This window comes from Hemiscyllium ocellatum, chromosome 36 (assembly GCF_020745735.1).
Source record: "Hemiscyllium ocellatum isolate sHemOce1 chromosome 36, sHemOce1.pat.X.cur, whole genome shotgun sequence".
NCBI lineage: Eukaryota > Metazoa > Chordata > Chondrichthyes > Orectolobiformes > Hemiscylliidae > Hemiscyllium > Hemiscyllium ocellatum.
The window spans coordinates 34,307,860-34,379,948 of record NC_083436.1 but is presented as its reverse complement, the minus strand read 5'-3'; the positions used below and the strand labels follow the sequence as shown (position 1 = coordinate 34,379,948).

General features: G+C 42.6%; 1 protein-coding gene across 1 annotated transcript; it reads right to left on the bottom strand.

Moving 5' to 3' along the window:
- Positions 1-34,226: 34,226 nt before the first annotated feature.
- ppp2cb (protein phosphatase 2, catalytic subunit, beta isozyme) lies at positions 34,227-67,939 on the bottom strand. Its single transcript, XM_060851772.1, has 7 exons — positions 67,593-67,939; positions 53,649-53,858; positions 51,241-51,414; positions 43,339-43,428; positions 41,958-42,119; positions 36,619-36,737; positions 34,227-34,909 (listed from the first exon to the last, which is right to left on the bottom strand). Exons 1-7 carry the CDS (start codon positions 67,692-67,694, stop codon positions 34,837-34,839), a joined length of 930 nt encoding a protein of 309 aa, XP_060707755.1. The 5' UTR covers positions 67,695-67,939; the 3' UTR covers positions 34,227-34,836.
- Positions 67,940-72,089: the final 4,150 nt, after the last annotated feature.

Sequence of the window (72,089 nt, the reverse complement as noted above, 5' to 3'; positions counted from 1 at the left end):
TCTGAGGAGAAGGATAATTGAATTTTGGGCATAAGTCCTTCATCAGGAATGTGGCGGGTGTGGGGAGGAAGTACTGAGAGATAAATGAGAGGAGGATGGGGGAAGACGAGACGTGGATGGAGATGGATGGGTGATGGTGATATGTCAGAGGGGAGGGTGGAGTGGATAGTGTGAAGGAAGATAGACAAGTGGGGCAGTGCAGAGGTGGAGGGTTGGATCTAGGATGGGGTGGTGAAAACTGGTGAATTCAACATTGATACTGTGTGGTTGGAGGGTCCCAAGGCAGAAGATGAGGCATTCTTCCTCCAGACATCAGGTGGCATGGGTTTGGTAGTGGAGGCTACGCAGGACTCGCATGTCCTTGGCAGAGCGGAGGGGAAGTTGAAGTGGTCTGCCACAGGGCAGTGGAGTTGTTTAGTGTGTGCCCCGAAGATGTTCTTTGAAATGTTCCACAAGTTGGCAGCCTGTCTCCCCAATGTCGAGGGGACCACATCAAGAGCAACGGACACAATAGATGAGGTGTTTGGATGTGCAGGAAAATCTCTGCCAGATTTGGGACCTTGGTTGGAGTTTAGGACAGAGATGTGGGTGCAGGTTTTCTGCCTCTTGAGCCAGAGAAGGAAGGTGCTGGGAGTGGAGGGTGGGTTCGTGGGGTGTGTGGACCTAATACCGGAGGGAATAGACTGCAGAATGCTGATAGGGGTGGGGAGGGAAATGGATCTCAGGTGGTGGGGTCTGATTGTAGGTTGCAGAAACGGTGGAGCATAATGTGTAGTATTCGGAGATTAGTGGGGTGGAAGGTGGGGACTGGGGGGCGGTGTTCAACAGCAGAGGTGTGGGAAATGGAGGAGATGCGCTGGAGTGCATTGTTGACCATGTGAGAGTGGAAACTAAGGTCCTTGAAATAGGCCATCTAGGATGTCCTGGTGTGGAACTGCTCCTCCTGGGTGCAAATATGGCAGATGAATTAGGAGTAAGGGATAGGGTTTTTAACTGTGTGTGTGTGTATACGGGGTGGGGTCAGTGGGTTTGAAGTTGATGTTCATGTTGAGTTGGTCCTCTAAAAGGTGGAGATGGAGAGGTCCAGGAAGGGAGGGAAGTGTCTGAGATGGCCCAGGTGAATTTAAGGTCAGGGTTCACAAGTAACATACCAGGCTGTTTCAATCTATATGTGACGTGGAGGTGCCAGTGTTGGACTGAGATGGACAAGGTCAGAAATCATATGACACCAGATTATAGTGCAAGATGTTTACAGGTCGTTCGGCTAGAATGTGCATTTTGTTAATGCAAATTTGCTATAATGTGATTGACAAATTGGGGATACTGTTTCTATAGCGCAAACGTTTAAAGCGTGGTTATAACACGATTCCGGTCCAATTAGTTTAAAATGGTGCTGCTTTTTCATGATTTTCTTATAACAAGGGGTTGCAAGAGAACGGGACTACCGCATCATAGCGGAACTGACTATATTTGAAATCACAAGCTAACACAGCACTGTCCCTTTGTCAGGTGAAGTGGACCTTCATGTGACAAAGGGACAGTGCTCTGAAAGCTTGTGATTTCAAGTAAACCTGTTGGACTATAACCTGGTGTTGTGTGACTCAATCTAAACAGGCAACATTATTTTATTGTGATCATTGTGTAGTACATTCAGCTTGCACAGTAATGACAGAAGCTTCATATAGACAATAAATGGAAATGAAGCAGGACAATCAAACAGTTCCACTTGCATTTGTAGTTTTTAATTACCCCTTTAAAAGCATCTGTGAATTAAAACAATAAACATAGGGACACATATCCAAACATACATGGTAAAATAAACTAAAACAAGATCGCAAAAGAAATTTCATATCAGTCTTAATTCTCACAAGTCTACATGCCTGCTAATGAACACTCAACACCTCTATTCCTGCCCACAGTGATCTCTGGATTTAACTCACAAAGTGAGGCAACCTTTTAATTATTTCATCTGAGAGATGGGCATTAGTTATCACCAACATTTTCTGCCCATCTAATTGTGAGAAGGTGATGGTAAGCTACCTTGTTGAACCACTGGAATCCATTTGACTTTCTGCAGTGGACTGGCACAACTGAGTACAGTTATGACAACTTCACTACTGTGGATCTGAAGTCACATTTGAATCAGGCCAAGCAAAATCAGCAGATTCATAAAGTCTTGGAGAAACCCAGCAAGTCAGGCAGCATCCAGAAAGAAAAACAAAATTAACATTCAAATACAACAACTCTGTCAGAACAGCATGGCCACTGGACTCGAAACATTAACTCTGATTTTTTTCACTCTACACATGTTGAATTTCTCCAGCATTTGCAGTTCTTGGTTTTATTTTAAATAAGGCCAGATGTCCTCCCTAAAGGCAATCTTTAAAATTAACCTATTCTTCGAATCAACATCTTCAGAGATGTAATTACACACTTCAGGAGCAGGTGGGACTTGAATTTGAATCTCAGTCCAGGAGTAGGGACACTACCACTGTTGGTGGGGGGGGGGGTCACCACTGTAACATTAACACGACAGCTCTCATATGGGATTTTACATCGGTATAGATCATGAAGCTTTTATTCAAATCAACTTTCACTCCAGATTTTATTAATTTAAATTCCACTAATTGCCATTGTGGAATCTGAACCAGTGCCTCTAAAGCAACAGCCTCGGTCTCCAGATTACTAAACTTCTGTGACACTATCAATGCATACAATTCCCTTAGGATTACACTGGAAATACTTTTTTCCCCCCTTAGACTTCTACCAACAAAAGCATAATTGAGAGACCATCACTTCAGTTTTACATTCCCTGACCTTCCACATACATCATTTTCTTTCACTGCTACGTTTGTGCTCTTCCTTACACATGTATTGGCTCAATAACTGTACAATAATGTACAGCCTCACCCACTAATTTTTTTTAAGAAATGTCCTGCACCTAGAAATAAAGAGGACACTCACTGAGGCAAGATGTCACTACGTGCTTTATATGGAGAATGCTGCAATTTCAAAATAGCTCTCTGACTAGGATAGGAGCAATAGTTTTGAGAAGTCATCTTTGTTAATGTTGCAGTGATGACCCCCACCAACAGTCTAGAAATAATGACATTTGTTGCTGCAAAATTTGGGACCCGGGTGCGATTAGTTGTACTGTTTCAATAAAGGGCTAAAATCCACCATTCAAAAATGCAAGTGTTACCCCACAATCAAGGCAATTCAACCCCACAAATATGCAATACAAAAACGTACTCATATAGCCCTTATTCCATACATGGCTCAAGACTTAAGACTTAATTTAAATTTCAGTTCTGAAAGCTTACTGGTTCGCAAATTCCATTATTCATGTTCAACATGAATCTCGCTTTCCTCTCTAACCCACCACCCCTGCCACTTGTTCAATTTGCTTTCCTAGTTTTGTGAGTACGTGATTGTGACATATTTAATCGGATTACGCGTGATTTTTGCTTTTCTGAAAATCACTTATACATTTGGAAGTCACCGTTCAACTCAGCCTTCGGACTGCGAACATGATATCATGATTAGCAATTAACAAAACAAATGGGTCAGCTGCAGGTAACGAAAGCTCCCAATTACCTCTGTCAGAATGTCACCATTTGGCAATAAGACAAGATCAGTGCCCTCAGCCTCCATAATGAAAAACATTAACTCAACATCGGCTTGACTCCAACACCACACCCTCTCCCAAATAATGTGAGCGTATTATATCATGGTAAAGCATCCAATCGAAGCATCAGCACAGATATTGCTCGTTACTTTTACAAACACTCATTATTTCCGATGAACAAAAACAAAGGCCTCATTACTCCTACCGCCGCCTGGACTGCAGAAGCGCGGCAAATCGACTTTTGCGCCTGCGCAGTCAGGACCATCTACGTGGCGGGCGCGTCTGCGCGACGGTCTTCCCGCCCGCGAGTTAACAGATGAAGCAGGTTGTGAAGACTACGCATGTGCGGAACTGCCTCCAAGGCTGTGGAGACAGCGATGTCGCGTGTGGGGAGGCGCCTGCGCGATCGCGGTTTGTGGCGGTTGGGAAGGAGAAGCGCACGTGCGGAACGGTTTTTTTTAAAAAAACAAGCGGGAAATTTGAATGGGGGAAGGAAGAGTGGAGTGGGACATGGGCTGGCTGGAGATTACGAATCTAATAGTGTGGTGGAGACTGTCAGAGGAGCAGGAGAGTCAACATTTCGGGCATAAACCCTTCATCAGGATGGAGGGGTGGGGGCTAAGAGATAAATAGGAGGGTGGGGCTAAGGGGGAAGATAGCTCAGAGGGTGATAGGTGGGTCAAGGTGGACAATGATGGTGATAGTTCAGTGTGGAGGTGGAGTGGTTAGGTGGGAATGAAGATGGACAGGTGGGACAGTTCAAGGGGGGGATTACTGAGTTGGAGGGTTGGCTTTGGGATAAGGTGGAGGGATGGGAGATGAGGAACCTGGTGAAATCCATATTGATCCTGTGGGTTTGGAGGGTCCCAAGGCCGAAGGTGAGGTGTTCCTCCTCCAGGCTTTAGGTGGCTTGGACTTGGTGGAGGAGGCACAGGACTTGCATGGAAGTGGTTGGCCACAGGATGGTGGGGTTGTTTAGTGCATGTGTCCTGGAGATGTTCTCTGAAAAGTTCCACAAGTTGGTGTCCTGCCTCCCCAATGTAGAGGAGACCCCATAAAGATCAATGGATGAGGTGTTTGGATGTGCAGGAAATTCTCTGCTGGATGTGGAAGGATCCTTTAGGGCCTTGGATGGAGGTGTGGGTGCAGGTTTTATATGTCTTGTGGTGGTAAGGGAAGATGCTGGGGGTAGAGGGTGAGTTGGTGGTGGGCATGGACCTAGTGAGGGGGGTTGTGGAGGAAATGGTCCCTGTGAAGTGCTGATAGGGGTGGGAAGAGAAATATATTTCTCTGGGGTCTGACTACTGGTGGTGGAAATGGGAGGATGATGCTCAACAAACCAAGCAAAGACTTTATATAGAAATCTTTGGTGAATGAGGACAGTGGTCACAGCTTCAAGATTGTCAGCAAAGAGAGCTAGAAATGAGATGAGAAGAAATTTCTTTACTCAGATATGTTAGGATTTACAACACACTGCCTGGGATAGTGATGGAGGCAGATTCCATAGGAAGTTTTAAAAGAAAGCTGGGTATATATTAAAGTTGTTTGCTTAGAGGGCCATGTAACTAGAGCTGGAGAATGGGATGAGTTGGGAGCTCTTTTGGGAACCTGGTGTAGACACGATGGGTAGAATGGTGTCCTTCAAAGTTTGATCTTAAATGCAAGTGGGGGGGGGGGGGGTGGAAATAGTTGGCACTTTGTGTGATGCCAAAATGGGTAATTATGAAAGAAAAGTAGGAGTATTGTAGACCTAATGTTCAACAGGTGGCATAATGCTGCCTGACCTGCTGTGCTTTTCCAGCACCACTCTAATCTAGACTCTGGTTTCCAGCATCTGCAGTCCTTGTTTTTACCATAATTGAAGATGACCAAGCCATGAAGTTCAATGTGATTCTGACCTAAAAGTTAGGTAATCCCAGCTGACCATCGATAGAATACATCTTCTGTTTTTTTTTAGTTGTATCCATTTTTGGACACCATTACAATTCAAATTCATCACTATTCATTTGCTTCTCATCTGCTGAGCTTCTCATTCTTTGGAAATGTTTTTAGTCCTGTATTTCTAATGCCAACAGGATTAAATGTTTATTTGGAAGCATTAGCTTTTAGAGCGCTGGACCTTTATCTGAAAGCTCGTGCTTCCAAATAAACCTGTTGGGACTCTAACCTGGTGTTCTGTGATTTTTTTTAAACTTCGTACACCCCAGTACAACACCGGTTCTTCCAAATCAGAATTAAAGGACTCCCCAAAACCTTTAAACCAGGAGCAACATTTCTCATCTTGTATCTCTAGTTATCTGAAAGTTCCATTCTACATCGGCACCTTTTATCTTCTGAAAATTTGTACTTATTTTCTATCTAGGAATCAAGTTGATCCACCATACTAGTTAAACATTTTGCTTTTTAATGCCATTTGATTTAAGGTAAACATGTTAGGCAGGAATTGCTTTTCCTGATACCAGCTAGAAAAATTTTTAAGAATAAGTGATATGAATAGCTAGAATTTCGACCATGAAATGATAAAGGCATGCAATTGTTCCACAAGTAGGTGGCCTGTCTCTCCAATGTAGAGGAGACCACATCGAAAGCAATGGACGCAGTTGATGAGGTATTTGGATGTGCAGGAAAATCTCTGCCAGACGTGGAAGGATCCTTTGGGGCCTTGGATGGAGGTGAGGAATGTTTTAGAGAACATCTCTGGGACACACGTACTAAACAACCCCACCAGCCTATGGCAGATTACTCCAACAACCCCTCCCACTCTGCCAAGGACATGCAAGTTCCGGGCCACCTCCACTAATCCTAGCCACCTGACAACTGGAGGAAGAACACCTCACACCTCATCATCACACAGAATCAATGTCGATTTCACCAGTTTCCTCATGTCCATGCCCCCCACCTTATTCCAGATCCAACCCTCCAATTCGGCACTGCCCTCTTGAACTGTCCTGCCTGTCCATCTTCCTTCCCACCTATCCACTTCACCCTCCACTCTGACCTATCACCATCACCCCCCACCTTTATCCAACACCTATCGCATTCCTAGCTACCTCCCCCAGCCCTACCCCCTCCCATTTATCTCTCAGCCCCCTTGTGCCCCACCCAAAATCCAGATGAAGAGCTTAAGCTTGAAATGGCGACTCTCCTCCTCAGATGCTGCTTAAATTTTGTGTCTTACGATCTTATACTCCACAACCACCTGATGAAGGAGCAGTGCTCTGAAAGCTAATGCTTCCAAATAAACCTTTAATCCTTTTAGCTGTGCTTTTTCCACTGCACGTTTTGACTCTGATCTTCAGGATCTGCAGCCTTCACTTTCTCATAACTTTTTCTTGGTATCTCACTAAGTGAATCAAATTGGCTGAAACCTGTTATCTGTGATGCTGGGAGCCTCTGGGAGATGCTGAGATGTATCATTCATTTGACACATGTCTGGTTGGTGTTAGTTGCTCAAGTACCATATTAGTACCTAAATGCCAATTACTTTAAAATGATTTAGTGTTGAATTGGATGTGCAGTGGCTGGTTTCCCAAACAGTGTTGCTATTTTCACTGTGTTTCTGAGGCCATTTTATGTTCAGTTTTGGCTCCCATCGCCGCTACCTTGTTATCAAAATGACATACATATTAATAGGTTTATTTGGAAGTACTAGCTTTCGGAGCACTACTCCATCATCGGGTAGCTGTGGAGTAGGATCACAAGACAGAATTTATAGCAAAAGATCACTGTGTCATGCACGGAATTGATACAATATATTGAACAAGCCTAGATTGCTGTTAAGTCTTTCATCTTTTTTAATTGGTTGCAAGTTTCGATTCATTAATATAAATCCCATAATTTCTTTCAGATGACATTATCAAGATAACTTAAGGTTTTATATAAAAAAAAGTGACATCTCAACTCAGACAATGCATTAAAGGTGTGAGGTTAGACTCGGTCTGTATCCCAATCTTAAGTCAGGCTGGTTCTATTTCCAAAGTAGGAATTTATAAAATGTTACATGGATTGATTGCCTGCAGACTTTTGAACAAAGTAGAATATACCTGCAATTACAATTCTGCAAATGTAAATTCACCCCATCGACTTGTATGTGTGTGTGTGTCCATGCATGTGAGGGAAAGAGTGTGTTCTTGCATGTGTGTTTGTGTGTCTGTGCCTCTCGGGGGCACCATGCAACAATCACCAGACAGATGTTCCCTCCCAGTCGGGGAACACTTCAGCGGTCTGGGACATTTGGCCTTGGATCTTTGGGTGACCATTCTCCAAGGTGGACTTTGGGATATACAACAACAGAGTAGCCGCCAGAGGCCGATTGCCAAGTTCAGTACCCATGAGGATGGCCTTAACCGGAACCTTGGGTTCATTTCACACTACAGGTGACCCCACTACACTATAAATTCTCTCTCTTGCTCACACACATGTGCACACTCTTACATACTCTCACACCCACGTAGACTTTCTCTCATACTCACGCTCTCTCTCAGACACACATACATCCCCCCGAGAGGCGTACACAAGCAACACAGTGTCAAGCACACATTCACAAGATTCAAGATGGCGGCGACCCAGCAAGTCTGAGTCTGTAGTGCTCTGCCTAAGACTCAGGCAAAGTGGGGCACCCACCTTCACCACATCTTTTAAGTCATTTAAATAGTTTTGCCCAGCATACTTATTCATTTTTGTATCAAACTTGAACAGTTTGATGTTGTTCTTAAAATGACTAAGGACAAAAATTCCCAAAGTTCACAACAGGCAGGGACCCCTCCCGCAGCAGCGGAGACATCCACGGCCGCCTCGGGGGCTTACCTGCAAAGGTGAGCCTGGTCTCTGATTAACAAGCTGCAGGAGAGGATCGATGCCTTCATTGAAGAATCCAGGACCAGGTGGAAGTCGTTCTCAGTCATGCTGCAGAAGCACGACCGAGAGATTGAAAAACTCGAACAGCCTGTTGGAGGGGCGAAGCAAAAGGCCGCGACTTCGGAATCTGCTGCCGAATTGGCCATGGGCTGGATCAGTGCTCTCGAGCGGCGAATCCAGACCTTGGAGGAGCACATTGATGACCTCGATAATCGAGGTCGTCAAAAAAATATTCGGTTGCTGGGCCTTCCCAAACAGGAAAAGGAAGGTTACCTTGTAGACTTTCCGGAGCAATGGCTCCCACAACTATTAAAGTTGGAGTCTGGACGACGCTAGGTGCAGGTGGAGTGGGCCCATCGGGTTGCTATATGCAGGCCCGGGTCAGACTAGCGCCCCCACCTGGTTCTATTCTGGCTCCAATGTTATAGAGAGAAGCAGATACTCCTGGAAGCCTCCAGAATCCTGGGGAAGGATCCCCAGGTCATGATGTCCGAGGGTTCCAGAATAATATTATTCCAGGATTTTTCTTCAGCCATGGTCCGCAAGAGGAGGGCATCCAATGAGGCGAAGAAGCGACTAAGAGACCTAAATATCCAATACTCCTTGTGTTACCCGGGAACGCTGTGCTTCAGACACGAAGGATCCATGTATAACTTTGGATCACCGGAGAAGGCTAAAGAATTCCTAGACTCTCATAATAGACTGTGAGACTTAAACTGTTTGGATAAGAATTTTATTTTTCACACAGCCTTCCCCCCACCCAGTTTACCCTTTTTTCCTTTTTCATCATTTTTTTCATTATCTTCTCCGGAGGGGCAGGGAAGGGGGATTATTTGTTACTCGCTATGTGAAATCTTTTTTACAGGTCATGCAACTTATTCGATTTGTGTGGGAGGGAGGGTTTGTTTTGTTCTACCTTTTTTTTAAAGAGCGGGGTTTTCTTCTGTCATTTTATTTAGCTTTCTAATAATTGCTGGGATTGTAACTTTGTAGTTTTATATATTTATATTTTGTATTATGCTTGCTAAACACACCCTGGGAGGTGAGTCACTCACTGTTAACTTTAGTTTCATAGAACACTGTCATTTGTCTACTCCATTTTATAATGCCTGGGCTGAGGGTGGGGTGCTAGTTAGGAGAGGTTATGGTGGGGTAATTAACAGGTAGTTACGCTACCTGGGAGCAAGGGGGAAAATCTCCTTTTAAATGTGTTTTGCATAGTTTTCTTTACTTAGGAATAGTTTTTAATTGTGTTGTTGTAAATGTCTTAAAGAATTTTTGCTTTTGTGAATTTTCCATGGTCTTTATTCCAGGTGTTTTGGGTGGGGTTCTTCCTCCTGGAGGGTCTCGGGCTTGCCTGGATGATCATGGCTAGCCATTCATTTAGGTGGTGCACCTGGAATGTCAACAGGAGTAATTCACCAATCAAAAGGAATAAGATATTATCAAACCTCGAAAAAGAAATGGCTGATATAGCTCTCTTACAGGAGACACATTTACTTGACAAAGAGCACTTAAAGCTACAACAGGGTGGGTTTGACCAGGCTTTTTTCTGATCTTTTAATTCAAAAAGTAGGGGAGTAGTCATTCTCATTCAGAAGAATCTTCCTTTCAAAATCTTAAACCAGATAAAAGATGAGTCTGGATGGTATATACTGATCAGAGCCCTAATATATGGGAAGGAGTATGGAATTTTGAATTTTTATTGTCCCCTGGTGCACCCCTTCAAATTCGTAACAGAAGTGTTCTCCAAGTTGATGGCTTTTGGGGCCCACCATACAGTTATAGGAGGAGATTTTAACGGTATTATGGACTCAGAGACAGATAGGATACCTCAGAGTACTATGGGTGTATATCTCAGATCCAGACAATTGGCGGATCTGAATAGGGAGCTAAGGCTGGTTGACGTATGGAGGTGCCTTCACCCCCAGAGACTTTACTTTCTATTCTAACTCACACAAGTGTCATACTAGAATTGATATGTTTTTCACTCCCTTGACTCTTTTGAATTCCGTATTGTCCTGCAAAATAGGTAATATAACAATCTCTATTCATGCCACAGTATGTATGGAAGTTAAAACTAGGGACGATGGGACAGGCCCCTGACATTAGCATATGGATTCTTTACTAATGAAGGATAGCAAATTTATAAAACATTTTTCTCAGGAACTCAAAACCTTTTTGGAAATTAGTTCAGGTACGGCCAGTAACCCGTCGATGATGAGGGAGACAATTAATGCTTATGCGCGAGGCTTGATCATCTCATATTCTGCGACCCAGAAAAGACAAAAGGGAGAACAACAGCGCCTGCTCGAGGCTCACTTGAAGGCCGCTGAGACAGCGTAGGTTGATGGGCCCCCTATTACTAAGCTACAGCGGATCACAGCCCTTAGGACAGCCTTGAATTCTGCACCTACCCAAACAGCAAAGAGGGAAATATTATTTGCAAAGCAAAGAATATATGAATATGGCGACAAGCCTGGCAGATACCTAGCATGAAAATGTGTTGCTGGAAAAGCGCAGCAGGTCAGGCAGCATCCAAGGAGCAGGAGCGTCGACGTTTCGGGCATGAGCCCTTCTTCAGGAAAGAAGGCCCCCACACTCAACCCTGCCCCCACTCCCAGCTCCAGCCCCACAGCAGGTCCTAGCTCCCAGCCCTGCCGTGTTTTCACCATCCCTCCAGACCTCCCCCTCTCTGAGGACGAAAGATCAGTCCTCATCAGAGGCCTCACCTTCATTCCCCTATGCTCTCAGATTAACGAGTTCAACACACGGCGAGACATCGAACAATTCTTCCGCTGCCTTCGCCTCCGTGCCTACTTCTTCAACCAGGATTCTCGCCCACCCTCTGACGACACCTCCCGCCTCCAACACACCCCAAAAAAGAAAAAATGTCTACAGATACCTAGCATATCTTGCTGGGAAAAAAAAGGCTCCTCAAGCTATCACGTCCATTAGGGAAAGTGCTGGTACTCTAACTTGTGATCATAAAAGGATCAATACTGCCTTTAGAAAGTTCTATTTTGCACTGTATTAATCACAGGACTGTGAGGATAGAACTAACAAGATGGAGTCCTTCTTTAAAACTTGGCCTTTCTGGATTTAACCTTGGAGCAGGTGTCGATCCTGAATGCTTGCCTGACAACCCAGGAAGTACTCGACACAATTAGACAGCTTCAGAGTGGCAAAGCACCTGGACCAGACAGATTCTAGGTTGAGTTTTATAAAGAATTTATAGGGGAACTGGCTAGTCCATTTATAGACATGTATAATTACTGACATAGTCAGGGCTGCCTCCCGCATTTGTTGAGAGAAGCAAATATTTCTCTCATTCTTAAAAAAGGAAAGGCCCCAGAAGATTGTTCAACATATAGACCAATATCCTTGCTAAATGTGCATTTTAAAATCCTTTCTAAAATGTTAGCATTAAGATTGGAGAGGGTCTTACCATATATCATAAAAGAGGACCAGATGGGTTTATCAAGGGCCATAGATCAACTAACAGTATTAGAAGGGTGATACAAGCCTGTCAACAGGGAAGAATACTGGGGCTAGTTGTCTCCTTGGATGCAGAGAAGGCATTTGATCAGGTAGAATGGTCATATCTTTTTTACACACTGGAAAGGTTCGGTGTCAGAGAGGTATTTTCTAAATGAGTCTCAATATTATACAATGACCCCAAAGCAGCTGTGATCACCAATGGTTTAGGTTCGGATAGCTTCAGTATTGGTAGGGGTTGCCGTCAGGGATGTCCTCTCTCACCATTACTATTCACACTAGTAATCGAACCACTAGTGGAAGCTTTACGAAACAACTCTAACATAGCGACTCCGAGGGTTGGTTCGGGTAAACATAAAATCACTCGCTATGCAGATGATGTCCTCATTTTCTTAAGTAATCCTTTCATATCCATGCCCCGCTTAATTCAAGTAACCAATCTATTTAGTATGTTCTCAGTCTATAAAATCAATTTTATGAAATCGGAGACCATGTCGTTGGGTGGTCTCACCAGTGTATCCAATTTGTCAGACGGATCTTGCTTTCCCTTTCAGGGGTCACTGGAGGGTTTTCTATACTGTGCTATTTTTATCACCCCAATATTTGGTCAGTTGTATAAAGCCAATTTTGTACACCGACTAGAGAAAATAAAGCAGGACCTTCAATGCTGGGGAAATCTCCCATTTCCTGATGAAGGGCTCTGGCCCGAAACGTCGAATTTCCTGAACCTTGGATGCTGCCTAACCTGCTGTGCTTTAACCAGCAACACATTTTCAGCTCAAATCTCCCAATATCCTGGTTAGGCAGAGTAGCTCAAGTTAAGATGAATATTCTGCCTCATCTCCTATATCCTATGAGAATGCTCCCCCTGATGTTGCCGAGACTAGTGTTGCAAAAAATACACGGCTGGCTTGGTTCCTTTATTTGGAATCATAGGCGGCCCCTTATCAAATTAGAAAAGCTGCAGCTTCCACAAGCAAGAGGAGGACTGGATTTTCCAGACTTTTGGAGGTATCAGTTGGGCTCTCTATTAGGCTATATAGCTGATTGGGTCTCTTGTGACCCACAATCAATTTGGTTAGACATTAAGACCTCCCAAGCAAAGTGTCCCCTCATCAATCTTTTATTATGGATTATTGCAAAAACTCTATTGTATTAAATACAATTAAAGCCTGGAGGATATTGCAGCAAGATGAGGGTAACCTACAAAAAAACCTCTCCTTATGCTCCTATAGTGGGAGTATCGGGTTTTCAGCCAGGGCTGACAGACGTTACATTTAAAGCCTGGAGGTCCAGAGATATCTCCTGCTTGGGGGACCTGTTCGATGGGGAGGTTATGATGTCTTTTGAGCAGTTGCACCAGAAGTTTGGACTGCCTAATGGAAACCTTTTTTGGCATTTCCAAATCCGAGATTATATACAGAAGAAGACTATATCATCAGACAGTCCCTACAAATCGGATAGGGAGAGAAAACTGCTATGGCCAATGGGTCCACCCTCGATTAGTACTCTTTATCACTCATTATATAATGAGGTATCGGAATGACTGTTTAAAACATGGAACCAAGAATTGGGGTGAGAAATCCCTTCAGAAATGTGGGAGGACATCTGGGAAAATGCCAGAAAGATCTCTATTTGTAATAGAATTCATGCTATTCAATTAAAGATACTCCATAGGGCTCATAAAGAACCTGAACGACTCGCAAGATTTAAAGGTAGGAACATCCCCAATGTGTCCTAAATGCAAAATAGAGTGGGCACTCTCACGCATTGTCTATGGACATGTCACAAGATCCGTAGGTACTGGGACAGAGTAGCGAATGCTCTGACAGAGATCTTGGGAATGGAGGTTAGATTGGATCCAGTGTCTCTTCATCTGGGCTTTTCAAATTTTCCTTTCCTGGATGTGCACAGGAGGAAACAATTTTCCATTCTCTCCTTTTGTGCAAGGGAAAATACCAAAGTGAATTGGGTAGCTGAAGGCCCTCCAGGACTTTCGAATTGGCACAGGTTAATCATGGAATATATCCCCCTTGACTTCCTCACAAATATGGTGCACCAAAAAAACTGAATTATTCTATATGGCAACCCTTTCTGAACTATATCGAAACAGATATTTCAGCCATACTGTCCAAGGCTTTTGTCTGGCTGTGGTAGTGGTTCTGGTTGGTCCGGGGGCCTCCGGGAGGAGGACTCCCATATAAATACGTGTTTTATTATGACTTGATGTGAATTCATTTTGAGTGTGTACTTAATTATTTCATTATTCTGTTATTTTTCGCTGGTAATGTATGATATCCTAATTTATGTTTTGGTTGTTTGTAGGATAGATTAGTAGTTAGTTGGGTTTTTTTTCCCTTTTTTGTATTTTGGTTATTATTTATTTTTTCATATATTTAATTGTATATTAGTGTTTATAATTGTTTGTATTACTTTGTAATTTTGTAAAAAAATGTTAAATAATTTCCTTTTTTTCAATAAAAATACCTATATAAAAAAAAGCACACATTCACACACATACACACTCTCCCTCACATGCAAACATACACACACATGTAAGTCTATGGGGTCAATTTGCATTTGCAGAATTGTAATTGTAGATACATTCTATTTTGTTCAAAACACACACAACCTGTAGGTAGTCAGTCCATGTCACATTTTATAAATTCCTGCTTTGAAAATAGAACAAGTCTGACTCAAGATTGGGAGACAGACGGACCCTAACCTCACACCTGTAATGCATTGTCTGAGCTGAGATGTCACTTTTTAAAAATAAAATCTGAGGTTATCTCGAGAATGTGATTTGAAAGAAGTTCTGGGATTTACATATTACGCAACTGAAACTAGAACCAATTCTGAACGATTAAATATTTGACAGCAATCTAGGTTTGTTCAATATATCGTATCAGTTGCAAGCATGACGCTGATCTTTTGCTAACAATTCTGTATCTTATGATCCTGCTCCACAGCAACCTAATGAAGGAGCAGTGCTTTGAAAGCTAGTACTTCCAAATAAAACTGTTGGACCATAACCTGGTGTTGTGTGATTTTTAACTTTGTCCACCCCAGTCCAACACCGCCACCTCCACATCATGCAATATTAATGTCTATGTTAAGCACGTTTTCACAGGGACTACTTTTTAGATCCATTTTAATCTTCCCTGACATTCAGTTCACTATTTTTCCTGCTAGTAAAGAGCATCAAGTTGTACTTTTATCGAGGGCTGACAGTATTCACTGCAGACATGCCTGGTTCATTTGGACTCTTGGACTGTGAAGAGGTTGTGGAGTTCTAATACCTTAATAATGTTACAGCCAAATTGTATATGTAATCCTGAGCTTTTGTAGTTTATTAAAATGCCATTGATACAACTCAGGTGATAGCTAACAACTGAACCAAATGGGACATTAGCCATTTGACAAAACTGTTAAACCATCGTTATCCCTGCTCTGAGATCAAACCTTATTAAATTCTGCAAAGCCAGCTAATAATTGTGTCCAAGTTTGCAATACAGACTCTTGGCATAAACCTTCCTTCTTTATCAGAAAACTAGGTATAGAGGATCAATTTACTTGAGTTGTACAGACTGACTTTTGTACCAATTCTTTCCAAGTTATTTAATTGATAATTCTGACTTTGTACAATAGCTTAAAATAGATCACACTTGATCAGCTAGCCATTAATCATCTCATACCAGAATAGAAAATTAGGAGAGACATATTACATGTAGCTAATCAGGTGTTGCCTGTCCTCCAACCTCAAACTGGCATTTATCCACTTCCAAGAAAACTGCAAGGTATGCACCCTTCAATTGAAACATACTCAAACAGTTGGAAGCTGTTGTCATTTATGCTTCTACTTCATCTGAATGTTGCACTCTTGAATTGAAAAGCTGATATATGGAGGAGTTGAAGGTGGCAGGAGAAACTGCTCTGCTGGAATTTTCCCAGACCACTTTATGAGTTGATGGAATCCATACCTCAGTACTTTTGTTAACAATTATCAGCCTCCAATGACTGCAGATGTCGCCCTGCATTAGGCTCTTTGTGAAGTCTAGATTAGAGTGGTGCTGGAAAAGCACAGCAGTTCAGGCAGCATCCGAGGAGCAGTGAAATCGACGTTTCGGGCAAAAGCCCTTCATCAGGAATACAGGCAGAGTGCCTGAAGGGTGGAGAGGTAAGTGAGAGGAGGGTGGGGATGGGGAGAAAATAGCAACGAGTACAATAGGTGAGTGGGGGAGGGGATGAAGGTGATAGGTCAGGGAGGAGGGTGAAGTGGATAGGTGGAAAGAAAGATAGGCAGGTAGGACAAGTCATGGGGACAGTGCTGAGCTGAAAGTTTGGAACTGGGGTGAGGTGGGGGAAGGGGAAATGAGGAAACTGTTGAAGTCCACATTGATGCGGTGGGGTTGAAGTGTTCCGAGGCAGAAGATGAGGCATTCTTCCTCCAGGCGTCTGGTGGTGAGGGAGTGGCAGTGAAAGAGGCCCAGGACCTCCATGTTCTCGGCAGAGTGGGAGGGGGAGTTGAATTGCAAAGGACCCACTCTGTACTACATCCTCAGAAGAATTCATACTCTCAACAAACAGTATTTCAACTCCATCTCAAACATCAAAAACTGTGAGTACAACAAACTTTTATCTACCCACCTCCATAACCAGCGCTCCTAAAACATTTCAGTAGATTCCCCGGCCTCTGGAACTGCTCGGACGCCATTAGCCATTCGGCTCGTGCAGCCACCGTCCCCACGCTGATCGATGATGTCACTTCCACCCACATCATGGCCGCTTCCACAGCCACTTCCGCCCCTCACAATTCCTCATGCACCACATGTGACATCACTTTCGTCCCTCACAGTGGTTAGCACTGCTGCCTCACCCAGGGACCTGGGTTCAATTCCCGCCTCAGGCGACTGACTGTGTGGAGTTTGCACATTCTCCCCGTGTCTGCGTGGGTTTCCTCCGGGTGCTCCGGTTTCCTCCCACAGTCCAAAGATGTGCGAGTCAGGTGAATTGGCCATGCTAAATTGCCCGTAGTGTTAGGTAAGGGGTATATGTAGGGGTATGGGTCGATTGCGCTTCGGCGGGTCGGTGTGGACTTGTTGGGCCGAAGGGCCTGTTTCCACACTGTAAGTAATCTAATCTAATCTAATCTAATCATCGCTGATGTCACACGCTCAGTGACCTCCATCGCACCCCCACTGCCAATTTTGCCACCACTTCCGCCCCCACCAATGCCACTCACCTGCATTCTGCTGACACCCCCCACAAAGATCCCACTGTTACCATCCCCACCCCCCAGAACCCTGAGGGGAACACCACCACTGCTCATGACTCCACCACCATTCCCCCCACCGCCACAACCACTCCAGTTACCAACTCCGTCCCCACTCCCAGCTCCACACCCACACCAGATCCCAGCTCCCAGCCCTGCTGAGTTTTCACCATCCCTCCAGACCTTCCCCTCACTGAGGACGAACGATCAGTCCTCAGCAAAGGACTCACCTTCATCCCCCTCCGCCCATGCATCAATTAAATTCACACTGTGACATCGAACACTTCTTCCGCCGCATCCGCCTCCAAGCTTACTTTCACAATCAGGATTCCCGCCCGCCTTCCGAGGACCCCTTCGCCCACCTCCAACACACTCCATCCACCTGGACACCCCGCGCTGGCCTATTACCTGCCCCCGACCTCTTCATTTCCAACTGCCGCCGGGACATTAACTGTCTCAACCTGTCTACCCTCCTCCCCCACTCCAAACTCACCCTCACAATGCGCAGCCCTCCAATCCCCCTGCTCCAATCCCGACCTCACCATCAAGCCAGTAGATAAAGGGGGTGCAGTGGTAGTCTGGCGCACTAACCCCTACACTGCTGAAAACAAACACCAACTCGAGGACACCTCTTCCTACCGTCCCTTCGACCATGACCCCACCCCCATCACCAAACCATCATCTCCCAGACCATACAGAACCTCATCACCTCAGGAGATCTCCCACCCACAGCTTCCAACCTCAAAGTCCGGGAACCCCACACTGCCTGGTTCTACCTCCTTCCCAAGATCCACAAGCCTGACTACCTTGGCCAACTCATTATCTCAGCATACTCCTGCCCCACTGAACTCATTTCTACCTACCTCGACACTGTCCTACCCCCCTAGTGCAGGAACTCCCCACATATGTTCGAGATGCCACCCATGCCCTCCACCTCCTCCAAGACTTCCGTTTCCCCGGCACCCAATGCCTCATCTTCACTATGGATATCCAATCCCACTACACCTCCATCTGCCATGACCAGGGCCTCCGAGCCCTCTGTTTCTTCCTCTCCCGACATCCCCAACAGTACCCTTCCACCAACACTCTCTCATTCGTCTGGCTGAACTGGTCCTCACCCTTAACAATTTCTCCTTCGAATCCTCCCACTTCCTCCAGACCAAAGGGGTAGCCATGGGCACCTGTATAGGCCCCAGCTATACCTGTCTCTTTGTTGGCTACATAGAACAGTCGATCTTCCGTAATTACACCGGCACCACTCCCCACCTCTTCCTCTGCTACATTGATGACTGCATTGGCACCATCTCGTGCTCCTGCGAGGAGGTTGAGCAATTCATCAACTTCACCAACATATTCCACCCTGACCTTAAATTTACCTGGACCATCTCTGACACCTCCCTCCCCTTCCTGGACCTCTCCATCTCCATTAATGATGACTGACTTGACACCGACATTTTTTACAAACCCACTGACTCCCACAGCTACCTGGATTACACCTTTTCCCATCCTACCTCCTGCAAAAATGCCATCCCGTATTCCCAATTCCTCCACCTCCGCCGTATCTGCTCCCATGAGGACCAGTTCCCCCACAGAACACACCAGATGGCCTCCTTCTTTAGAGACCGTAATTTCCCTTCCCACATGGTTAAAGATGCCCTCCAACGCATCTCGTCCACATCCCGCACCTCCGTCCTCAGACCCTACCGCTCCAACGGTAACAGGGACAGAACAATCCTGGTGCCCACCTTCCACCCTACCAACCTTCGCATAAACCAAATCATCCGCCGACATTTCCACCAACTCCAAATGGATCCCACCACCAGGAATATATTTCCCTCCCCACCCCTTTCTGCCTTCTCCAAAGACCGTTCCCTCCATGTCTACCTGGTCAGGTCCATGCCCCCCTACAACCCACCCTCCCATCCTGGCACCTTCCCCTGCCACCACAGGAATTGCAAAACCTGCACCCACACCTCCTCCCTCACCTCCATCCAAGGCCCTAAAGGAACTTCCACATCCATCAAAGTTTTACCTGCACATCCACCACTATCATTTATTGTATCCGTTGCTCCCGATGCGGTCTCCTCTAGATTGGGGAGATTGAAAGCCTCCTAGCAGAGCGCTTTAGGGAACATCTCTGGGACACCCGCACCAATCAACCACACCGCCCTGTGACCCAACATTTCAACACCCCTTCCCACTCTGCCGAGGACATGGAGGTCCTGGGCCTCCTTCACCGCCGCCCCCTCACCACCAGATGAAGAACCGCCTGGAGGAAGAACGTCTCATCTTCTACCTTGGAACACTTCAACCCCAGGGCATCAATGTGGACTTCAACAGTTTCCTCATTTCCCCTTCCCCACCTCACCCCAGTTCCAAACTTCCAGCTCAGCATTGTCCCCATGACTTGTCCTACCTGCCTATCTTCCTTTCCACCTATCCACTCCATCCTCCTCCCTCCCCCGACCTATCAGCTTCATCTCCTCCCCCACTCACCTATTGTACTCTATGCTACTTTCTCTCCACGCCCACCCTCCTCTCACTTATCTCTCCACCCTTCAGGCTCTCTGCCTGTATTCCTGATAAAGGGCTTTTGCCCGAAACGTCGATTTTACTGCTCCTCGGGATGCTGCCTGACCTGCTGTGCTTTTCCAGCACCACTCTAATCTAGACTCTGGTTTCCAGCATCTGCAGTAATTGTTTTTACCTCTTTGTGAAGTCCTCAGCCATTATGGCCATAAGCTGGTGTAATACTTTACATAGCTTTCTTTATGCTTTCAAACAATGCTCCCAAGTTGAGGTTGTATGACTGAATTGTGTTTGGACAATTTTCTGCTGCAGATTTGTCTTGTTCATGTGAACTGTGTCAAAGTAGTTAGAAGAGTTCTGATGGGGTATTCACATCAGCTTCTCTGAGCAACTGTCATATTCTTTGTGGTTTGGTTTATTGTGAATGCTAGACAGATAAATCTTAGAAAACAAACTCAAGTTTCCATGTGGCTATCATTGCACTGAGTCAAGAGCTAGTGTCATTGATGTGCTTTCTTTTTGGCTTCTAGGCTGTGGCCTTGTGGTTTTAATCAGTAACATTTAGGTTTCCGGTAAGTCTTTCACAAAATGAGTTTCCATTGTTTTATACATTTGATTTTAAAACATACAAGACTTTGGTTTGGAGGTCATTGACAGTCCTGGAAACATATTTTACTTAAATAACTTTATAGTTTCTTTCCAGCGTTGTCAGTATTCGTTGTAGTATAACCAGCATCAGCCCAGAGGCCACACTATTTTCTCAGAGCCAGAGATTTCATGCCCCACACCAGAGGCATGAACCCAGGCTAAACTTCACACTTCATTACAGTGCTGATGGAATGCTCACTGTCATATGTGCTGTCATTAGGATTAGATATTAAACAGAAGCCATAGCATAGACATTCATTGATGGGTTCATTTTACAAATTTAAAATGCTACAGAGCCCAATAAGACTGGGCATCAAACATGCGGACTCTGTGCTGAAAGAGCACCACACAATCTATTCAGAAGACTGATTATCGGTGTCCTCTGATAGTGAAGTGATCAATGTTGTGGTCCTTATGGTGATGTGATACGCATGTACATATTTGGGAATTCCAGCGATCTTGACCCAGTGAAGATGAAGAACCTGTAATCCATGCCCCAGCAACACAGGATGATATCTGACTATCGAAATTATAAAGTTAAAAATCGCACAACTCCAGGTTATAGTCCAACAGGTTTAATTGGAAGCACACTAGCTTTCGGAGCCCCACTCCTTCATCAGGTGATTGTGGAGGGCACAAATCTAAGGCACAGAATTTATAGCAAAAAATTACAATGTGATGTAACTGAAATTATACATTGAAAAATACCTTGATTGTCTGTTGAGTCTTTCATCTGTTCGAATACCATGATAATTTCACTTCTTTCATGTGTAAATCACAAAATCTTTTTTTTAAAAGTTGCATTCTCAGGTTAACTGTAACAATGGGTGTTAGCTAGACAATATGTTGAAGGTGTTGGCCCCCTGTGTTCTCTGTCTATGCCATGATGTTTAGATTGATTCTAATCTAAAAAGTGAGATAACAAAAGTTTTACATGAATTCATGCAGTTTTTGAGCAAAGTACAATGTAACTCTGCAAGTACAAATTCACCCCACAAAATATATGTGTGCATGTGGGTCTTTGTCTGTGTGCATGTCTGTCTGGGTTGGGGTTTGTGAATATGTGAGAGAATGTATATGTGTGTGTAGTGAGTGTAGAGTGTCTTAAGTCTGTAAGGAGGTGCATGTGGGAGTGTGCGCGCATGTCTGGGGTGGGGGGGTTGTGAGTGTCTGTGAGATTGAGTGTATATGAGTGTGCATGAGTGTAGAGTGGTCTAAGTCTCTGAGAGGATGCCTGTGTGAGTGTGGGAATGTGTGTGTCTATAGGGGTGTGTGTGGGTATCTGCGTGTGTGTCTGTGTATATGTATGTCCGTGTGTATGTGTGTATATAGGAGTGCCTCTGTGTGTGTGTGTGTGTGTATAGTGCAATAGTGGTCACCTGTAATGTGACACAAACCCCGGGCCCTCCCTATAGGTACCGAACTTAGCTATCAACCTCTGCTCGGCCACTTTTCGCTGCTGAATGTCCCGAAGTCCGCCTTGGAGGTTGGTCACCTGAAGGTCCGAGGTCAAATGTCCTGGACCGCTAAAGTGTTCCCCAACTGGGAGAGAACATTCCTATCTGTTGGTTGTTGTGCGGTGCCCATTCATCCGTTGTTGTAGCCTTTGCTCGGTTTCCCAATCTTCTACACACACACACACACACACACACACACACACACACACACACACACACACACACACACACACACACACACACACACACACACACACGCTCCTATATACACACATACACATGGACATACATATATACAGACACATGGATATACATATACACAGACACACACATAGACACTCACACACACCCTTACAGACACACACACTCCCACACTCACACAGGCATCCTCTCAGAGACTGCAACCACTCTACACTCATGCGCACACATATACACTCTCTCTCACAGACACTCACAACCCCCCACTCCAGACACGCGGACACACTCCCACATGCACCCCCTTACAGACTTAAGACACTCTACACTCATTACACACACATATACACTCTCTCTCACATTCACAACCCCCAACACAGATAGACACACACACACAGACAAAGACCTACATGCACATATATATTTTGTGGGGTGAATTTGTACTTGCAGAGTTACATTGTACTTTGCTCAAAAAGTGCATGAATTCATGTAAAACATTTGTTATCTCACTTTTTAGATTGGAATCAATCTAAACATCATGGCATAGACAGAGAACAAGGGGGCTAACACCTTCAACATATTGTCTAGCTAACACCCATTGTTACAGTTAACCTGAGATTGCAACTTTTAAAAAAAAAGGTTTTGTGATTTACACATAAAAGAAGTGAAACTATCATGGTATTCAAACAGATGAAAGACTCAACAGACAATCAAGGTATTTTTCAATATATGATTTCAGTTACATCACACTGTAAATTTTTGCTATAAATTCTGTGTTAGGATTCAGCCCTCCACTATCACCTGATGAAGGAGCTTCGCTCCGAAAGCTAGTGCTTCCAATTAAACCTGTTGGACTATGACCTGGTGTTGTGTGATTTTTAACTTTGTACACCCCAGTCCAGCACTGGCATCTTCAAATCATCGAAATTATAGGTACTCCAAATGCATTTCAAGGCTTGATCCAACCATTCTTTTGTTTGCATTTACTGTATTTAATTGGTTGAGCTATTCTCTAATCAAGTGCTAGCAAAGCCTGAATCAACTTTTTTGTTTGACAATTGACAATTTTGTTTGCTTTTCCCTTTTACATATATCAAGTGCTAGAAGAGAAAGGCAGTCCTCTAGTGACTAGAAAGTGGAACTGCATTAATGATTCTGTTGAAATTTTAATATTGTCACAAATGTGTGCATTGAATAATTTTGTCCATGATAGAGAAATCCTGGTGTCCACATACACAAACCCTTAATGTTGGTGTGATATGTTGATGATATGTCGTTTAAAAAAGTAAGCAACTTACCTTTATAACTGGAGATGTATAAACAAAGAGATCATGTAGAAATTTATATCACTTCAACTGATGTACTCATGGCATTATCTTTCAAAAAAGATGTAGAATCATAGAATCCCTACAGTCTGGAAGCTGGCCATTTGGCCCATCAAGTCCGCACCAACAGTCCGAAGAACATTCCACTCAGACCTAGTCCCCTACTCTACCCCTGTAACCTGACATTATTCATAGCCAATCCATGTAACCTGCACATTTTTGGTCTGTGTGAGGAAACCGGAGCACCCAGAGGAAACCTAGGCAGACACGAGGAAAATGTGCAATCTCCACAAAGACAGTTGCCCGAGGGTGGAATCAAACTCAGGTCCCTGGTGCTGTGAGGCAGCAATGCTAACCACTGAGCCACCTTGTGAGAAGGAGAACATTTACCAGGATGTTACCAGAGTTCATGAAAGGTTGGAGAAGTTAAGTGTGTTCTTCTTTGAACAGAGAATGTTAAGATGAGACATTACTGACATTAGCGTGTTTTGAGAAGGTTTATAACTCAGGTTGAGGGTTTGGATGTAGGTTTGCTCGCTGAGCTGAAAGGTTTATTTTCACACGTTTCGTTACCTTACTAGTAACATCTTCAGTGGGACCCAAAGAAACCCAAACATATAAATCGAAAGCGGGAATTTTCAGCATTGTTGCGCCTGAGGCCCACTGAAGATGTTACCTAGTAGGTAACGAAATATCTGGAAATGAACCTTACAGCTCAGCGAACAAACCTACATACAAACTATTACTGACATATTCAAGATAATAGTCAAGTAGTTTTGATAAAGTAGACTGAAAATTCTTATTTCTCTGATGAGTGAATAAATAACCAGAGAGTGCAGCTTTAATATCATTAGCAAATAATCTGGTAGGGGAAATGAGAATATTTTTCATTTAGAATTATTGGGATCTATAGTGCTTTATTTGAAAAGGAATATTTTGAGTGCTTCCATATCTTAACAGCCACCTCTTTCAAAGGGCCACTATTGACCAGGAGGTTCAACATAAGACTGCCAGCTCAACCTTCTACGAAGTATAAGAGTAAGTGTTTGACAATGAAGACCTCTACAAATCAACAGAATACCTAAATTACAAAGCAGTTGTCAATATTACTCATGTAGTGCAGTGAGACTGGGATCATATCAGCAACACATAACATTGCTAAAGAAATTCATTCAGCAACATCACCACTACATGTTTCAGAATCAATGGAAGACTGTTGAATAAATGTATCTTCTTACGCATCTGGGAAGCAGGAAATATTACTCTGTTGAAGTTGCTATGTAAATGCTGTTCTATGCTGTTGTTTCTCTTCCCAATGTACCTTACTGTCTCTAGATTTTCAGTATTCTATATTTTTGCTTTTTTTCTCTGCACTAAATTTAAGATATTGTGTTTAGTAACCAGAGGCAACATGAAATCCTTTTGAACTACTCTATAATTTTATTGGCTGGACTACTGGAAGTGAATGAGCAATTATTAATATAATAACAGATATTTCTATCATAAAAGGTCAGATATGAAAATAATCTTGGTAACATCAGACATACATTTACTTCTCACTTCCAAAACCAGCTTCCACAGTGATATTTTTAGTTCTCAATCTTACAAACTCAAAGCTAATGCACACTTTTCAAAAGAATTCTTCTCCTTTTTGCTGTCTCCTTTCAAGATTAACAGGGACCGTTTAATAAATTGACTATCTTATGATATTGCTTTAACTTACACACTTTCACTTTGGACTAAAATTGGGCTCTTTGTGTTTACAACATTCATAGTACATATTATTAAATTTATTTCTGTTTTGTGGAGAACATAGAATAGCATATCCTTTATTGTCACATGCACTCCATTGTAGAAGTACAGTGAAAAGGTTTCACAATGTCTGCCTCTTATGGTGCCATCTTAGCTACATGATTTGGAGATGCCGGTGTTGGACTGGGGTGTACACAATTACAAGTACCTAAGTACAAATCTTAGATACAAAACGGGGAAAAGAAAATAGCTGCATTATTTTACGGAGTTTAAAAAATAAGTTAGAAATAAGACATTGTTAAAGGAATTGCTTTACAGCCAAGTAAGAAAATTTTCAAATAAACGTTGTGCTGTAACAGCTCAGCATAGGGCCTCCGCATGTCGTCTCTCTGCTTGCATCAGACCCCTGTCCAATGGCCATTCCCGCTCTGCTCCTAGCCTCCAGTCCACTCTGTACCAGCACTTAGCTGCTCTAAGGTAAGTTCCAAGATTGCTTCCCCTGTGCCGGTCTCCGCCCAGGACTTGCTCCCCTTGCACTGCTCCAGGGCTTGCAGCCCTCATGAAAAACTTTATATCCAAACCGGTCAATTAACATTGTCCTGCAATTGTTTTGTGATGTAACTTGATAGTTGAGAATAGCAGTGTAATCAGTTTGATTTGAGATATATAATGATTTTGACACCAAGTCGTCCAGCTGAGGTTTTATGAGAGTGAGGGAATTAAATACTTGTATTTTAAATTCTGTACTCTCATTGTAAAAGGAGTAGTTAAACTTCATAGCTGAATGGTGCCTTATACAATCCTCTGATATAACACTGTAGCCTTATGTGAAATCTCCACACAAACCGTCTACCAATCTTTGATTAGAGAAGACAGGCAAACAGTATATTTTGGGGTCATAATACTAGTTCCACAGAACTGCCACGTCTATCAATATTTATTACCAAATGTGACATAACTTATATTTCTCTTGCCACAATTCACCACATAGGTCTACCATCCAGAACCCTGGACATCTTACTTATAAAGTCTTAAAACAGGAATATTACATTATTTGAGTGCATTGATAGAAGAGTGCTGTCTTGACAGATACGCTGTTTTTTGGGTAACGCTTTAGAATGACACTTTGTCAGATGTAGAAGTGGTTCCGAACTTCACTCTTGACAAACACATGCATGTCAAAGACTAGGGTCCTTTACTGAACATCCTAGGGTTGTCAGGCCCGTCAGGCCCACATTGCCAATTTGAAAGCTATTTAATTGAGAATGTAGATGAAAGCGTACAGACAAATGAAAAGAAGACAATTCATGCAGTAAAAACAAACAAAAGGAACTACACCCCCACAAATGTTCAAGAGATAATTATTGCAATTGGGAATCTGTTTGCATTTTCAAGAGATATGCTTACTGGACGTAGACACTGCAGGAGTTTGGAAAGTATTTATCCTACCTGGGTACTGGCCCAGCCTTCTAAAGAGACATTGTTTTTTTGATTGTCTTGTACTGTTTATGGTCACATGACAAAGGCATACCACCAAAACTGTGCAAGCATGTTAAAAACTTTTTATTGATTGAACAGTCTGTCTTGAGCTGGATCCCAAAATGTATATGGTAAAGTAAAGCTTTTGCTACATTTAGAACCCAAACCATCTCCATGGTTGAGTGTCACTTGAAACACTACTACAATTGGCATAGTTGGCCAGGAAGTTGGATGATCAGACACACAAATTGGGTGAGTATTTTATTTATCACTCAGGTAATTAGGTGTGGCAGCCAGATGAATGGATCACTGTAATACAATTTGGAGATGGTGAGGTGGTGACAGACAAGGCAGACACGTAACCCAGAACTGCTAGGTGGACTAACCCAACATATGATCAGAGAAGGCTGAGTCAACTCTGGGCATTGTCATGTAAGTGTCTGTAGAGATAAGGAGGAGCCACATACATTGGTGGATGCTGAGAATAGAGACAAGTCTGCAGACGACACCTTTAGACGGGGGCCCAATGGATTAAAAATCTAAATTTTGGGTGGGTGAGAGAAGAAAACTAAAGAAGAGAAATAACTGAATACTGGGGACCCACCAGAGAAGCAAAAGGTCTGGTGGGATACAGAAACAAACTTGGGCAGGGTCAGGCCATTGGGAGAAATTATCTTGGAAGTACCACAGTAGTCCAGGTTGCTGTGAAAAAGACAAAATGAGGAAAACTAATATATATGAGAGAGTCTGTGTTGGTGTTTAGCCTCTCTTTGTGTTTAGAAACTGGTGAATGCTGAATGTGAACGTGCATAAAGTGCATCCAAGCCAAGTTGTAGAAAATACATGCAAATTAAAAGAAGAAGCAACCAGAAGAAGCTATGAGAAAAAGAAGAGTTAAAGTTACCAGAAAGCATTACTTTCTAACTTGCTTTGTTTTAATTGTACTATAGTGGAATTTCTAGGGTGGGTTCAGGTTGCATAGACTTTGGATAATCCATTGATGAGCCAGAACAGTGGATGAAAGTATCCTATCAGGCCTTAGCTAGTTTGAGGAAGGTATGCCAATGTCAGCACAATTAATCTATTACAGAAAGGAAGGACTTCATGAGGGAAAAATGTGGCAGAAATATGGGACAGATCAGTACATTGGGAAAGTGGAATTCCTGGAGACAATTATGCAGTCATAGCAAGAGGACAGGATAAAAGGACAGTAAATGAGAGTTATAGAGGCATAGAGATGCAGAGCACAGGAACAGACCCTTCAGTCTAACATGTCCATGCTGACCAGATATCCTAACCTAATCTAGTCCCATTTGCCAGCACTTGGCCCATTTCCCTCTAAACCATTCCTATTCAAATATCCACCCAGATGCCTTTTCAATACTGTAATTGTATCAGCCTCCACCACTTCCTCTGGCAGTTCATTCTATACACATTCCATTCCTTGTGTAAAAATGTTGCCCCTTAGGCCCCTTTTAAATCTTTCCCCTCTCACCCTAATCTTATGCCCTCTAGTTCTGGACTCCCCCACCCCAGGGAAAAGATTTCATCTATTTATCCTATCCATGCCCCCCTATGATTTTATAAACCTTGATAAGGTCACCCTCAGCCTCCGACACTCCAGAGAAAACAGCCCCAGCCTAATCAGCCACTCTCTATTGCTCAAATCCTTCAACTCTGGCAACATCCTTGTCAATCTTTTCTGAACCCTTTCAAGTTTCACAACATCTTTCCGATAGGAAGGAGACCAGAATTGCACACACTATTTCAAAAGTGGCCTAATCAATGTCCTGTACAGCTGCAACATGACCTCCCAACTCCTGTACTCAATGGTCTGACTAATAAAGGAAAGCATATCAAATGCATTCTTCACTATCTTATCTACCTGTGACTCCACTTTCAAGGAACTGAACCTGCACTCCAAGGTCTCTTTGTTCAGCAACACTCACCAGGCCTTACCCTCACATGTATATTTCCAAAATACAGCACCTCACATTTATCTAAATTAAACTCCATCTGCCACTTCTCAGCCCATTGGCCCATCTGATCTAGATCCCATTGTAATCTGAGGTAACCACCTTCGCTGTCCACTACACCTCCAACTTTGGTGTAATCTGCAAACTTACTAACTATATCTCTTTTGCTCACATCCAAATCATTTATATAAATGAAAAAAAGCAGTGGATCCAGCACCAATCCTTGTAGCACTCTACTGGTCACAGGTCTCCAGTCTGAAAAACAACCCTCCATCACCACCTCCTGTCTTCTACCTTTGAGCAAGCTCTGTATGCAAATGGCTAGTTCTTCCTGTATTCCGTGAGATCTAACCTTGCTAGCCAATCTTCCATGGAGAACCTTGTCAAACACCTTACTGAAGTCCATATAGATCACATCTACCGCTCTGCCCTCATCAATCCTCTGTTACTTCTTCAAAAAACTCAATCAAGGGAGAGTTTACATGTTAATGATGATTGTGTTTGCAGTAAGTGTCTTTGGTTGTGAATCCTATCAGATCGCATGGATTGGTTGGAGTGGCGGTTAGAGGCAATGAGAAATTTACAAGAGCGAAGGAATGTGATGGATGGTTATTAAAGAAAGGGAGAAAAGCCACTGATTCATTCAGATAAATGACTTAACTGTGGGAAAAGTAGGAGGGGGAAAAAGGGACTCTATAACTACAACTAAAGGCCATCTTTGCTCCTTCACAATCTACAGACGTAGAAAATAGCACCATCTTATTGGTCTAAAATAAAGTGCTCCATGCTAACTTAGTACCTATGGTTTATATTTTTAAAAAATTTATCAAGAAACAAATCTCAAAAAATATGATCAAGAAAGAACCCATTCTACTCACTACTGTAGACTTACAGCAAGATTACACGTAAAACCATGTACTTATCTATTCCTGTGCTGTGAGCTCTCTCACACAGGTTCCTCCAAGGTCAGCTGTGAATTTCACCGTTTGTTAATTTTTCCTAGATGCACTCTGATGTCCAGGGATACATGAACTCAACAGCAAAGGCAGTAATTGTGCAGACTCTGATGTGTCAGTTAGCAGTGTAGGTTTCTTTCTCTCTCTCCCTCACTGACCATGTGATCATTGCCTTTTGTCTGTCTTCCACTTTTTAAAAATGTCATGGTTTTGATTTTTTATTCCCAAAGTTCCAAAACAATGCTACAGCTTATAAAACAGTAATTGCTGCTCCTGGAATTACAGGAAGTCACCTCCAAGACCCAAAATACCTTTTGAAAAAAAAAAGCAGCAGGTCTTACAGCCACAATTTTTCCCATCCTTCATCTTGGATTACCCAGTAGCATAACAAAGCTGAGCAAGTGAGAGAATATTAAAACAGCCTAGTGGTTTTGCTCGTGAGTACAAGACTAGGAAAGACCATTCATTATGTGACATAATCATTGCTATTTTTAAAAAAGGTTACAGTGAAAAAAAAAGATCAATTGAGCTCTGTCACAAACTGGGGAGAAAAAGGGATTTATACCTAAAACCTGACAGACAAAAAACTTTGAAGTTATTAGAAATTTTTAGTTGCATGCACTGAGAAACTGGTCTTAATTTTAAAGAGTCATGTGAATACTTTCCTTGCTGATTTAAGCAGGGACTCGGATTTTGAAGAGACAGAACAGAATAAGTCGTTGCTGATTCTGCTAAGATCAAGGACACGGTATCATCAGCAGTGAAGGAAAGGTTCAAGGCCTCTCGCTGAAATGAAGACTGGGGTATCATTGTGTCAGATTTCTGAGGCCCATAGTCAATCAAATAGTTGAGAATACTCAGACTGCTGCTAAAATCTGCAACACCCTATTGAAATGGTTTCTTTATGATGTGTGCAAATGTGAGAGAGAGAGGGAGAGAGAAAATCAGGATGAACAAAAAGCATCAAAAGTTTTGTGGTTTGCTGACCAGTGTCTTGTCACTTAAATGTGGTTAACTGTCTGTTTCCTGTGGTTTTAAAGTACTTTGCTGACTAGCATGTATTATTTATTTCAATCTATTATCCTTCCATTAAGAGCACACTAGATTCTGTGAAACAAGTACATTTATTTTTTGTGCACATTATGTTTGAAATGTGACATGATTTGGTTTAAAAGGAGAGGTGGTGAGAGGATTTAAAAAAAAAATGATTTGGAGCTAATTATTAAATTCTACATTGGATTGGACAGATGGATCTTGGGATTAAAAATGCACTGCAAATCCTTAAATCAAGACTTTGGGTCCTGCCACAGTTCTCGTAAGATAATTGGAATTTAGAAATAAACAATTTGAGGATTCATATTCTATAGGGGGAGAAAAGGAACAGAGAAGTTTGGAGATAATCAACTCTTAAATCTTAATTGTAAAGTATCAAATGAGCTGAAATCTAATATGAGCATGACAGAGGCATTAAATGTTGGCATGTCTAGTTCTTTAAAATGATATTAAAATAAAGAAACTTTCCTGCTTTTTCCTTGTAGTCATTGCAATCATGTAGGTTCTTTGGCTGCTAATTGCCCTACGCTACCTTAAGTAGCCATTTTCTTCAGCAAGCCTAAACAATTCCTCAGTCAGTAGTGACTGGTTGGAGGAGCAGTTTAGAAGGCAAGTGGCCATAGTGAACAAGTCATTGGAGATTGCTGTTGTCAGAGTACAGGCCTCAGGAATATGCTGACCGAGTCCAGGGAATGCTGCCTTCTTTGGGTTGAGATGAATGAATAAAAGAGGCAGCAGAAAAAGGTTGGGGCGAGGGAGAGAAGAGGAGAAAGAAGAGGTTGAAGAGGTAGAAGCTACAAGGGGAGGAAGGGAGAAAGGAAGAAAGGAGAGTAAGGTGTAGGCTACAAGGGAATAAGAATACAAGAAATAGGAGCAGGAGACACCATCTGGCACCTCAAACCTGCTCCACCATTCTACAAGATAATGGCTGATCTTTTCTTGGACTCTGCTCCACTTACCTGTCTACTCACCATAACCCTTAATACCTTTACTGTTCAAAAAATCTATCTTTGCCTTAAAAACAAAAGTAGCCTCAACTGATTCACTGGGCAAGGAATTCCACAAATTTACAACCCCTATGGAGAAGTTTCTCATTAGCTCAGTCCTAAATCTACTGTCACCTGTTTTAAGGCTATGCCCCCAAGTTCTAGTTTCATCTACCAGTCAAAACAAACTCCCTGTTTCGAGCTCATATATTCCCTTCATATTAGATGTTTCTATCAGACTCCCTCCGCCCCTCATTCTTCTAAATTCAATTTAGTATAATCCAAGTCTACTCAATCTCTCCTCATAAGCCAACCCTCAATTCCAGAATTAACCTAGTGAGTCTCCTCTGCATCCCCTTCAAGTGCCTGCACGTCCTTTCTCAAGTAAGGCCAAACTGCACGCAATACCTTGAACGTGAATTAAACCAAACCTGCATATTAACCTTAAGAGAATCCTGAACTAGAAATCTCAAGTCCTCTTATGCTTCAGATTTCCAGGGTGGCATAGTAGTTAGCACTGCTGATTCAAACCACCAAGGACCTGGGTTAGATTCCAGCCTCGGACGACTGGAGTTTGCACATTCTCCCCGTGTCTGTGTGGATTTCCTCTGGTTTCCTCACACAATTCAAAGATATGCAAGTTAGGTGAATTGGCCATGCCAAATTGCACATATATGTTCAGGAATGTACAGGTAAGGTGCATGAGTCAGGGTAAACATAGGGGAATGGGTCTGGGTGGAATACTCTTTGGATGGTCAGTATGGACTTGTTGGGCCATAGGGCCTGTTTCCACACAATAGAGATTCGAATTCTGAAATACTCCAGGTATGGCCTCACCCACACCATTACCTCCCTATTTCTAAACTCCATCCCTCTAGTAATGAAGTACAATATTGCATTTGCTTTAATTACATGCTACAGCTGCAAATCAGTTTTTGGTGATTTGTGCACAAGGACACCAGGTCTCTCTGCAAAGTTAGAGGAGGTTGCAAATGGAGAGGAAAGTAGGTTGCAAGGAATTCAAGAAGACAGCTGCAACAGGTGAGGAGGAAGAAGCCTACATTTGTCTACTGGTATTAAAAGCACAATATTGCAAAAGCACTTGAGAGAAACTGTTGAAGGTTAAAAAGAATGGGGAAGGGAAGACAAAAAAAAAGGCAAGGAGTTCAAATAGAAGAAACACCAAAGAGATATTTCTCTCCCTTTTCTTCCATACAAACAATGGTACTGACTTCATGCTCAACCTATAGCATACCCATGGGTCTTTGTTTTGAATTCTGAAAGAAGTGCTATTATTTGTGAGACTGCATTTCAAATTCACAATCAAGGTCAGAAGCCAACATAATACAAGGTCTGATTTTAAACACCCGAAATTGGATCCTTCAAATTGTAATTTGGATTATTGACCAAAAGATGGGATAAATGGTCAGAAAATTCCACTAATTCTGGAATCAAACAGCGAGTTGTCTGCCAAGTTTTGCTCTTGACAAACAACTTCTGGCAAAAATCACCACTACTTTGTCAACATTTCCCCTGAATTCAGGTTTCTTTAGGTGGCACTGGGGCTCTCGTACCTGAGTTTGGACAATAGGTCTGAATCAGTACCAGGATTGGCAACCAACTAGAATAGAGAAGTTGTTTTTTCAAAAGATGCTGACTTAACTGGAACACAGGAACAGTAGACCTTTTCTGTATATCCATCAGTACACTTGCCCAACAAAAAAAAAATGCTCAAAAACATCAGTTGACCCTACAGCCTTTTTGGACCATGTGGTGATGGAGAAGGAAAACTAGCACTAGATTCACACTGTCTATTGTAGGGGAGATTAAAAAAAATTACTAGTTTGGTTTCTGAATGGCTGTGCTCTAAGTTTAAGATTCTGCCTCCTTGTTCAGAATTCAGCATAGGAACTCTTTCTATTCCTAACCTGTTGAACTTAACATTGCAAACATCTTAGATTATTTATCAAGTTTATGCTTCATAATTGAACTCTAAACTATGGTGTTATGAGAAGAGGGGGAGTATGCTGGCCCTGTACTTGTTAGGATATAGTAAAATGAGAAAGCTCCTGTTGAAACATACAAGATTCTTAGTGTTCAAAAATTGCTGCAATTTTGAAAAAGCGAATTACAATAAATCCTTAAATTGTGTCTCATATTTAAGTACTAAATCAAACCTAATTATAAACATGACTGTTGAACTAGTCTTTAGACCTGCTAGAGGAGACAGCTGCAATATCACATGAAAAGTTTTGATTTCTGCAAAATTAAACAAATATTTCATAAAAGATACCCACCAACGGTTCCCTGTGCAAAACTCATCCTCGGAACTTTGAATGGGGCAGAAAAAAAATTATTCCAGAAGTAATCCATGATTTTAAAAATAAACTTGTTTCAAAAATCAAATTGTAAAATGTCTGGAAAAGAATTGGTGAAACATATTAAAATCAATCCAAGTTTCAAAGTTTTGTATTTTGTTAGATGGAGGTGGAAGTAACTGAAAAAATTCAACAAGATTTCAGAAAGTTTGTGCATGTGAGCTCATAACTGGATTTTAGTTCAATTGAAGGGAATTGTTTTAATGACCTAAAATGACCTTCCTGAAACCCAGTGACTGATTATTTGAATTAGTTTATTGTTCAAATACACCAAGTTGAAGTTGCAAGCACTTTTATGTCAAATATATACAAAAAAGTACAGTAACACAGAACAGTGATCCAAACATTGAAAAGGGACATTTTCTCGAACACTCCAGAAGGACATTGCAAGTCCTTTCAAATGTTCATAGTGTACATTCAGAACAGGTGTTATGTGCCTCTTACTGGGAAGAAAAAGGACTGTAAAGCAATACATGCCTGGTAAAACTAACCAAAAATGTCATGACTGTTGCAATTGAACCAGTTTATTATAGCATTTGTACATCAATATTTCACAGTCTCCTAGATAAAACAAAAGGACATGTAGTAGCAAGCAAAATAGAACTATTAAGACTGAATACCATATTTTCCATACTGAAACAAAACAAAGAAAAAGTAAAAATTACTTTTCAAAATTGTGTTCAATGCTCCAGGCGTAGGACTGCTTTCAGTATGGCACATTTGGTCCGTGTTAATGCTATTAGGTTTTGACAAACAGAAGTAATTTCAGAAAAACATTTAAATTATTGTTGCTTTTTCTGTAGCAGGTGAACTGCTGGCGTGGTTATAGTGTATAATTAAGAACTCTTTACAGGAAATAGTCTGGAGTACGACGAGTGACATGAGGCTCTCCACGGCGAGGTGCTGGATCAAACTGAAGGCTGTGGAAAAGGACAGTACAGTACTTGAACCAAAGAGCACCAAAAGGTCAAAAGTACAAACTTAAATTTCATCAGGTCACATAGATCAGTGTTTGAGATTAGTAAAACGGTTGATGAAAGATCCAATAGCTAATACTGTTGCTCTTCTAAAATGCTCGTCAGTTTTAAAGTTCAAATATTTCAAACACTTCACATTTTGGAATTAAATCTTGGCTTTGCCAGTTTGAAACATTGAGTCTACTAGAATAATTGAAAGAGAAGATCACCACACAAAAATCTGAAGCATTCTAAAAAGTGTGAAGCATGGGGTTAATAATGAAGGGAGTTTCCAAGAGTACAGGACCAGGAGGATACCACTGGAGGCATGTGCAACAAACAAAGCCAAATTTCTGGAGAAACTCAGGTCTGGCAGCATCTGTGGGGAAAGAAAAATAAAGTTAACGTTTCTAGTCTCATGATCCTTCTTCAGATCTAAGGAGGGTCACCAGACTTGAAATACTGTTTCTTTCACCTTCAAGTTGCTGCCAGACTTGCTGAGTTTCTCCAGCAATTTCAGTTTCAGATCCTAAGACTTACAGTTTTTGTTTTATTTTGAGATATGTGCAACATGCTGTCAGTACAAGTTCTTCATTCAAAACAACAAAACAAAAATTATTTCTACTTTCTACAAGTACAGAGCAACCTCGATTATCCGTATGACAAGAGTGGGAGTATTTTGTTCGGCTAATCAATGTTTGGGTAATACAGTTTACTCCAGCATTGGAACCTTGAGATCTTGTTCAGATAGTCCAAAATTTGGATAATTGACATTTGGATAATCAAAGTTGCCCTGTATGTTATTTTGTTGACGGTTGCTTGGGCTTTCGAACCAACAGTGGACATTCAATGATATTCTCCCCCTCCTCTCAGGTTCAGACTTAAAGATGTTTGATGTTGATTCAACATGAGAACTGCAAATTGGAACCTGCACCACATCTAGAAAAAGGAATTCATTTTCTACGATGGGATCATTATGCTCCTTTACTTGATTTTAGAAAGCATATCAGAGTCAGAGAGATGTACAGCATGGAAACTGACCCTTCAGTCCAACTCGTTCATACTGACCTAATTTAGTCCCATTTGCCAGCACTTGGCCCATATCCCTCTAAATCTTTCCTGTTCACATACCCATCCAGATGCCTTTTAAATATTGTAATCGTATCAGCCTCCACCACTTTCTCTGGCAGCTCATTCCATACACGCACTACCCGAAGTTGCCTCTTCGATCCTTTTTGAATTTTTCCCTTCTCACCCTAAGCCTATGCCCCCCAGGTCTTGACTCCCCCACCCTGGGAAACTACCTTGTCTATTTACCCTATGCATGCCTCTCACGATTTTATGAACCTCTATAAAGTCACCCCTCAGCCTCAAACACTAGGGAAAAAAGGCAGAACCTATTTCAGCCTCTGCTTATAGTTCAAATCCTCCAATCCTGACATGTATGGAGTGCATGAAGTTGACTCAGTTGCCAAATTGGAAGCTTTCACCGGACAAATATTTAAATCTAGAGCTGCAGATGGGAGCTTACTTAGGAATTCAGTAAATTTCAAACCAATTTTTACCTTTCTGCCAGAAGTGGACAAGTTTTAATTAAGATAAAAGTTTAATGAATGCAGTCTTAAACAATGTATGTACTTTAAAATATTAAATTTGGATTTCATCATACTTACAAAGAATACTTCAATGTGTCATCTAGTTCCATAATAGCAGCTTGGTTACCACAGCGATAACAATAATTTGGAGCACTGAATATTGTTACCACATTTCGATCGTGGCACCAGTTGTATCCCTTGGATCAAACAATTGAAAGATCTTTAGCATCTTGAAAAACACAACATAATTACTCCTCCGAAATTACTCAAAGTACCCAACTAAATGTTGCTGACTTATCTTACTAAACCTTTTCAAATACAGTCACAAAATTATTACTGAATCATTTAATGTGTTTGCAAAACTAGGGCAAGTATTTAAAAGTATAATAGAGGATACTAGATACCCTGTTAAAACATTGGATAACTTTACAAGGATGAAACTGGGTTCCTCAAATGACTGTGCATCTAAATTACACTATAATATCAGAATATTCATAATTGCCTCAGGGTTAGAAGAATGAGCTCCATATGTTGAAAATAGTTTATTGCCAGACCGATACAGCTTACTTTTCCCTACGTCCAAGAACTATGATAACAGTAAATATTGATACATTTCTCAGATTTAACAATCATGCATTGCAATATAAACATTATACAAGAAATGTAGTTCAACTAAAATCTAAAAGGAAGCTCATTTTTCTACCACAACTAAGTTGCTTTGCTTCATGCCTAAAACTACTAAACAAACCTACATTTTGATTTGGCAATTGGTCAAATAGATTTATACACAGCAAGTTACATATACCATGAAGAATGCCTGTACTGTTCAATAATGGCTGAAAATGTGTTGATGGAAAAGCGCAGCAGGTCAGGCAGCATCCAAGGAACAGGAGATTCGAAGTTCCGGGCATAAGCCCTTCAATCCAATAATGGCACCTGGTTCTGCACACTCAAAATATTTGATTTTCATGGTTACAAATGTGAGTAGAAGAGGATTTATTTGTAATTAGATAAGGTTCTACAGCCAAACCTAAAGAATATCATATGTGTAAATATAAATCCTAATGAGAGAGAAAGAAAGGAGGGGGGAAACAGAAAGGAAAATGTGGAAGTCACTGCCTCTAAGGGTGGTAGGGGCCAAAATTCTCAACATTTTAGTATCGAGATGTACACTTGTGATGCCAAGGCATACAAGGATATGGGCTAAGTGCTGAAAATGGAATCAGAATAGTTAGCTGCTTGTTTTTGACTGGCAGACTCGATGGGCTGAAGACCTCAGATTCCCCCGTGCATCTAAATTACACTATAATATCAGAATATTCATAAATTGATTTCATTACACTCAAGATAATAATGGCATTCTCTACACTAAGTTATTCTTCCAGAAAATTGAAGAGAGAACATGATATGTAAGAAAACCAATGTAGTTGGCAGGTTTAAAACTAAAGATTATTAATTTGCATATTTCTGGGATCAGGCTGTGTCACATTGTAATGGAAGTGGTTTGGGTGGGGGGGGGGGGAGGATTAAGAAGGTTTTATTTTTGGATTTTGGTCTAGAGCAGATTGGAGAAGGCAGAGACAGTATTTGTCAGCTACTGAAAAGACTGGAGGCATCTAGAATTAGGAATTGAGAGAAGCATGTGCTCAGAATAACAAGTCCAGATTCAATAGGTAACCTCGACCACAGAAGGAGATGCCAAAGGGTAGCTAATATGATACCAATATTCAAGGGACAAACCACACAATTATAGGCCAGTAAGTCTAAGATCTGTGGCAGAGAAACCATTGCAAACAAATTCTGAAGGACAGAATTAATTTCCACTCGGATAGGTAAGGATCATAGACAGTTAGCATGGCTTTGTAAAAGGGAGATGTTTAACAAATTTGACTTGATTTCATCTTTGGAGGTGGTGATTAGGTTTGTGGGTGAGGGTAATGCATGACCTTCAGTAATGCTTTTGACAAGGGATCACATGACAGCCTGATTAAGAAGCTAACAGCCCATGGGATCAAAGGCAATTTAAAAGAAAATTGATCCAAAATGTGCTGAGTGACAGGAAATAGAGGGTGATGGTCAAAAGGTGTTTGTGTGACAAAGCCTGTGTCCAGTGGTATACCATTGGGTTTGGTGCAGGGTCCCATACTGTTTGCTGCATACGTTAATGATTTAAACATGAATGCAGGAGACATGATCAGCAAGTTCGTAAACAACACCATACTGGTGCCATGGTAAATAGTGAGCAGCAAAACCTCAGATTATAGAACAATACAGAAAGGCTGGTCAGATAGACTGAAATGGCAAATGGCAAACTGAAAAGTGTTGCTGGAAAAGCACAGCAGGTCAGGCAGCATCCAAGGAGCAGGAGAATCGACGTTTTAGTATAAGCCCTTCAGGAATGAGGAGGGTGTGTCAAGCGGATTAAGGCAAAAGATAGGGAGGAGGGACTTGGGGGAGGGGCATTGGAAATGCGATAGGTGGAAGGAGGTTAAGGTGAGGGTGATAGGCCGGAGAGGTCAGGAAGATGATTGCAGGTCAAGAAGGTGGTGCTGAGTCCGAGGGTTAGGACTGAGATAAGGTGGGGGGAGGGGAAATGAGAAAGCTGGAGAAATCTGCATTCATCCCTTGTGGTTGGAGGGTTCCTAGGCAGAAATGAGGTGCTTTTCCTCCAGGCATCATGTTGCCATGGTCTGGCGATGGAGGAGGCCAAGGACTTGCAAGTCCTTGGCGGAGTGGGAGGGGCCACGGGGCGGTTGGGTTGGTTGGTGCGGGTGTCCCAGAGGTGTTCCCTGAAATGTTCCGAAAGCAGGCGGCCTGTCTCCCCAATGTAGAGGCGGCCACATTGGGTGCAGCGGATGCAGTAAATGATGTGTGTGTAGGTGCAGGTGAATTTGTGATGGATATGGAAGGATCCCTTGGGGCCTTGGAGGGAAGTCGGGGGGGGGGGGGGGGGGGGGGGGGGGGGGGGTGGGGGTTGGGGGGGGGGGGGGGGTGGGGAGAGAAGGTGTGGCCGCAAGTTTTGCTTTTCTTGCGGTTGCAGGGGAAGGTGCCAGGAGTGGAGGCTGGGTTGGTGGGGGGGTGTGGACCTGACGAGGGAGACGCGGAGGGAGTGGTCTTTCTGGAATCCTGTTAGGAGAGGGGAGGGAAATATATCCTTGGTGGTGGAGTCTGTTTGAAGGTGGCAGAAATGATGAAGGATGATATGATGTATCTGGGGTGGTAGGTGAGGACCAGTGGGGTTCTGTCTTGGTGATTGGAGGGGCGGGGTTCAAGGGCAGAGGAGCGGGAACTGGAGGCGATGCGGTGGAGAGCATCGTCAACCACGTCTGAGGGGAAATTGCGGTCTTTGAAGAAGGAGGCCATCTGGGTTGTTCGGTATTGAAATTGGTCCTCCTGGGAGCAGATGTGGCAGAGGTGAAGGAATTGAGAACATGGGATGGCGGTTTTACAAGGGGCAGGGGTAGGAGGAAGTGTAATCTAGGTAGCTGCGGGAGCATCCGCAGTCCTCACTTTCTCCTTTTTGGAGGACAAACAAGGCAAAGAAACATTGAAACGTAGGACCATAGGGAAGTATTGAGAATTGAAGGGACCTTTGTGTACATGACCATGTAGTTCGGAAAGCTTTGGTTGCACTAGAGAGGGAACAGAAGACATTCACCTGGATTAGATTAGATTTCCTACAGTGTGGAAACAGGCCCTTTGGCCCAACAAGTCCACACTGATCCTCCGAGGAGTAACCCACCCAGACCCATTTCCCTCTGACTAATGCACCTAACACTGAGAAGTCTAGCATGGGCAATTCACCTGACCTGCACATCTTTGGGCTGTGGGAGAAAACTGGAGCACCCAGAGGAAACCCACGCAGACATGGGGAGAATGGCGACTCTATTTGGAGTTTGCACACAGGCTGGAGTCAAACCGGAGACCTTGGTGCTGTGAGGCATGAGTGCTAACCACTGAGCCATCATGCCGCCCTGTAGCCTGGGCTGGAGTGATTCAGTGATAATGAGACTAAAGAGGCTGGATTGTCATCATTATGGTAAAAAAGGCGGAGGTGGAGGGAAAATCTGGTTGAGGTATACATATGCTGAAGGGCATAGAGGGGGTAGATAGGGAAAAGCTTTGCTCCTTAGGAAAGGGGTCAATACCCCATGTGACAGCTTTAAAAAGGGAATGGAGCTGGAGGTTTAGAGGGGAGAAATGAAAATATTTTTCACTGAGTTGTGGTTATCTGTAGCTCTGCCTGAAAAGGGTGGTAGAACCAGGAGGGTTCTGTTCAGAAATTTGCTTTAAAAAGAGTATAGATAGCGTTAGAAGTGCTTGCTCATTTTCTTTTGCCGGTGAATTTTTTTTTTAAAGCAGTTTTTTCAGCTAATAACTAGGACTTCAAATTTTTTTTAAGAAAACATTTACAGCCTCTATTGAGATCATAACATTTTCCTGAACCAAATGCCATCTCTGGAGCATTATTGATCAAGTTAAATGCATCTGAACTCTTCAGGAAGGACTACAAATAAAAACACGTCTTAGCAATGTTGCATTTTACCAGGAGTCTGGATTAAGGGACAAATTTAATCTGTATAGAATCTTTAGCTATGAAGGCTTTGTAAACTATAGTCATCCAGTGAACCTTTCCTCCCTCATTTTGTTTGCTTTGCCTATTTCTCAGCAGCCTGTGCAAGACCGTGCACCTCCTGGTACACCAGACCACACAACACATTATTAACTCTTAGACCAACTCTATATTAATTCTAAACAGAACATTAAAGGCCAAGACATAAAAGGGAGAATATTGCCTTCAATATAGGCCAAATAAGTACCAATTTTATTTAAGAGGAAGATGTAATAGTTAAATTGAGACAATTCCTAGCATTTTAGCTTTGATGCAGAGCTGAACCAGGGGCAGATAAATGATCAGTTTCAATTTAAGATATGTTTTTAGTGGGCGGCACGGTGGCACAGTGGTTAGCACTGCTGTCTCACAGCGCCCGAGACCCGGGTTCAATTCCCGACTCAGGCGACTGACTGTGTGGAGTTTGCACGTTCTCCCCGTGTCTGCGCAGGTTTCCTCTGGGTGCTCCAGTTTCCTCCCACAGTCCAAAGATGTGCGGGTCAGGTGAATTGGCCATGCTAAATTGCCCGTAGTGTTAGGTAGGGGTAAATGTAGGGGTAAGGGTGGGTTGCGCTTCGGCAGGTCGGTGTGGACTTGTTGGGCCGAAGGGCCTGTTTCCACACTAAGTCTAATCTTAAAAAAAAATCCAGACTGAAGTTAGTTAGCCCTGGAGGAAAAAAAAAGTTTTAAAGAAGTAGAAATTTGAGGGGAAAAAATGCTGACCTCCTGAAGTCTTAAACTGCAGTTTAAAAACTATTCCATATTCCACTTTATGCATGGTATAATAGTTTCGTAGTTTCCTTACCTCCATTACAAGTTGATGAGCTCGAGACACCAAAGTTAGACCATTTGCATGGTTAAAGGTTTCAGAGATATCCTGTCCAAAAGTGTACCCAGCACCTCGTGGAGAAATCCCCCAACCACCACGATCATCAGGATCTGACCACAGCAGATCACACATTGGACCCTGATTGAACAGAAATTACACGAAATCATACACCTTTACCATCTTAAAATCTTCACCATATCACATGTTTTTCTATTCTCAGTGCAGCTCCTAATGAGCTGAGTTTGTTGATCACAGCAAGGTTGACATTACAGTCAAATATAGGAACTTAAGTCAGGGAGACCATCATTCTTAGTGAATTCTATTGAGTAAGCTGCTGCAAGAGTACGATATCGTATAGACACTGAACATAGGATGAAAATTGACTATTTTGGCCAGTACAGTTTTATTTTTAAAAAAATTAGATCAATGACACATGCAAGATAGCCATTTCAGCAAATACTGCACAGTAGACATGGTAGTTAACTTCAAGAAATGAATCAATGCCTCCAGGACCAGAAGGGTGCATTGGGTGCCAACAAAGCAGACTGTCTTGAATAGTATCAAACTTCTTGTAACTGTTGGGAACAACATCAGATGAGTGGAAAGAATTCAATCCCACTCCTCATTTGTGCCTTGGAGATGGAGGACAAATTTTGGAGAGTCAGGAAGAGTGTTAATTGCTGCAAAATTCTTAGCCTCTGACCTGCTCTTGCAGCCAGAAAAGCTGGTCAATGATGAGTTCCTGGATAGTTGTGGATTCACTGAATGTCAAGGGGAACTATCTAGATTCTCTCTCGGTGGAGATGGCCATTGCCTGGCACTTGAGACATTAGTGTTATTTTGTTATTAACATGTATTAATAATTTTAAAGAGGGAACTCAAATTAGGGGAAGTTGCTGAAAGAGTATAGTCTTGTAGCAAAAGGAGGTTGCCTTATTGCTGTTCAGAAAAATATTAGTCTGGACTGGTTTGTGGGGGTTTGGCCACCAAGTCAGAGAAGTGACATTATTGCCTGTGAAGGGTTATAAAAGACATCCCAAGTATGAGGAAGTTACAAGAAGAGTAAAAGGTGGGATGGACAATAAATACTGGTCTAACCAGCAACCCTCACATTCCATGAGCAAAAAAGAACAAAAGATATTGGTTTATTTTCTTACAAAACACATACGTTTCAAAGTTATGAAAGAAATTTAGTTTGATCCAGACAAATAGCTCAAAGTTTTAACAATTTAAAAAAATTGCGAGAAGGAAGAATCATGTGCAAGTCCCTCACCCCAAAGCTCCAAGATCCAAAGGGGTATGACGTTTCCATTTTTGTGAACAATCCCCATAACAAACAGTACAGGATGGAACTCACCTCATGAGGCACTTCCTGCAGACGATCCAAGGCTCGAATATGATCTAATGTGTCTATGGATGGAGAGAGGCCACCATGCAGACAGAATATCTGTGGAAAGCAAATTATCACTAAGTGAACACAGTATTTGTGGAAAAGTAAAACTGAAAAAAGTTTCAGAGCTGTACAATTAAAAGTTTTGCAAAATACAGAATCTATTATAGACACAACTTTAAATTCTGTTTAAAGACTCAATGAATTACTTGACCCTACTCCGTTCATTTAACTAATTTTGATTTCAAGTTTAAAATAATAAAAAACAAAAATCAACAGCTTGTCTATTAACTACCCTCTTTTTTCCTGGTTTAATTATGTGCAGGAACATAACAGGAAACATGGACAACAAATGACAAACTTCCAGGAAAAGTAAATCTTCTAGGCTGATAGAGGCACTAAATGCAAGTGAGAGTTAGCAGCTGTCTCCTGAGGCAACTTTGGTTCACGAAAAACTCTAAATTGAACTTAACCTTGCACAAACTTAGTAATTGACTCAGGCATGGTACTTTTTACTTGGCTGTCCAATTCTTATATAGCACCTCCCAAATCCATTTTCCTTTCTGTCATAATTCCATGCTTGAATTCCTCTAATCAGAGCACTTAGTTTCACCTTGATACCTTTGCAAGGTTCTGCTAAAATACTCACCCATGCCTGTCACTCCTATATTTGAAATATTCCAATCCTCATCCATCATCCACCTTATAAAGTTTGCACTTGGCAGGAAAAGAAACTTTGCTGTCCACATCTGAATTAGCACTCATATCCAATCCTGACTCATCAACTATTCTTAGCAATTGATCCAAATGCCTCAAATCTAAAATTTCATGGGCTGGCTCCTCTTTAAACAGCCCCACACCAAGTTCTCCACCCACTCTGACACACACTGCTTCAGGTCATCCTGCGTAACCTCATGATGTCTGCAGCTGTCTAGTTCCGTACTAGAAACTACACAGTTTTCCCTAAACTACGTTTTTCCTCTTCTTAAAAAAAGGTTCTTAAAACCCACCTCCTTGATCAAACTCTTGAGTGATTATTTCCTCCTTTAGCTCTGCATCTCTATCAAATTAAGCTTCTATGACATGTCATGGAATTTCCAAAAATTAAAAGGATTATAAACACACAAGCCCTTTATTTGCTTTCGAGCATGAGGATGGTGTTTGTGAAAGTAATAATCTGTACCCTTTCTCAATTCATTACAATTGACCTATGGCCATTAGATATATCAGAACAATCTAATAACTTTGTCGACTTAAAAATAGGGTAACATTTATGACTAACATTAAGCATTTTAGGAGATTATTAAACCAGACAGGTACACAGAATTAGTTCTCAAGGACGACAGTCATAGGGTCATACATCTACAGCACAGAAACAGACTGTTTGGTCCAACTCATCCATGAGGTATCTAAATTAATCCAATGTCATTTGCCAGCACTCGGCCCATAACCCTCTAAAACCTTCCTATTCATATACCCATCCAGGAGAGAAGACAATGACGAAGGCATAGAGGAGACAGGTGCAAGAGACCACGGGGGAAGTACCTGTCAGGAACAAGTTGAATTTTTTGGAAACAGTAGAGACAGATGACATTGCCAGTCCGTGAGGCGGTCAGGTCTGTCAGTCAAACGTTGGCTTGGAGGCAGAGCCGAGGACTCAGACATCGTACAGAGCCGTGGTGATAGGGGACTCCATAGTGAGAGGAACTGAACACGTTTCTGTGGCAACAGGCGGGATTTAAGGATGGTGTGTTGCCTTCCTGGTGCCAGGATCAAGGACATCGCAGACAGAGTGCAGGAAATCCTCAAGGACAAAGGTGAAGAGCCAGAGGTGGTGGTACATGTCAGCACAAATGAGGTTGGGAAGAAGCGGAAGAAGATACTACAGCAGGACTTCGGAGAACTAGGAAGAAGGCTGAAAAGCAGGACATCCAGAATGGTTATCTCCGGTTTACTTTCGGTTCCTTGGGCTGGAGAGGCCAGGAACAGGGAGATAATGGACTTGGATGTGTGGCTGGGGAACTGATGCAGGAAACAAGGATTTAAATTCTTGGATCACTGGGGTATGTTTTGTGGTAAGCATAAATTATACAAGAGAGACGGTTTGCACCTTAGTAGGTTGGGGACCAGCATTCTGGCAGGCAGGTTTGCTACTGCAACACAGCTGTGTTTAAACTAAATAGCAGGGGGAGGGGACAAACTGGAAGTTTGAGAAGGAAATTGAAGGGAAAGTTAGAACAAGGGAAGTCAAGAAAGACAACTGTATCAATGAGGCAGAAAACTCAAAAAGGGATCATGCTGTAAGGTTGAGTGAAATAGGGGCTGACAGGAAGGCTGAGGGCAGTAACAAATTAAAAATACTATATATGAAGTATTAGAAATAAGATGGATGAGTTGGAGGCTCTTTTGGAAATTGGCAGCTACGATATTGTGGGGATAACCGAGACGTGGCTTCAAGTGGACAGGGCCTGGGAAATGAATATTCAAGGCTATATGTGCTATCATATGGACAGACTGACGGGCAGAAGGGGTGGGGTGGCCCTGTTGGTAAGGGATGATATTCAATCCCTTGTGCAGGGAGACCTAAAATCAGGAGATGCAGAGTCAGTACGGATAGAGCTGAGGTAAAAACAATGACTGCAGATGCTGGAAACCAGACTCTGGATTAGTGGTGCTGGAAGAGCACAGCAGTTCAGGCAGCATCTGAGGAGCAGTAAAATATTGACATTTCAGACAAAAGCCCTTCATCAGGAATACAGGCAGAGAGCCTGAAGCGTGGAGAGATAAGCTAGAGGAGGGTGGGGGTGGAGTGAAAGTGGCAGAGTACAATAGGTGAGTGGGGGAGGAGGTGAAGGTGATAGGTCAGGGACAGGGGGAGGGTGGAGTGGATAGGTGGAAAAGAAGATAGGCAGGTAGGACAAGTCATGGGGACAGTGCTGAGCTGGAAGTTTGGAACTAGGGGGAGGTGGGGGAAGGGGAAAATGAGGAAACTGTTGAAGTCCACATTGATGCCCTGGAGTTGAAGTGTTCGAGGCGGAAGATGAGGCGTTCTTCCTCCAGGTGTCTGGTGGTGAAGGAGGCTCAGGATCTCCATGTCCTCGGCAGAGTGGGAGGGGGGAGTTGAAATGTTGGGCCACAGGTCGGTGTGGTTGATTGGTGCGGGGGTCCCGGAGATGTTCCCGAAAGCGCTCTGCAAGGAAGCGTCCAGTCTCCCCAATGTAGAGTAGACCGCAACGGGAGCAACAGATACAATAAATGATATTAGTGGACATGCAGGTAAAACTTTGATGGATGTGGAAGGCTTCTTTAGGGTCTAGGATGGAGGTGAGGGAGGTGGTGTGGACACAGGTTTTGCAGCTTCTGCGGTGGCAGGGGAACGTGCCAGGATGGGAGGGTGGGTTGTAGGGGGGTGTGGACCTGACCAGGTAGTCACGGAGGGAACGGTCTTGGTGGAAGGCGGTGGAAATGTCAGTGGATGATTTAGTTTATGCGAAGGTTGGTAGGGTGGAAGGTGAGCACCAGGGGCATTCTGTCCTTGTTACGGTTGGAGGGGTGGGGTCTGAGGGCAGAGGTACAGGATGTGGGCGAGACGCGTTGGAGGGCATCTTTAACCATGTGGGAAGGGAAATTACGGTCTCTAAAGAAGGCGGCCATCTGGTGTGTTCTGTGATGGAAATGGTCCTCCTGGGAGCAGATACGGCAGAGGCGGAGGAATTGGGAATATGGGATGGCATTTTTGAAAGAGGTAGGGTGGAAAGATGTGTAATTCAGGTAGCTGTGGGAGTCGGTGGGTTTGTAAAAAAATGTCAGTGTCAAGCAGGTCGTCACTTATGGAGATGGAGAGGTCCAGGAAGGGGAGAGAAGTGTCAGAGATGGTCCACGTAAATTTAAGGTCAGGGTGGAATGTGTTGGTGAAGTTGATGAATTGCTCAACCTCCTCGCGGGAGCACGAGGTGGCGCCAATGCAGTCATCAATGTAACGGAGGAAGAGGTGGGGAGTGGTGCCGGTGTAATTACAGAAGATCAACTGTACTACATAGCCAACAAAGAGACAGGCATAGCTGGGGCCCATACGTGTACCCATGGCTACCCCTTTGGTCTGGAGGAAGTGGGAGGATTTGAAGGAGAAATTGTTTAGGGTGAGGACCAGTTCAGCCAGATGAATGAGTGTGTTGTTGGAAGGATATTATTGGGGATGTCAGGAGAGGAAGAAACGGAGGGCTCAGAGGCCCTGGTCATAGCGAATGGAGGTGTAGTGGAATTGGATATCCATGGTGAAGAGGAGGCATTGGGGGCCGGGGAAACGGAAGTATTGGAGCAGGAGGAGGGCGTGGGTGGTGTCTTGAACATATGTGGGGAGTTCCTGGACTAGGGGGAAATAGGGTAGTGTCAAGGTAGGTAGAAATGAGTCCAGTGGGGCAGGAGCATGCTGAGATGAGTCGGCCATGGTGGTCAGGCTTGTGGATCTTGGGAAGGAGGTAGTACCGGGCAGAGCGCGGTTCCCGGACTATGAGGTTGGAAGCTGTGGGTGGGAGATCTCCTGAGGTGATGAGGTTCTTTATGGTCTGGGAGATGATGGTTTGGTGATGGGGGGGTGGGGTCATGGTCGAGGGGGTGGTAGGAAGAGGTGTCCTCGAGTTGGCGTTTGGCTTCAGCGGTGTAGAGGTCAGTGCACCAGACTACCACTGCGCCCCCTTTATCTGCTGGCTTAATGGCGAGGTTGGGATTGGAGCAGAGGGATTGGAGGGCTGCGCATTGTGAGGGTGCGAGTTTGGAGTGGGGGAGGGGGGTAGACAGGTTGAGGCAGTTAATGTCCCGGCGGCAGTTGGAAATGAAGAGGTTGAGGGCGGGTAATAGGCCAGCGCGGGGTGTCCGGGTGGATGCAGTGTGTTGGAGGTGGGCGAAGGAGTCCTCGGAAGGTGGGCGGGAGTCCTGACTGTGAAAGTAAGCTCGGAGGCGGAGGAAGAAGTGTTCGACGTCATGGCATGTATTAAATTCATTGATGCATGGACGGAGGAGGATAGAGCTGAGAAATTCTAAGGGTAGAAAGACCCTCTTGGGAGTCATCTACAGGCCCCCAAACAGTAGGATGGATGTAGGGTATAAGTTGAATAAGGAGCTGAAATTGGCCTGTCGCAATGTTACTACAGTTGTTATGGGGGATTTCAACATACAGGTAGACTGGGAGAATCAGGATGGTATTGGATCTCAAGAAAGAGACTTTGTGGAGTGCAACGAACCAGAATTGATCAGGGACCTCAAAGTGAAGGAGCCATTAGGAGGTTGTGACCATAATACAATAAGCTTCAATCTGCAATTTGAAAGGGAGAGGGTACAATCGGTAGTGACAATATTTCCGTTGAATAAAGGGAACTATGGAGCCATGAGAGAGGAGCTGGCCAAAGTTCAACGGTGCAATACCTTAGCAGGGATGACAGTGGAGGAACAATGGCAGATATTTCTGGGTATGATGCAGGATCAGTTCATTCCAAAAAGGAAGATCGATCCTATGAGGAGGCATGGATGGCCGTGGCTGACGAGGGAAGTTAAGAAACAAAGTCAAAAGAGAAAAAGTATAACTTAGCAAAGATGAGTGGGAAAAGGGAGGACTGGGAAGCTTTTAAAAGAACAGAGGATTACTTAGAAGGAAATACGCAGAGAAAAAGTGAGGTACGAAGGTAAACTGGCCAAAAAATATAAAGGAGAATAGTAAAAGCTTTCTTAGGTATGTGAAAGGGAAATGGTTAAGACTGAAATTGGGCCCTTGAAGACAGAAACAGGGGAACAAAGAAATGGCAGAAGAGTTGAAATGGTACTTCAGATCTATGTTCACTGGGGAAGACACAAGCAATCTCTCAGAGGTAACAGTGGCTGAAGGACCTAAACTGAAGGTAAATTTATATTTGCCAGGAATTGGTGTTGGAGGTACTGTTTGGTCTGAAGGCTGGTAAGTCCCCGGGGTCTGATGGTCTACATCCCAGGGTACTGAAGGAGGTGGCTCTAGAAATCGTGAATGCGTTGGTGAATATTTTCCAGAGTTCAATAGATTCAGGATCAGTTCCTGCAGTTTGGAGGGTGGCTCATGTTGTACCACTTTTTAAAGAAAGGAGCGAGAGAGAAAGCAGGAAATTATAGACCGTTTAGTCTGACCTCAGTGGTGGAAAAGATGCTGGAGTCAATTATGAAGGATGAAATAATGACATCTGGATAGCAGTAACAGGATAGGTCAGAGTCAACATAGATTTATGAAGGGGAAATCATGCTTGACTAATTTTCTGGAATTTTTTGAGGATGTAACTCTGAAGATGGACAAGGGAGATCCAGTTGATGTAGTGTACCTGGACTTTCAGAAAGCCTTTGATAAAGTCCCACATAGGAGGTTAGTGAGCGAAATTAGGGTGCATGGTATTGGGGGCAAAGTACTGACTTGGATTGAAAATTGGTTGGCTGACAGGAAACAAAGAGTAGTGATAAACAGCTCCCTTTCGGAGTGGCAGGCGGTGACCAGTGGGGTACCACAGGGATCAGTGCTGGGACCGCAGCTTTTTACAATTTATATTAACGATATAGAAGCTGGTATTAATAGTAACAGTAGCAAATTTGCTGATGATACAAAGCTGGGTGGCAGGGTGAAATGTGAGGAGGATGTTAGGAGATTACAGGATGACATGGACAGGTTAGGAAAGTGGACAGATGCTTTGCAGATGCAGTTTAATGTGGATAAATATATGATTATCCACTTTGGTGGCAAGAACAGGAAGGCAGATTACCACCTAAATGGAGTCAAGTTAGGTAAGGGGGCAGTACAAAGATCTAGATGTTCTTGTACACCAGTCAATGAAGGCAAGCATGCAAGTACAACCGGTAGTGAAGAAAGCTAATAGCATGCTGGCCTTCATAACAAGAGGGATTGAGTATAGAAGCAAAGAGGTGCTTCTGCAGCTGTACAGGGCCCTGGTGAGACCACACCTGGAGTATTGTGCGCAGTTCTGGTCTCCAAATTTGAGGAAAGACATTCTGGCTATTGAGGGAGTGCAGCGTAGGTTCACGAGGTCAATTCCTGGAATGGCAGGACTATCTTATGTTGAAAGATTGTGCTTGTATACCCTTGAGTTTAGAAGACTGAGAGGGCATCTGATTGAGACGTACAAGATTATTAAAGGATTGGACACTCTGGAGGCAGGAAACTGTTTCCGCTTATGGGTGAGTCCCGAACCAGAGGACAGCTTAAAAATATGGGGTAGGCCATTTAGGACAGAAATGAGGAGAAACTTCTTCAGCCAGAGAGTGGTGGGTGTGTGGAATGCTCTGCCCCAGAAGGCAGTGGAGGCCTAGTCTCTGGATTCATTTAAGAAAGAATTGGATAGAGCTCTCAAGGATAGTGGAATCAAGGGTTATGGAGATAAGGCAGGAACAGGATACTGAGTGAGGATGATCAGCCATGATCATAATGAATGGTGATGGAGACTCGAAGGGCAGAATGGCCTATTCCTGCACCTATTGTCTATTGTTTTTAAATGTTACAATTGTACTAGCCTCCACCCCTTCCTCTGGGCAGCTCATTCCATACACGCACCACCCTCAGTGAAAATGTTGCTCCTTAAGTCCCTTTTAAATCTTTCCACACCTCTTAATCCGATGGAAAATCTTGAGACTCCATTAAAAACATATATATTGACATTATATACAGATTGAGACTTTTGTACTTGAGAGCACTACTGACAGCAGGAGAAAAGCACATTGGATATTCACAGCACTCTAAAAAGGGAAAAGATACAAAATCAACAATTGAGTCAGTTTTGAATACAAGGAAACCATTTCATAAGACCTGACGAGAAAGGGAAATAAATGAGAACAGATTTTACTCACTTGACCATCCACTAAGGCTGTCAAAGGAAGATAATCAAACAGATCTGTAAAGTACTTCCAAACACTAGCATTTCCATATTTCCTTAGGCATTCATCGTAAAACCCATACACTTGAGTGATCTGTCTACTTTCGTGGTTCCCTCGTAATATTGTGATACGTTCCCGATAACGAACCTGTGTTTAAAGAAATATAATTAAGTTTCAGCTGCATTGCCAGTATGCATAAGTTAGAAAAATGTATAACTGAATCTGATCAAGTTTTATTAGTACTTCAAACAAGGCTGCAAGGAAAAGCCAGTGAACTACAGACCAGTGAGCTTGATGTCAATGGTGTGTAAGTTGTTGGAGGGGATTCTAAGAGACAGAATCTATATGCATTTGGAAAAGCAAAGACTGATTGGGGAAAGTCAGCATGGCTTTGTATATGGGAAATTGTGTCTCATTAACTAGATTGATTTTTTTTTTTAAAAAAAAAAGAGGCCACCAAGAAGATCGATGAAGACACAGCAGATGTTGTCAATATGGACTTTAACAAGGCCTTCAACATGGTTCTATGTGGTAGTCTGTATAGTAATGTTAAATCACATGAGATCCAATGGGAGCTAGCTAACTGGATATAAAATTGGCTTGACAGTAAGAAACAGAGGGTGGTAGTAGGTTGTTGTTCAAACTAGAGTCCTGTGACCAGTGGTGTGCAGTGAGGATTGGTGCTGGGTACACGGTTTGATTTGTCTTATTATTGTCACGTACTGATATACAGTGAAAAGTATTATTTTGTGTGCTAACCAGACAAATCATACTTTACATAAGTATATCAGGGTAATACAACAGACTGCAGAATATTGTGTTACAGCTGCAGAGAAAGATCAACACTAATGACAGGTCCATTCAGAAAGCTGATAATAGTAAGGAAGAAACTATTAAGTCTGTTGGTACATATTTTCAAACTTGTGTCTTCTGCCCAATGGAAGAGGGTGGAAGAGAGTATAATTGGGCCACGAGGGGTCTTGATTATGTTGGCTGCTTTCCTTAGACAGTGGAAAGTGTAGATGGATTCAATGGAAAGAAGGACGGTTTGTGTGATGGGCTGCACTGTGTTCACAATTCTAAATCCTTGCGGTCTTGGTCAGAGTAGTTGCCATAACAAGCTGTGGTATATCAGAATAGGATGCTTTCTTTGGTGCATCTATTAAACATTTCCTTAACCTTCTCCGGAAGTACAGGCACTGGTGTGCTGTCTTGACTGTAACGTCAAGATGGATAGACCAACAGATTGTTGGTGATATTTACTCTTAGCAACTTTAAGCTCTTGACCAACTTCACCTCAGCACATTTGATAACAATAGAGGCATGTTCATCACTTACATGAACTATTTGCATGAGAAATAGGAGGCATCGTTAGTACATTTGCAGATGACAAATTGTTAGTATAGTGGACAGTGAAGATTATCTAAGAGTACAAGGTGGTCTCGACCAACCCCTCCAGTGGGCTGAGGAATGGCAAATGGAGTTTACTTTAGATAAATGCAAGGAGTGTTGCATTTTGGCAAGACAAACCAGGACAGGACTTACACAATTAATGGTTTGGCTCTGGGGAGTGTTGTCAAACAAAAACACCTAGGGGTTCAGGTACATAGCCCCTTGAAAGTGGCATCATAAGCAGAAAAGGTGGTGAAGGCAGCATATGACAAACTTGCCTTCATCAATCAGAGCACTGACTACAGGAGTTGGGACATCATGTAACAGCTGCACAAGACTTGTTAAAGCCACATTTGGCGTACTGCACACAATTCTGGTTGCCCTGCTCTCAGGAGTATGTTATTAAACTGGAGATGGTGCAAGAAGGGTTAGCAACAACGTTACCAATACTGGGGGATCGGAGTTAAGAATAGGCTGCAAATTTTTTTACCTTGAACATAGGAGGCTGAGAAGCAACCTTAGAGGTTTACAAAATGACAAGGGATACAGATAAGGTGAATAGCCAGGGTCTTTTCCCCAAGCTAATTGAATTCAAAACTAGCACTCAGATTTAAAGGTGAAAGAGGAATGATTTCAAAGGGATCCAAGGGGCAACTTTTTCCACACAGAGGGTGGTGCACATATGGAATACCTACCAGAGGAAGTGGTGGATGAGAATACAATTACAACTACAACTACAACATTTGAAAGACATTTGGAGAGGGACATCAACTGAAAAGGTTCAGAGGTATATGGGCTAGATGTAGGAATATGGGGTTTGTTCCGATTAAGAAACCTGGTCAGCATGGAAGAGTTGGCCTGAAGGGTCTGCTTCCATGTTGTATGATTATGACTAAGTCTATGGGACTTTCAGGTGAGAATTCATGTGAGAAGGGTCACCAACTCAATGTAAGGCAGTCCATATCAAGTTTGGAAATGAAACATCATACCTTTAATGCTACGAGTAATGTGACAGTTTCAACCGAGTAATAACCTCGGTCAACGTAATCTCCCATGAAAAGATAATTGGTGTCTGGTGATTTGCCCCCAATTCTGAACAGTTCCATGAGATCATGAAACTGTCCGTGGACATCACCGCAAACTGTGACTGGACATCGCACCTCCTGTACATTAGACTCTTTTGTAAGAATTTCTTTAGCCTATGGAAACAAACAGAAGTTAACTTTACTAAAGCAAAAGACATGAGTTGTCAACAATCTTACATTAACTTTATCCCACAGCACACAAATACTTTCTTCCGCACATTTCAAGGAACCACAAAATAACTTGCTATCCCAAAGCAAGTACAGAAAACTATGCTTAAATGTATTTCCACTTCCATAGAATCTTCTGAATAAGAGATCTTTTTGAAAAGGAAAGATATCATTTATTTTATGCACTGAGGCTACAGCTGACAACAAAAACCGTGTCTTTGAACATAAGCTAACATTAACCAAATTAATAGTTTACGATTCAACATTATAACCTCCCCACCAAATCATCTGGATGAATTCACTACAATCCCATTTAACTGCTACAACAAATCAGAAATGGACAACAAATAGCAGTCATTTTGGAACTTGCTCGGAATTGTAAAAAAAAAATTGGGTATTTGGTATGTACCATTCTTTTTGCTTCCTTCATGGTTGTCTCCTTCAAGGGTACAATTGAGATATACAAGGGCAGCTCCCACAGCATTTTAATAGCTCAGCAGAGGAGAGTAACACGGGAAAGAATGGGGAAGTAAACATGCTCCTTCCTTCACATTGCATAGGATAATGATAGTTAAACAACTCATGACATTTAAAGCAGAATTTTGTACAGAGAATTATTGTTGGGTTTAAATGGAAAGTTTTCCCACTTAAATGAAGTCTAGTGTAGTAGTTAGATGAATGATATTTCTCATTTCCTAAAACAAAAAAAAGTGGCTCTCAGGAAAATGTTGTAAATTATGGGTACTTTAGCCTGATGTGCGTCATAACCCATTTAAGACACAAAGATGAACACTCAAAGGCCTAACATAGGACCCAGCTATTAAAAAAATGCAATCTAAGGTTTTTGCCGACTTTATTTCATAACAAAATGGCCACCCAACAAAAAACATTCTTTATATCAGTCCTAAGTTAGGAGTTTACTAGAAAGCCTGTTTGTTCAGGTTCTCTCATTGCTGTTTAGTTTCAACTCATCTGCCTGGAGTTACTTTTATATTCTGGTTATCATATTACTTTTCAAAGCTGAAATGAAGGAAATTGGAAATAAAAAGATAGAATTATCACGAACAAGACAAGACAACAGTGAAAAACTCCCATTGATTATTAACTCCTGAAATTGAAACAACCAATTCATTTTTAAACCCACACCTTTTCCCTCATTCCATTCATATGCAGGCATTCCTTCAGATCATACTCAAGATAAAACAAACTAAAGAAGCTCCATCCTAACAACATGTTAGATTGGAAACCAAAATCCAGAGCGGAAAGGCAACTGTTCTAACTACACAGATGCAACAAATATAGTGATCTGCTCAATATATATTGCGTGACTGTCAGGATGGTCCTATGAAATTTTGTACTGTACAGGAGGGTAAAATACAGGCAAGCAGGGAGACCAAATGCCCATTAGTTACAACAACTAACTGCATGGGATTGGAAGGAAACATATCACTGATATTTATAGGGACAAGAGTAATTTGAGGTAAGGATTAAGAAAATCGCATTCTCAACAGATCAGCTGATTAAGGTTTTGTGGAGTAGGGCCTATGCTGTTGAACTGCATCTGGATTTAGATGAACTACAATTTCCACCAGCTAAATAGTCATTAAACCAAAAACCAATGATTTTGGCACCGATACATGTATATTCTTCCTATTGATTCCAGTCCATGACTCAGGACAGTGAACAAAACTGTTTGCAATATATGATTCCTGCTCATCCTTGGGCTGAGCTTTGTTACAAAGACAACCTTCATTCATCTTGGTAACATGACCCACATCTGACAAAACCCAACTGCTCTAGAAACCCTTATCCAAACTTTCTTTACCTCCAGGTTTAATCATTTAAATGCCCTCCCAATTTGATTCACTTAGTAATGAAGACTATGACCCTTAGTAAGCTTCCAACCATCAAAATTCCTTTGCTCATATCCTATTCAGATCCCCTGCTACCCCATCCTCATGTTTAAATTAAAGACTATGGGGACCCAATGTAAAATTCTCAACCTCCGGCTTAATCCCTTTCAGACCTGAGCTGCATTCAAACTATGTAAAAAAATCAAGTAAAACCAAAAAAAAAACTACAGCTGCTGTAAATCAAAGACAAACAGAAATTGCTGGAAAAGCTCAGCAGGTCTGGCAACATCTGTGGCCAGAAAGCAGAATTAGTGTTGAGTTGAGTGACCCCTCCTCAGAACAGTTTGAGGAAGGGTTACTTGATTTGAAACACTGATTTCTTTCCACAGAGTTAATGTTTCAAATCAAGTAACCCTTCCTCAAACTGTTCTGAGGAGTTGTCACAACTCAAAACACTAATTCTGCTTTCTGGCCACAGACGTTGCCAGACCTGCTGAGCTTTTCCAGCAATTTTATTTTTATCTCTTGAACATCAAGTGCCAATTCTGCAATTCCCATTCCAAGTAAAAGAACAGCAAATGATCTTAAATATGAAAATAATCCCTCAGACAAATCATGTCTTATTTTCTTAGGACAACATTACGCAGGTGCCAGCAGTCATTTACTACTTCACGTGATCATTTTTCATGTAGTGGCACATAAAGCAAATGTTTCCAGTGTACTTAATTCACGATGTTCAAATCAAATTTGTGATCCAGTCCTTATTCAATGTTCAGAGTCACAGCTAGCTTGCAATCACTGGAATATAGCAGAACAATTGGGATCATTGGCCAACTCTTTCAGTGAATAGCTCAAAGGCAAGAATATCAATTCCCTGTGACTGACAAGAACTGAATGCATGGACCTCTGGCCTGAATGGTTCCTCATGACATCACCCATAGGAAGTAAGAAGTTTAAACATAAAAATATCATCCTCACTATTAGACTATAAAAAAAAATTCACTGATAATACTGTGATCACACAATCAAATCAATTTATCCCATCTGTCAGTATATGTTGAAACTTCCTTGACAGCTCCAATATTGTTACATGGCTAGGTTGGCCTGAATTCAGTTATGACAAATGAGATTTCATAGTAAACAACTCATAACTCAAGGTTAGTTGGCAACCTTGTTCACAAAACCCACAAGGATGGGTGAATTGGTCAGGGAGTAAAGTCAATACTAAAAGCAGGAGTGAATTGCAGAGATTGGATTTAACATCTTTAGGGCAATTCCCTTTCATACCAGCAGTGGTATTCCAGCAGAATGTGTTCCAAGCTCTAACACCAAAGCCCTCCTCTTAACTAAAATAAGCTGAAGTGTTTTTTTAAAAGTTGAATATAATTGCCAACTTCTAAATGAACAATTCTTTATACCTCCACTCCTATTCAAGATCTGTCAAGCCAGGCTTTCACTTCTAGACACTTGACAAGTGTCACACAAGTAGTGATCCTTCCATGGTGACGTTTATCCTTGGTTAAGTCAGAATTTTTCACAGGAGAAAAACCAAGACCAAAAGATGTAGGAGCAGAATTAACCCATTTGGCCCATCAAAGTCTGCTCCACCATTCAGAGAGATGGGCTGACTTGATAATCTTCAACTCCACCCTCTGAAAATCAGACTTACATGGTCAACTCCTTACTGAGATTATGCCCTCTGGCCCTTGACTGTCCTACATGGGATAAGAACCTTTCCACATCTACCCTTTCAAACCCCTAAGAATCTGTTATGTTTTCATAAGGTCTCTCTCATTCTCCTAAATGCCAATGAGTACAGATGCAATGGCTTGATCCACTCCTTATAAGAAAATCCCTCACACAACAAATCAACCTTGAGAAGCTTCTCTGGACTGTCCTCAGATGCCAGCATATTCATCCTTGGATGTTCACAGTATTCCAGGGATGGTTTACTAATAGTACAGTTGTACAGTTTTAGCAAGACCTCCCTATTTTTGTACTCCATTTTCTTTGAAGTAAAAGCCAAAGTTTAATTTGCTGAACCTCTGACCAGCTTAACTTGGAAGTTAGTTTTTTGTGATTTATTAGCTCCCCCAGATCACTATCTACAGCTTTCTGCAGTCTTTCCCCATTTAATTAATATTTAGCTCTAGATTTCCTGTCAAAGCACATAATGTCACATCTTTCCCTTGTATGCCACCTGCCAAGTTTTTTGCCCACTCAGTTAACCAGTCTATGTCATTCTATAAACTATTTGTGTCATCCTCACTACTTGCCTTTCCATCTATTTGTCTCATCTGTAAACCTGGTATAGCACAATTCACTACCGGCATCCAATTCATCAATATGCATTTTAAATGATCATGGCCCCAGCACTGATCCCTGGGACATTTCATTAATGGAGAGTTGCCATCCTGAAATGCCCCCCTTATCCTAATTCTGTCATCTGTTTAGTTAGCTAATCATCTATTCCATGCTAACATACTACTTCAACAACTTGGGCTCTTAAGCAATATTCTACTGAGTAGTGTATTTGAATGCCTTTTGAAAATCTAAATACATCCACTGGTCCCACTATATTTACCCTGCTTGATACCTCAAAAACGGTAATAAATTTCCCCTTCATGAGGTCATGCTGACTATTTGATTATATTAGATTATTCTAAATGCTCTGTTATTACATCCTTCATAAAAGAATAACATTTTCCCAATCGAAGTTACGCTCACCTGTTGTAAGGACAGAACAATGAGTATAGTTAAATATGTACAGTGCATCACTGACCTCAAATTTTCACAAATCTTCATACTCAATTCCAGATGCAGTCCTACATTCACTAAGCAACTCCAGTCAAATGATTTTCTGCCTTTAATAAAAGGGTGTTGTAGTGGAGATGAATAGGTAATAGGTCTCTTCAGAAACTCTGTATAACTATACTCTAATGTGTCTGACACACACTACACAGAACATGAATCAATCCATTATTGTCTTGTTTGATGCACTCAGCTTCTTCCTTTGAAGAGATGCGTGTACATAGCATAATTTACATTTCAACATCTCCACAGCAACAGCAAGTACCATGCATGAATATTTAACTAGGTTGTGCAATATTTCAAATGCTTGCCCTTTCCAGTTTTCAAATACAAACTATTTCAGGATTCAATCATTATCAGTGGTAGACAACAATTGGGATCACCATTCAGACTGCATGGCCCCTGTTCATCCCCACTTTGGAATGCAACTTTGGTAGCTATCCAGCAATACCTTCCTAGGTGGTCCTGGTAGGTAGGATGATCAACTGGAGGTGCTCCTAGTTTATGTGGACTCAACTTTCAGTTACATCAGATATTCAGTTCCATGAAATCAACTAAACAATACTTTGTCAGTAATGACTTAAGCAAACTATGTTCATAAATAAAAAAGTAAACAAATTAACAGCTCATTTGACTGCCTGACTTGAACCTTTGTCCAAGTTTCAGGCAATATGTGGGAGAGATTTCAGACTCTCCTCAATGGATAAAATAAAAAAGGAGCACGGAGTTGTTGCGAATGCTATGACTTACAAGGCCTGTACTTAAAATCAAAAATTGCTATTTTGCTCCATGTTCAACTTTAAATAGCAGTTTTAAAAAAAAAGGACTGATAAAATTGTAGGTTTTGCAGGAACTCTTATTATGGGTTGCAATGCTCTTCAATTGATTAAACATGTTTTTGCTTGGTGTGGAATGCAGCAATTCTAAAGCAATGCAGTCAAACAAAAATCAAAAAAAAGTGTTCAAAGCACAATGCACAATGTTAGTCACAGAGGTGCACAGCACAGAAACAGACCCTTCGATCCAACACGTCTATACTGACCAGATATCCTAACCTAATCTAGTCCCATTTGCCAGCATTTGGTCCATAACCCTTCTTATTCATTCTTATTCTAAAACTGTACAAGGCATTAGTGAAGGCCCCCTTAGGTCCCTTTCAAATCTTTCCCCTCTCACCCTAAACCTATGCCCCCTAGTTCAGGACTTCCCCACCCTAGGGAAAAGACTCTATTTATCCTATCCATGCCCCATATGATTTTATAAACGTCTATAAAAGGTCACCCTCCCCACTCAGCCTCTGACACTCCAGAAAAAAAAACAGCCCCAGCCTATTCAGCCTCTATAGCTCAAATCTTTCAACCTTGGAAGATCTTTGGAAATCTTTTCTGAATCCTTTCAAGTTTCACAACATCCTTCCAAAAAGGAAGGAGACCAGAAATGCACACAATATTCCAAATATGGCCTAACCAATGTCCTGTACAACCACAACATGACCTCAACTCCTGTACTCAGTACTCTGACCAATCAAGGAAAGCATACCAAACACCTTCTTCACTATTCTATCTGTGACTCTACTTCCAAGGAACTATGGACCTGCACTCCAAGGTCTCTGTTCAGCAACACACTCTTGGTCCTTACCATTAAGGTGTACAAGTCCTGCTATGATTTGCTTTTCCAAAATGCAGCACCTCACATTTATCTAAAACTAAACATCTACCACTCCTCAGCCCATTGGCCCATCTGATCAAGATCCCATTGTACTATGACATAACCTTCTTCGATGTCCACCACACCTCCAAATTTTGGTGTCATCCACAAACTAACTATAACTCCGATGTTCACATCCAAATCATTTATATAAATGACGAAAAGAAGTGGACCCAGCGTGGATGCTTGTGACACTCCACTGGTAACAGGCATTTTGTCTAAAAAGCAACTCTCCACCACCATCTTCTACCTTCAATCCAGTTCTGTATCCAAATGGCTAGTTCTCCCTGTATTCCGTGAGATCCAACCAGTCTCCCAATGGAAACCTTGTTGAATGGCGTACTGAAGTCAATATAGATCATGCCCCAGCTCTGTCCTCAATCACCTTTGTTACTTCAAAAAAACAACTCAGTCAAGTTCATGAGATATGACTTCCCACACACAGTCATGCTGACTATCCTGAATCAGTCCCCGCCTTTCCAAATAATAGTCAGTGTGGACATACACTGATATATTCTTTCAATCAGCAGCCTTGCTGAACATGTCTATCTCTAGTTGGATTTTAACTCATTGGTATGTTAAAACTGTTGCAATATGTGACTGTTACAATATTAAATTGGTCCTTACATAATGTGTGGATGCACCTAGACAGATTCAAAGACCTGATGATAGTTTTTAGGAATTAAACAGGAGAAGCTTACATTTGTGCTCTGCTAAAGTGTTACTATAATGATTCCTTCTTTATGCTTTAGAATTTCTCTCTTTCACCATCATTACCACCCACGCCCTCCACCTCCTCCAGGATTTGCGCTTCCCCGGTCCCCAACGCCTTATTTTCACGATGGACATCCAGTCCCTGTACACCTTCATCCCCCATCAAGAAGGACTCAAAACCCTCTGCTTCTTCCATTCCCGCCGCACCAACCAGTACCCTTCCACTGACACCCTCCTTCGACTGACTGAACTGGTCCTCACCCTGAATAATTTCTCTTTTCAATCCTCCCACTTCCTCCAAACTAAAGGAGTTGCCATGGGCACCTGCATGGGCCCCAGCTATGCCTGTCTCTTCGTAGGATATGTGGAACAGTCCATCTTCCGCAACTACACTGGCACCATCCCCCACCTTTTCCTCCGCTACATCGATGACTGTATCGGCGCTGCCTCGTGCTCCCACGAGGGGGTTGAACAGTTCAACTTTACTAACACCTTCCATCACAACCTGAAATTCACCTGGACTGTCTCAGACTCCTCCCTCCCCTTCCTAGACCTTTCCATTTCTATCTCAGGCGACCGACTCAACACAGACATCCACTATAAACCGACTGACTCCCACAGCTATCTGGACTACACCTCCTCCCACCCTGCCCCCTGTAAAAACTCCATTCCATATTCCCAATTCCTTCGTCTCCGCTGCATCTGCTCCCAGGAGGACCAGTTCCAACACCGCACAGCCCATATGGCCTCCTTCTTCAAGGACCGCAGATTCCCCCCAAACGTGATCGACGATGCCCTCCACCGCATCTCCTCCACTTTCCGCTCCTCCGCCCTTGAGCCCCGCTCCTCCAACTGCCACCAAGACAGAACCCCACTGGTTCTCACCTACCACCCCACCAACCTCCGTATACAACGTATCATCCGCCGTCATTTCCGCCACCTCCAAACGGACCCCACCACCAGGGACATATTTCCCTCCCCTATCAGCATTCCGCAAAGACCACTCCCTTCGTGACTCCCTCGTCAGGTCCACACCCCCCACCAACCCAACCTCCACTCCCGGCACCTTCCCCTGCAACAGCAGGAAATGTAAAACTTGCGCCCACACCTCCTCCCTCGCTTCCCTCCAAGGCCCCAAGGGATCCTTCCATATCCGCCACAAATTCACCTGTACCTCCACACACATCATCTATTGCATCCGCTGCACCCGATGTGGCCTCCTCTATATTGGGAAGACGGGCCGCTTACTTGCGGAACGCTTCAGAGAACACCTCAGGGACGCCCGGACCAACCAACCCAACCACCCCGTGGCTCAACACTTTAACTCTCCCTCCCACTCCACCGAGGACATGCAGGTCCTTGGACTCCTCCACCGGCAGAACATAACAACACGACGGCTGGAGGAGGAGCGCCTCATCTTCCGCCTGGGAACCCTCCAACCACAAGGGATGAACTCAGATTTCTCCAGTTTCCTCATTTCCCCTCCCCCCACCTGGTCTCAGTCGGTTCCCTCAACTCAGCACCACCCTCCTAACCTGCAATCTTCTTCCTGACCTCTCCGCCCCCACCCCACTCCGGCCTATCACCCTCACCTTGACCTCCTTCCACCTATCACATCTCCATCGCCCCTCCCCCAAGTCCCTCCTCCCTACCTTTTATCTTAGCCTGCTTGGCACACTCTCCTCATTCCTGATGAAGGGCTTATGCCTGAAACGTCGAATTTCCTGTTCCTTGGATGCTGCCTGACCTGCTGTGCTTTAACCAGCAACACATTTTCAATCATTATTCTCCAACCTAACCCAGAATACAACAAAAGTGCCTTCTGGCTGAACAGTTAACTGGGTCAGTCAATGAAGCATTTTTAATATCATAAATATCCAGTGTAATGTAAAGCTATTTGAATGCTGTTGCTTTGTGTCCTTAGTAAGTTATTTGTTTCTGGTATTGAATAGGTAGCAAGGTTTAGTTATCATCTCCTGAATTGATTAAGGACTTTTCTATTAAAAAAAGGTCATAAACAAGAGAAACCTTCCCCCGCCCCCCCCCCCCCACCCAATCCAGAAATTTTGGTTTCTTACCAAGTTGCTCCTCATTATATATACAGTGATTCTAAAGCACATTCTCTAAAGATCAAAAATATAGTTACCAACCTTCTCCTACAGTGATACTATAACACATCCTGGATTATAGACATGCAACCTGAACAAAGCAGTGAGGACTGACCATTTTTACTGCATGAATGTTACAGCAATTGTTCTGAGCAGCACATTTTAATGGCCAAATTTGACATAAGAGGAGGTGGCAATAAATACAAGTCAGTATGCCTGCATTGTGTTCTAAGATTCTATGACAAAAACAACTTGCAAGTTAATGAGACCAAAAATCTTAAATGAAACAGTCAGAGTTATAGAGATGTGCAGCATGGAAACAAACCCTTCGGTCCAACCCGTCCATGCCGACCAGATATCCCAACCCAATCTAGTCCCACCTGCCAGCGTATGGCCCATATCCCTCCAAACGCCTCTTAAGTGTTGCAATTGTACCAGCTTCCACCACTTCCTCTGGCAGCTCATTCCATACACGCAACACCCTCGCGTGAAAAAGCTGCCCCTTAGGTCTCATATCTTTCCCCTCTCACCCTAAACCTATGCCATCAAATTCTGTACTCCCCAACCCCAGGGAAAAGACTTTGTCTATTTATCCTATCCATGCCCCTCAATTTTGTAAACCTCTATAAGGTCACCCTTCAGCCTCCGACGCTCCAGGGAAAACAGCCCCAGCCTGTTCAGCCTCTCCCTGTAGCTCAGATTCTCCAACCCTGGCAACATCCTTGTAAATCTTTTCTGAACCCTTTCAAGTTTCACAACATCTTTCCGATAGGAAGGAGACCAGAATTGTACGCAATATTCCAACAGTGGCCTAACCAATGTCCTGTACAGCGGCAACATGACCTCCCAACTCCTGTACTCAATACTCTGACCAATAAAGGAAAGCATACCAAACGCCGCCTTCACTATCCTATCTACCTGCGACTCCACTTTCAAGGAGCTATGAGCCTGCACTCCAAGGTCTCTTTGTTCAGCAATACTCCCTAGGACCTTACCATTAAATGTACAAGTCCTGCTAAGATTTGCTTTCCCAAAATGCAGCACCTCGCATTGATCTGAATTAAACTCTATCTGCCACTTCTCAGCCCAATGGCCCATCTGGTCTAGATCCTGTTGTAATCTGAGGTAACCCTCTTCGCTGTTCACTCCACCTCCAATTTTGGTGTCATCTGCAAACTTACTAACTGTACCTCTTATGCTTGCATCCAAATCATTTATATAAATGACAAAAAGTAGAGGGCCAAGCATCGATCCTTGTGGCACTCCACTGGTCACAGGCCTCCAGTCTGAAAAACAATCCTCCACCACCATCCTCTGTCTTCTCTACCTTTGAGCCAGGTCTGTATCCAAATGGCTAGTTCTGCCTGTATTCCATGAGATCTAACCTCGCTATTCAGTCTCCCATGGGGAACCTTGTCGAACGCCTTACTGAAGTCCATATAGATCACATCTACCGCTCTCAGGACAATACAAGCCACCACACTACAGAATAAATATTTGCTATTACAATTTTCACACGAATGGATATGGATGATCATGCGTAGGAACTGGGAAAGTTGGTCAGGGCAATAGCGAGCTACATTACTCTTGTGGAATCTGCAAGAACACTTCTCCTTGTCCAACATGAATAGCTTAAAACTCACCAAATGTAAAGTTGACTAGTGGATTAAGACCATAAGACAAGAGCAGAAGTTGACCATTCAGCCCATCAAGTCTGCTCTGACATCAGTGACAAAATCCTTAACTTCACTTCCTGCCGTGTCAATATATTCCTCGATTCTCTTACAGATTAAAAACCTGTCCATCTCAACCTTGAATATATCCAATGATCTGGCCTTGACGGTGAAAATATTGCACAGATTCACTACCTTCAGAAGAAATGCTACCTCACTTCCACCTTAAACACGTGACGACACCCTCCCTCCCCCTCCACAGCTCTTCTGAGAATATGCCCTCTAGTCCTGGACACTAATGAGTACTAGCCCAATCTACTCAAATTCACCCAGTAATTTAAGATCTGACCAGTAAACCAGACCAGGGCTTTAGCGAAAACAGACAAACATGAAGATTTCCTCTGACGTTTTTCAGTAAAACAGCACATGCCAGAAGCAAGCTAAAACGATTGGCCTGACATTGGCACAGTGCTTGGAGTTCAAAGTGAGGTCAGGAGAAAATTCTAAATTTACAACAGGAAGTTTAAAAGAATAAAAAATAGCCTCTTTACATATTAAGTTCATCAATAAATTGCAGCATTTGCAGATTTACAGATGTTGTTCTTTTGCAATTTTGTGGCAAGAAGTCTTCTGCTCAAACAAGAAGCACAGTACATACAGAATGCTGAAATACCAGAGATGCAGATTACCTTGTAGCTTAAAATAGAGAAATAGCCAGCAATTAGTGATCTGTGTGCTCTTGCCTTTCTTGGAAAATGCTTTGTTTAAATAATTGCTATAGATCGCAGGTAAAGCTATCAACTGAAACAAGCTTGCTTAAAACAATGTATGTTTATCAGATTGGAAAGAATTCTCTGGGTAAAGAGTTCTGTTAGTGATGCCACTGTACATTTAGTATTTCAAAAAATCTAATATTTTTCTTGAATCTTAGAGTATAGTTCAGAATTTAAACATATATGTCTGCAGCCCTACATGTCCAACAAAACATTACTTAACATAGGCTTCTCATGTCATTATTAATTTGTTTCTTTAATTTTTATTACATAAAATATTCCAAAATTGAGAGAAATATTAATGTTTTCCTCATGCTCATGGGCTTTTTGTTATTAAAATTGTTGACTGAAACTGCAAATTACGAGTTAATCTAATTAAGGTATCCTGCTAAAGTGGTAAAGGGTTTTCAGGCTGTGAATTCTCTTCAAAGAACAGTGGAGTAAAATTATTTAAGGTTAAATTAGATTTTCGATAAACAAGGCAGTAACAGTTACGCAGTGGAGAAAGGAAGATAGAATTAAGACTGTTTTGCATGCCAAAGCGCCGAATGGCCTATTCCTGCTTTCAAGTCTTATCTGTCATTTTACAACAAAATACTTTGTGGGGTGGATCGACGTGACCATGGGAGAGGCTGCCACGGTGATGGAGAGAAGCAAGAGAGGGTGCTGTGAGAATGAACAAGAGATCAAGACACACAGCATCTATGTACAGGAGGGCTTTGGGTTGCAAAAAGGTTTCATTCTTGAATCCGTTCTCAATTCAATTAGTACACATCAGAACACAACGCAGGAGAATATAAAAGTAGCCATAAGTACAGGAAATGTTCCAATATTAGGAAGATGGCTGGTGGTTGCATAACCAGAGGGTCATTGTGCCTCAGATAAGCAGAGAGATTGAGAACAAAAACCCTTCAATGATAACCTCGACTGACATAAGAATCGGACCTGGAGCACTAACGTCACTCCATCACAAACCAGCTGTCCAGCCAACTGAGCTAGCCAACCTAATGATAAAAGCAGAAGTTAGATATTCAAACCATCAAACCTTCTCTACTATCCAAACAAATTACAGCTTATGACTCCATTTTCATGCCTTTCACTTGTACAAATTAAAAACTCTCAGCATTGAATAAACCAAACAACTCAGTCTCAAAAGGTCTTTGCGCAAAGAATGCCAAGATTCAGTAACTGCATAGAAGAAATCCCTCAAAACAAAATAAATGCGCACGCATTTAAGACAAGATCATTCCCTTTGGTCCTGAACTCTACCACAAGGGGAAATAACCTGTCAAATCTTTTAAGATCTTTCACACTTCAGAAGGGCTGTCTCTCAATCTTCTAAACTCCAACTAGTACAGACCCAAACCAACTCAAGCTCTCCTTCTAAAACAGTCCTGTTGTACTTGGAATCAGTCTAGTGAACCTGATGATCATTTGAAATGCCATAATATAGAGGAGTACAGGAAAGGTACTGTAAATGCTTGCTGAGTAGAGTGGACACACTGGGCCAAACGGCCTTGATCCATGCTGTAAAATCCAATTACATATCAAAGTCTACAGCCTCTTACAAGATCAGCTGGAACACAGGAAAAAAACAGGAGGGAGATGGGGTTGGGTGAAAAGAGGGGCAAGAGGTGGGGGATGGGATGGGGTGAAAAGAGGGGCAAGAGGTGGGGGATGGGATGGGGTAAGGTAAAAAGAGGGGCAAGAGGTGGGGGATGGGGTTGGGTGAAAAGAGGGGGGTAGGGTGGTGGGTATAGGATAGGGAGGGGGTGGAATTGGGTGATAAAAGGGGCGGGGTGGATCCTCCCCTCGGCCCACCTGACCGGAAGCAGCGCGGGACCGGAAGTTCCGCCCTCAGGCAGGGGGCGGAGCCTGGGGAGAGCGGCCGAGCCGCTGTGTCTCACTATTTGGCAGCGGAACCGGCGGTAAGGCCGAGCCCGACGCTGAAGAGCGGGGGGCGGGGCTTGGGCCCGAAGGCGCAACGAGAATAAAAAAAACCGAGAAGCCCTGTCGTTTGGCCTTGGCCCTCATCGCTCACCTTCTCGCACAGGGTCCGCACTTGGTTCTCGTTAAGTTGCTTGCACTCGTTCAGCTGCTCGATCCAATCGTCCAGCTCCTTGGTGAACGCCTTATTATCCATAACTACCGGGAACGGCTTTTAAAATTAGTGGAGAGGGGGGGTCTGGGTGGAAAGGAAAATTTAAATAAAAAGTCCTGGGTGGGAGGGGGAGGGGAGGTTAAAATTTTGATTATAAATAAGTTACATGGATTCGGAACCCCACCTGAGGAGCTCGGCACCGTCCGTCACTGAGTGAGAGAGAGAGAGAAAAAGCGGCTCGCGCCGCCGCCGATCGCGTACGCAACGACGTAAAACGCGTGCCCGAGGCGCGCTCACGCAGCCGAGCGGCGGTTGGAAGCCGGTTTGAATGGGCGCGTGAGCGATGGCGGTTCCCTTTATTGGCCCCGCCCCATCCCTGGGCCTAGCCACGCCTGTACCACGTGGTGTAGCAACCGCTTTGGCTCCACCCAAAATGTCACGTGAAACACATGAACAAGGAGCGGAGCAGACCATTCGGCCCTTGGAGCCAGTACTGCCATTCATTGTGAACATGATTCAGTGTTCCTGATCAATGAATCCTTCATGCTTTCTCCTCATACCCTTTGGTTCTTTTAGCCTTGGGAATTATATCTATTGGGTAACTCCTTTGTGAAAACATTTCACGTTTTGGCCTCAACTGCTTTCTGTGGTAATGAAGACATTTCATCTCAGTTCTAAAAAACTTACCTTTAATCCTTGGACTGTGACTCTTTGCTCCATCCACCATGTCCTCCTGAATCCTGAGACATCCATTGCTCACCTATCACATCCCCCTGTACCCTGTGACACCCCATTGCTCATCCATCACATCCTCCTGTACCCTGTGACATTCCTTTACTCACCCATCACATCCTCCTGTACTCTTCGATACTATTTTCTCACTCATCAGACTCTCCTGTATTCTGTGATATCCCTTTGCTCACTCATTCACATTCTCCTGTGACACCCATTCACTCATCCATCACATCCTCTGCCATGTGCCACCCCTTTGCTTACCCATCACACCCTCCTGTACCTTGTGACGTTCCTTTGTTCACCCATCACACACTTCTATACCATGTGAAACCCCACCATGCCGTTCAGCACCATGTGACACCCCTTGATCCACCTACTATGCTTTCCAGCACCATGTAAATGGCCTTCCTTTGCACTCTTAATAATTTAGTTGTCACATTTCACACATATAAACAAGGGCTGTTCTACTCAGAGCAACATAGTCAAAGAATCAGAATGATTGTGCATAAGGAGGCCATTTGGCCTGTTGTGTTAACACAAGCTTATTAAATAAACAATCTTCTTCATCTTCACTGCGTAATCCTGAACCTCCTTCATTTTCATATATTTCCCTTCTGAATGCCTGCCTCTTCCTCACTTTGAGGCTGTGTAGGGGAACATAGGCACTCACTACATGGAAATGTTTAATACTGCCTTTGCTTCTTTTGCCAATTACTTTAAAATCTGTGTCCTTGCATCTTTGTCTCTTTCACAAGTAGGAACAGTACTCTGTGACATCCTTTTGCTCACTCATTCACATCCTCCTGTACCCTGTGACATCACTTTGTTCACCCATCACATCCTCTACTGCTCCATGTGTAACCCCTTTGCTCACCCTTTTTCTCTATTCTATTCAGACCCCCATGATTTTGAATGCCTCAAACAAGTTGCCTCTCAGCCAATCTGTTTCCAGGCAAAACATTCCCAACTTCCCCAATCTATGTTGATAACTGAATTTTCTCATCCCTGGAATGTTGTGAACCTTTTCTGCATTCCCTCTAATGTCTTCACACCGTTCCTAAATTCTGGACCCAATGGTCCAGCTGAAGCTAAACTTACACAAGTTCAGTATACATCCTTGCTCCTGTACTGCACACCCTCCATGCTTTGTTAAATTTACTTTAAACCTGCCCTGCCACTTTTAATAACTAATGCAGATATACACCCAGGTACTTATGTTCCTGAAACCACTTTAGAAGTGTACCCTTAAATTTCCATTGTCTCTCCAAGTCTTTCCTCAAATGAATTGCCTCTCATTTGTCCACATTGAACATCTGCTACTTGCCATTTTGCCAACATATCTATGTAGTTTTAAAGTTCTCACAGTTCACAATGCTGCCAAGTTTAGTATCATCTGCAAATTTTAAAATTGTGCTGAACACCAAAGTCTGTGTCATTAATGTATATCTGGAAGAGCAACACTGATCCTTGAGGAATTCTGTTGAAAACCTTCCTCCAGTTTGAAAAACGTCCATTAACCACTGCTCTCTATTTACTATCACAATGCCAATTTTGTATCTATTTTGCTACTGTCATAGTTATCCAGTCCATCAAACATAATCCCAAACTAAGTTGTCCCACCTGCCTGTTCCTGACCCAAATCTCTAATTCTTTCCTATTCCCATACTTATTTCAGTGTCTTTTAAGGGTTGTAACTGCGTCCGCATTCACCACTTCTTCAGGATATTCATTCCACATGCGAACTGCCCTCTGTGTAGAAAATTATTGCCCCCATGTCTTTTTTAAATCTCTCTCCTCTAATCTTATAAGTATGCCCCCTAGACTTGAAATCCCCCATCTGAGGGAAAAACACCTACTGTTAACCCTATTTATATTCTTTATGGTTTTTAAACCTCTATATAGTCACCTCTCATCTTCAGACGCTCCAGGGAAAACAGCCCCAGTCTATTCAGCCTTGCCCTATACCGCAAACCTTCCAACCCTGGTAACATTCTTGTAAATCTTTTCTGAATCTTTTAAAGTTTCACAATATCTTTCTGCTAGCAGGGAGATCAGAATTCCAAATGTGGCCTAACTAATGTCTGGTACATGACCTCCCAACTCCTATACTCAATGCACTGACCAATAAAAACTAGCATACCAAATGCCTTCTTCATTATTCTGTCTGTCTGGGATCCCAACTTTTAAGGAATTATGAACACCAATGTGTCTTTATTCAGCAACACCCCCCAGAACCTTTCCATTAAGTGTATAGGTCTTGTCCTGATTTGTCTTTCCAAAGTGCAGCACCTCACATTTATCCAAATTAAACTCCATCTGCCACTCCTCGGCCCATTGACCCATCTGATCAAGATCCCGTTGTACTCTGAAGTAACCTTCTTCACTGTCCACTACACCTCCAAGTTTGGTGTCATCTGCAGACTTACTAAACATACATCCTATCTCCATGAATAAGAAATGTTTGAAAGGATATTGGCCATGTGCAGGCAGGTGGGATGAGTTTAGTTTGGGACCATGTGGACTAGTTGGACTGAAGGGTCTTTTTCCATGCTGGATGCCCTATGACTCTGTAATTGGCAAATGAGACTCAAAAAACTATCGAATTTGCTATGAGTTGTTAATGATCTGGAATGCACTGCCTGAAAGATTGGTGGAAGCAATTTCAATAATTTCTAATGGAATTGGGAAAATTACTTGAAAAGGATAAAATACTGGATTTTTGAGAAAAACAAGGGAGTAAGACCAATTAGATCACTCATTTGAAAACCAGCACAGGCAAGATAGGCTGAGCATCTTCTTTCTGCATAGAATTAATCTCTATCCAATTCCTTTTTTGTAGTTTAATTTGTTTTTTCAAATCCTGTCAGGTAGTGTTTTCCTGATTGTAACAACTTGCTGAATTAAAAAGTAAATCTCTAGTTCTTCTGACAATTATCTAAAATCTGAATCCTATGGTTAATGAGTTTCCTGCCAGTTGAAAGGTTTCTCCCTGTACGCTATCAAAATGTCTAATGAGGAATCTATATTAAGTAGCAGCTACATCAGAGTTTTGGATGATTTGAAAATCTTGTCACAAGTCAAAAGTAGAATGAATATGCAGTTTTGTAGCACTTTGAAAGATCTCAGAAATTCTAAAATATTTAACTGTAAAGCAAGTAATTTTTCAAATGCTATCACTTTTATGGTGAAACATGGAAGCCCATTTGCACAAAAGATCTTATGAACAACAATGAGATAGATTATTAGGTAATCTGTCTTAGTGTTTTTTGAGCTACATTGTATTACATGGAATATAACATAGCATTGAAAGAGGCTATTCATTGCTGCAGTTGAGGTTCTTCCCTCATCTAATTCTATCAGTATAGAATTCCCTTCTGTCTCATGTTTATCTCACTTCTCCTTAAATGCTCCCAGACTATTCATTCCCCGCAGCAACAAGTGCCACATTCTCACAAACTTCTTGGATTAAACGTTGCTTTTAAATTGCCTTTTTAAAATTTTCTGATAATTTGCGTAGCTTGCTCTTCCTCACAACAAAAAACATACTTGTGGAAAATATTGAGTTCCTGTAGTCAAGTTTCATGCACACCATTGGCATCCTTCTATGTGGAATGAATCAATTGAGGTTATGACACCATTGACACTGTAACAGCACTTAAATTATGAATCATGTTTTAACTCTGTTTTAATTTTTTCTCTTTT

Coding starts and splice junctions, on each gene's coding strand:
- ppp2cb (XM_060851772.1), bottom strand. CDS start 67,694: ATGGATAATAAGGCGTTCACCAAGGAGCTGGACGATTGGATCGAGCAG. Junction 36,738..41,957: donor CTCATCAACTTGTAATGGAG/GTAAGGAAACTA, acceptor GTTTGATCCAAG/GGATACAACTGGTGCCACGA. Junction 34,910..36,618: donor GACACATTGAAGTATTCTTT/GTAAGTATGATG, acceptor CCTTTTCCACAG/CCTTCAGTTTGATCCAGCAC.